The sequence below is a fragment of the Ammospiza caudacuta genome, chromosome 21, assembly GCF_027887145.1.
Source record: "Ammospiza caudacuta isolate bAmmCau1 chromosome 21, bAmmCau1.pri, whole genome shotgun sequence".
In the NCBI taxonomy this organism is placed as follows: domain Eukaryota; kingdom Metazoa; phylum Chordata; class Aves; order Passeriformes; family Passerellidae; genus Ammospiza; species Ammospiza caudacuta.
The window spans coordinates 9,876,506-9,944,095 of NC_080613.1; the positions used below are offsets into that span (position 1 = coordinate 9,876,506).

The 67,590-nt window shown below is 50.0% G+C and overlaps 1 protein-coding gene across 2 annotated transcripts; it reads right to left on the bottom strand.

The window, feature by feature from the left end:
* Nucleotides 1–5,675: 5,675 nt before the first annotated feature.
* Nucleotides 5,676–53,389, bottom strand: NSMF (NMDA receptor synaptonuclear signaling and neuronal migration factor). Of its 2 annotated transcripts, XM_058818220.1 has the most exons (16): nt 53,283–53,389; nt 44,568–44,629; nt 32,446–32,922; nt 27,436–27,511; nt 25,736–25,741; nt 25,086–25,154; nt 21,101–21,153; nt 19,127–19,216; nt 17,404–17,525; nt 15,665–15,748; nt 14,637–14,670; nt 14,036–14,106; nt 12,938–13,017; nt 11,302–11,404; nt 10,863–10,938; nt 5,676–9,092 (listed from the first exon to the last, which is right to left on the bottom strand). In XM_058818220.1, exons 1-16 carry the CDS (start codon nt 53,387–53,389, stop codon nt 8,995–8,997), a joined length of 1,608 nt encoding a protein of 535 aa, XP_058674203.1. In that variant the 3' UTR covers nt 5,676–8,994. The 2 variants fall into 2 exon arrangements, with proteins under 2 accessions (XP_058674203.1, XP_058674202.1); XM_058818219.1 differs by lacking the exons at nt 25,086–25,154; nt 25,736–25,741.
* Between the last annotated feature and the right edge of the window lie 14,201 nt (nt 53,390–67,590).

Consider the following 67,590-nt stretch of genomic DNA (forward strand, 5'->3'; position numbering starts at 1 on the left):
GAACGCTCGGTTACAAAAACCAGGTGTGATGATGACAGGGCCAGCCCTGGCAGGCTGTGATGGCAAAGTGCCCCGGACAGAGCCGGACACGGACAGGGCCGGGCACGGCTGGTGCGGATGAGGAGCTGCGAGAGGAGAGGGCAGGGACAGCACGGCAGGGGCTGAGCCCCAAGTACCCCCAGGGGATGAGGGGACAGGGGCAGAGCAGGGCCCAGCACGGCTCTGGGTGATTTCACCTTAAACAGCTCCCACTGCAGTTTGTGTCCATCACCCACGGGTGCAACAGAGCACTGAGGCAGAGGGAAGAAGCGACAGGGAAAAGTAACCCCTTGTAAGTGGGCTTCTCAGCAAATTTGACTTTGTACCTCCTGGTGCTGATTTAAAACCAGGACACATGGAATGGTTCCAGGATAAAGGATAAAGAATCTGGATGATCTTTCTGGGCACCAGGCCCTCCAGGCACCAGTGGTGCCACAAGGCTGTGCAGTGTGTGGTAAAGGATCAAAGGTGATTTCTGTCATCTGTCACACAGCTGAGGTGAATATGGCCCGTCCCACCTCACTGTGGTGGTGGCACATGGAGAATATCCCCAAATGGGGAGGGTGGAGAAACAGAGGCTGTGATCCTAGGGCTGAAGAAAAATGGCCCAAATGCCAGAGCTGTCCAGCCTGTTTCTCTTTGTCCTGAGGGGCTGCAGTTACCACATCTATCAGAGGATGATCATGCAGGTGACTGTCAGCATTGGAGATAAGGGAAAAATTGCAGCTCAGAGTTCAAGCCAGTGGCAGTTCACTCAAACAGGCCCCTGGGAGAGAAAGTGCTTTATCAGAATTCATTCATTGCCTTGGTGCTGTTTTGCAGCCGGTCTGTTTTCCCCAGGGGATTACCAGGCCTTTAACCTCCCTTGGATTTCCCCAGGGCCCTGTTCCTGTGTCTGGGAGGGTGCTCAGGGTTTAGCCTTGCTCCCAGGAAGAGGCACAATCCCTAATGCGCTCTAAATTCCTTAGCACCCCATGCTCACTAAGCTGCAGATGCTGCTGGAACCTGAATCACTCTGAGCTATCCCTGTCCTATCCCCAGGACTGGATTTGTGGCTCTCACATGGTCCCTTGTTTAATTATCAGGATTTTTTTGTTTCCTCCCCTTTTAGCTGCACCTGGGCCTCTTGTCCCTCATGAGCTCTGCTCCTTGTGTGTAGCTGCTGCCATGCAGAGGTGCCCAGTGCCTGTGGGTCCCTCACCTGCACCATGGGTTCATCACACCTCATTTCCCTCACACAGCATCTGCCAGGTGCCATTTCCTGGGTTTATGAACTCAGCCAGAGAACGACAATAACAACAACAAAAACGAGAAAAAAACAGCTTTCCCAGAAGTGTTTATTTTTATTAAATTCTGTCTTTAGCCCTAGAAACATTTGTGTACTTGAGGCCTGGTTATCCCACACAAAGCAGCAGAGCCCCAGAGACAGCAGAGGTGGCAGAGGTGGCAGAGGGCTCCTGAGTCAGGCAGGGCTGGCCCCAGCCCAGGGCAGCAGCAGCATCAGCAGCCAGAAACCACACTGGGGGTGCTGGGGTCACTGGAACCTTTTCTCACTTTCCCCAGGAGCCAGCCTGCTGCTCCAGGGCCCACTGAGGCTGGGAGAGCGGAGTCTTTGCTTTCAAAACTCTCTATTTGCCTCAAGGCTGTTTTGGCCCCAAACCAGCACGTCCCAGGGCTCTCTTGTGCCCAGCATTTCCAGCTCCTTATGGCCCTGCTGTGCCTCCAGGCATGGGAGAGCAAGGAGGGCTCCGGGTGCCCCGGCAGGTCTGTGTGGCTGCAGCTGCCCTGCCCTGCACTCGAGCTGGGGTTGGGAAGGAGCAGGACTCTGTCTGCTCCTCTGAACCCACAGAGAGCAGAGGCAGAATCAGCAGAGTGGTTTATCTTCACAAGGTTTGTCAGCTGATCAATTCCACTGAAGTGGTCTGGGGGTCCCCCCCTTATTTTGATAACATTGCTTCTTTTTCTGTGAAAGCTGAAAGAAACTTGCTCAATCATCTCAGAGTTTAGGGGCACTACTGGACACAACCTCTCCTCCTCCACATTCACCAGACCCATTGTCACCCTTTCCTTTTCTCCTTGCTACTCAGGCATCGAGTTTTCTGTTCAGAAACTGCTGATGTCCCCTCACTCTGCAGAAGCAAAGGGAGCTGGAAATGAAAACTGGAGCCTGAACTCCAAGGGGAAAAAAAAATCCCAAAAGGGCCCTGGCTCCCAGCCCTTGAGAGCTAAGGTTGTGTTGTTGCTTGGCATCACAACTGAAGTCACACAGTTCCAGGAATAGAGTTATTAAAGAACAACAGGAAATACACAGCAGAAAAGCTGCAGCCCATCCAGCACGTTTGGGAAGGACTCCAGCCTGGTTCCCTGGGATGGGGAGCACCAAACCTGCTGGGTTCTTTCAGCCTCCCCCAGCTGAACCCCTGCAAAGCCAGGCCTGAGCACAGGGGCAGGGCAGGGAGCAGGATCCCAGCTCAGGGGCCCCCCTTGGCTGTGTTTATCTCTGGGGCTTTTATGGCATTGCAAAGGTAAGGGCAAAGATCCCTGTCCTTGAATTCCCAGCTCTGCACCAGCTCCACCTTTACAGCACTTTGTAGGTGGGTCTGTATTGCTGCAACGGGAATTAGCACTAAAAAACAAATTAGAAGCCAATTATCTCATAACCCCCCACTTTTCACTCAAGCTTTTTGAATCCTCCCAGCGTGTACCTGAGCTGGTTCTGAGCCAGGGGATGGTGGCAGTGAGCAGCCCAGAGAGCCTCAGCAGCAGCAGCTCAGTCACTCAGTGAGAAACGTTCCCCAGGGAGAGCCCAGCACATCCCTGCAGCCCTGGGAGGAGAGCGGGGAGCAGGGCAGGGGCTGTGCCCGAGGGGGAGGCTGGACAGAGGGGAAAGAGCACGGCAGGGGCCACCCAGGACACGGGACCAGCACTGGGGACACAACCAGCCCCTGGGGACAGGGGAGCAGCAATGGGGACACGGGACCATCACTCGGGACATGGGACCAGCACTGGGGACAAGGGAGCAGCACTGGGGACACGGGACCAGCCCCTGGGGACATGGGACCAGCACTGGGGACATGGGACCAGCATTGGGGACATGGGACCAGCACGTGGCTCCATCGGGTGCTTGGGGGTCTCTCTCAGCTCAGCAGTGCAGGTGGAGAGGCTCCTCCTGCTGAAGGTTTTCTCCTGTATTCACTTGTGCTGTGAATACCATCAGGCCACAGGGATGCTGGGATAAGGAAGTTCGGAATGCCCAGAGAACTGAGTAATTACCCCGATTCTCGGAACACAGGGCAACAACCCATGATGGGTCTTATCTGTTCTTACCTATGTAACTTTTATGGATACTCTCAAAGCAACACAATACTGTGAAAAAATGATTAGGTTGCATTAGTTCTTTAATATTTACTAAACATTTATGGAAAAAAGCAATGTACTTTCTCTTCAGATGGATTCTTTACATTTAATGTCCACAACGTTTATTCCTTTCAGTCTTTACATTTCTCACACTGACTGGCAGTAAATTGGGTTGAAGTTATTTCTCAACCAAAGCTGCTGCTGGTTCCTGGTGCTCTTTGATAGATCATGCACTGCCCCAGCAGAGGTTATCTTACCGTGAACTGTGCCCATGACACAGCAGGATCACCTGGAATAACAATGATCCCAATCAGGGTCAGGGCCCTTCAAACACCCATTTACACCCTCAGCTCCCACAGAGGAGATCATTACCAGGCTGACTTGCCAGTAACAGTTTCCAGTTGACTTTGGCTTGTGTTTCCAGCATGAGGAGTAGAAAACACTTCCATGAAGATGCAGAAAGCCAGGGGTAGGCTGTAGTCAGTGGGACAAAATACAGGATCACAAAGTCTTTGCAGATGATGTGGAAAATGGTATCAGCACTCAATATCCCCTGGGAGGACACTGGGATCCTCGGGAAGGGCTGTCCCCAGCTCCAGGGACTGGCACAGCAAAGCCCAGAGCACAGAGCAGCTCAGCTTGACCTGAGCTGAGCTTTACCTGAGCCCACCGGGCAGTGGGGCCCAGTTCCCTGGGAATGAGGGCACAGCCCAGCACAGCCCTGGAGGGCTCTGCCAGCAGGTGCCAGCTGGAAGGGCCCTGGAAGGGTTTCCTCACTCCCACAGTAACACATCCTATGAATAACAGCAGAGTGTGACTCAAACCAGCTTGTGAGAGGCTGAATGTTTACATTTAGACCAAGAGAGCAGAGCGAGCCTGGCATTCCCCCTCCAGTGGGGTTAAGAATGGGGCTGGGATTAAGGGCACGCTCCCAGATCCTGCCAGGCTGGCTGTTTATATCCAGCATTCTCCATTCCTTCAGCCAACCCCAGTGGTGCTGCCAAGGGTGCAGAGCAGCCCTGTGCAGAGCTGGCAACAGGAGCTGCCAGCACAGGTCAGCAAGGCAGCAGCAGCAGCAGGGGCTGTTTGTGGGGTGGCTCTGGGCAGTGCTGACACCAAATCCCAGCTCACACTGCCCTGGAGCATCCCCCAGAGCTGGGCAGAGCCTGGGGTGTCCATGGGAGCACCACTGGGAGCAGGAACCCTGTGCTGAGCTCCAGGCAGCAAGCCCAGGCTGAGCAGTGAATAAATTCCTGCACAGAGGCCAAGCCCCTGCACTGGCTCTGGTGGCTGCAGGGCTGGGAGCAGGTGGGATCCCACAGCAGAGTCCTCACACAGGCAGGATGAGCTGGCTGGGTACCTTCTGCAGTCAGATGTTCTGCTGGAGCTACAAGGATTTTTCTGCTTTTGTTTTTGTTTAACACAGGAAGGGATTATCTGGGAATTCATGTTTCCCAGCCCAGGCCTGGAGGTTAGCTGCACAGGGAAGCTGGTGGCTGCAGCATGAGCAGAGGTGCAAAAAGCTTTATGTTTCTAGCTATTTCTATATTCCATGGGTAATTTGAATTTCCTTCCCTTTCCTTCCCAGCCACACAATAGGAAAAGAGAAAAGCCTCTCTGCAAGTGCCACATCCACGGAGCCTGTGATGCCCCAGGCCTCTCCCTGGGCACCCTGGGTTCCCTGCAGGCACCAGAGAACATCCTGGGGGCACTCCCAGCTCTGAGCCAGGCTGAGCAGCAGGGCTGGGACAGCTGAGACCCCTCCTGCCCCCTCCTCTCCTGGAGTGACACTGCCAGCCCGGGCCATAACACATTTATCACACTGATCAGCTAAATGTGATAACACATTTATCACACTGATCAGCTAAATGTGATAACACATTTATCACACTGATCAGCTAAATGTGATATAACACATTTATCACACTGATCAGGTAAATGTGATATAACACATTTATCACACCGATCAGGTAAATGTGATATAACACATTTATCACACTGAGCAGGTAAATGTGATATAACACATTTATCACACTGATCAGCTAAATGTGATATAACACATTTATCACACTGATCAGGTAAATGTGATATAACACATTTATCACACCGATCAGGTAAATGTGATATAACACATTTATCACACTGAGCAGGTAAATGTGATATAACACATTTATCACACCGATCAGGTAAATGTGATAACACATTTATCACATTGAACAGCTAAATGTGATAACACATTTATCACATTGAACAGGTAAATGTGATTTTTATCACACTGAACAGGTAAATGTGATAACACATTTATCACACTGATAAGGTAAATGTGATAACACATTTACCCAGGCATGGGCTGGGGGTCACATCCAGCACCACCTCCAGCGAGGGCTGCACAAACCCCACCCTTGCCTGGTGAGCAGCCAGGCTGGCACCCAGCTCAGCCACCTGGGTTTAATCAGCTTCTCTTCAAGTGAACCAGGTGTCCCCACCCCGCTGCCCCTGCTGAAGGCAGCTCCAGGCTCAGAGCAGCAGCTCAGAGCAGCAGCAGTTCCTTGCTGTGACGGGGCAGGGGGATGGAGCTGCTCTTTGCTCAGCCCAGGCACAGGAACTGCCGGAGGCACAGGGCAGAACTGGTTTCAGACACACCCTGAGAGCAGAGGGTGAGAGCTGGAGTGGAACTGCAGATTGTCCCTGTGCCCAAGAGCCACAGCTGCCCCAGGCAGGGCACTGGGAGAGCCCCAGGGCCTCCAGGGGATGCTGCAGGAACACAAGGGGCCTTGGAGCTGTCCTGGCTGGGACCATGCTGGGCTCATCCTTTACAGGCTGCTCTCACTGAAGAACTTCCAGGCTCTATTTTTACCTCTAAATTTTAAAATAATTACAATTTTTATTTGCCTCTGTCAAGCCCTTCCTTTCCCAGCAGCCACCTGAAAAACTCCACCAGTGAAAAAAGGGAATAAAAATGTTTTCCTCTGTCACCAGTGGTTAACTCCAAGGATGCTGCTGCACACAGGACATCAAACATCACAACTCTATTCCAGTCACAGCTCTGAGAAAATTTCATCTCTTTAGGCATATGAATGCTACAAAGGAAAAAATATGTTCATGTCATAAACATCACAAGCTATGAGGAATATAGATCTTTGGAGGGAAATGCATTCATCAGTTGTCATATCCCATAAACTGCACCAGAACAGTCCATAGTGTCCATCCCAACACAGAAATTACTGTATAATCTACCTTCTACTTTGCACCCCAAGTACTACAAGTGGTCAGTGAGGATATACAACAATTCTACAGAGAAATCACTCAAGTGGATACATAAATGGGCCCTTTGGGGGTTAAATAAGATTTTCAATAGTTGCACAATGCTACATTCATGCTACCAAGTTCACTGAATTGGGATCTGAGAAAGGAAGAACAGTTTGCCTGTCTCCAGTTAGGAGGTGAAAGGGTCAGAAAGGGAGAGAGTTTTGTGTCAGCATTTTAATCTTCCCACAGCCATTTCCTTCTCCAGATAACATGACTTTGTGCTTTCAGTGCACCTCTGGCTCCCACCTCTCACGCAGAGCTGGCGGAAGCTCCAATGTTAAACAGAATTGGCATAAATTTGGGGTTCTTTTTCTTTTATATCCGGCACAATTTTCTTCCAAAAGCTACAGACTGGTGCCTGTTCTCCCCTTCACTGTAAGTCTGGCAAACCTGACTGAGTCCAGGGATGAGATGTGGCCACCAAAGCTCCCAACAGCCCACACCTGTCTGTGAGGCTTTCAGTGACTTTAAATACCTCTCTCCACCCATTCCTCTCCTTACTGTATGTACATTATTTCTTCAAAAGTTTTGCTATAAAACTGCTCTAAATGTAAAGGGTTCAGCAGTTCTAGCCAGGGGCCTGTTCCCGAAAATCACAACCACAGGGGGGAAGGAGGACTCTACAGATCAGAACACCAAGTTCTCTTTGTAAGTAATTAAAAGAAGATTTGTACATGTATTTTCCTTCACTTCACAATCAAGAAATTTGAGATAGCAGGAAATCAGGAAAATAAAGTAATCCTTCCCTGTTCCTTCCTTTGCTTGTAAAAGAAATAACTTGTGTCACCTCCCAAAATTGCCAGTGACCTACATAGACTCTAAGTACTATTTGTCCTCTGAAAGGACAGCAGAATGTGAAAAAAGCCCCATTCCCAAAACCAAAAAAGCACCCCCATACCCAACCAAACAAAAATAAATAGATTTCAAAAGGTACCATCAAATACCAAGTACAGACCTGGGCTCTCAGGCTGCTCTGACAGAGCTCAGGGTTTTCTCTGTCCTCCACAGGGAGGGGCTGAGCAGCTCAGACCAAGAAACAGGTCAGGGAAAAGGGGTGGGTTCTGCACAAACAACTGGCAGTCAAGTGAACAAAGAGTCAAACTCATGCTCCAGGCCTGTGCTGTGTCCCTCCAGAAGCATTTCTCCCAAATGCCTCAGTGCTCAGCCCCCGCAGAGGGGTCTCCACACAGGAGAGAGCTCCTCTCCCAACACACAGCAAAACACTGGCATCAACAATTCATTACCATGGCTATTAATTTCTAATTCATTTTTATACCAAAGCGAGCCTGACAGAGGATTCCTAGCCAGGTCCCGTGCTCTAACCTAAAGTATTTCAGCAAAACTAAAGTTCCATAGTTTTGCAAGCAGCAAAGTAGAAAGTAATGAAGTTGTGGCTAACTGGAGGAGAACTACACATTGGTGAGAGCACGTACAGGTAGTGCAGCACAGCTACTCTGAAAGGAACCAAACCAATGCAGCAGACATGCAGGGTCTGCTAACTTATGTTAAAACCTTGTTTGCTGGTGATTAAATATGTCTACAGAAGATATATTACCATTCTGAATATATTTTCAAGCAGACCAAAAATACCTCATCTATTGGTTATGGTGTGTTATTTTTAACTAATTAAATATCAGGAGGGATTTTACCCCCTCCCTTGCTATAAAAATTGCACTTATTTTCTATTAAACAAAACAAACAAAAAGGAAGATTTCAATTCTATATCCCAGTATATATTCACATGGAAATGGGATCATCTTGCTCTAAGCTTGCAGGAGTAGGTGTAGCAGTCCTTGCTCTCCAGGACTCCCAGCACAGAAAGTCCCACCAGGACAACCCCCTGCTCCCTCTGTGCTCTGGTGACTTCTTCACTGTAGTGCATGGGTTAATTGGGTTTGTGGTTTTTTTTTTTTTTTTTTTTGTAAGAAAACCTGAGCTTCAAAAGTCTTTAAAAGGACCTGGAATCAAATCTGGCCCATTCTGACCCAAAACAGCTCAGTTCTGCCAGGAACTCCATCCTGTCCTCATTTCACACAGCTCCTCCTGAGGCCCCGGGGCTCGGACTGAGGCCAGCGAGGTGTCACCGTCATTGTCACCCCCTTCCCTCCAGTCTCTCCTGGCCCAGGAGCCTTTTCCTGCTTCCGAGGGCTCCTCCTTCCCTCCCTTTAGCGCTGCTGCCTCCTGTAGGGCTGTGAAGGGCTCCCCGTGCCAATAAAAAAGTCTCTCTGCAATAAAGCATGACTTCTTGGACACTGGTGATGAGCTTCCTCTTGCAAAGGCTTCTCCAGCTCATAAAATGTCATCGTAATCCAACAGTTTGGAGTGCTGGCGCGTCTTCCAGAGGCGGTAAAGGCGGAAGTCAAAGTAAGTCTCAATCATTTGCTTACCTAGGAGTGAAACCAGGCAGAGGGGTCACACCCTGAAAGGGGCACGAGGGAGAGGTGACAGCACACAGCAGCACAAAGCCCCAGGTTTGTGACACATCCATGGCAAACGCTGACGCTGGGCACGTGGAGGGGCCCGTGAGAGCCAAAGATCTTTTCAGATCTCCTCAACCATGAACAGCTCCCTGTAATCCCCTGGCAGGGTTTGTCCCTGGGGGCAGGAACTGAGCACAAAGTCTGTCTCCAGACTTTGAGCTCTCTGCTCTGAGGGCTGAGGGGAGCTGGGGGCTGGAGATGATCAGCCACAGCCTGCATGAGGCACAGGGACTTCAGGGGCTGTAAAACAAGAGCTAACTCTTGTAAAGAAACACTATAAATAATTAACACTGAAAATTCCAATTTAAAAATACATATTTTTTTAAATCACCAGGCCATCCCTGTCCTGCTGCTGTGTGTGCTGCCAGCAATGAGCTCCCTGCACACACCAGTGCCAGCTGTGCCCCCCAGCCCCTCTGATTGAAGGGGATCTCTCAGGCAGCCAGGAGGTTCATTTGAAAACACAAGGGCAAACAACCCTGCACTCAGACAGGGCTCAAGGAGGGGATTTTCACTTATGAGGCCTGATTAAGATTAGTTTTAGATGACTTTGCAAAGGATTACAAGGGTACACTCTTAGCATGTCCCAGACTGATCAAGGGGATAAATTCAGACGTATTCTTCAGCCCAGCCTCCTGAAAGCTGAGCTGCTCTAATGCCTGCACACAGAACCCACTGCCTGGCCTGCTGAGCTGCCCACAAACCCAGGAATTTCCCTGCAAGCTGCTCCTGGACACATCCCAGCCTGTTTGCTCCTGTGCAGGCACCATGGGCAGCTGAACTGATCATGCACAGGGAACTGAACATGAACAGAGCCTGGGCTGCAGGGAGGTGTCCCTGCCCATGGATGGGCTGGAAGTGGGGGAGCCTGAAGGTCCCTTCCAACCCAAATCAGTCTGTGACTCTGATTCTGTGAGCTCTGTGATTCTGTGACTCTCTGATTCTGTGAGCTCTGCACAGTTAAGCACCAATGTGCTGAACTCCTGCACATTCCTGAGGGTGAAGGGGAGGTAAGAAAAACCCATCAGTGCTGAGACCAGAGCTGTGGGCAGCAGAGAAGTGCCTAGAGCTGAATCCTGCATGGTTTTATTGGCCAAGAACTACAGCAAAGATAAAAGAACAAAATTCAGAATCTGTCACTTGTGAAACTGCTCTGTGAATTACTGACATTGAACAGGAAAAATCCTGTAGAGCTTCTTGAAATATCTTGAGCTACAGAAAAAAAGGGAAAATGGCCAGCAGACTGAGCTGTAGAATGGCCCTGATGGGCCACATCCCCATTGTTTACTGACATAATTTCCTTGGTGCCAGTGGTTTGAGAAGAGACCCCAGCACACCTGGCTACAGAAAAGGTTCTGCTCCATGTGCATTTCCCCCACAGACTCCTCATGCCCTAATAATGCTGGGATCTCCTACACCCAGCCTGGAAAGGTATCTCCTCCTCTGCATTGCCAGGACCCTGGGAGAGGCCTCAGGCACAACAAACAGCATTTGAAATGTGAACAGATGCAGGAACTGCAAGGGGCAGCAGCTGAGCTACACAAAGTGGTTACAAGCAAAACAAAGACCATGGCAGGACTTAAGGGAGTCAAAACTGCTTTTTCATGGAGATGCCCCCCAAAGGAGGCAGACTGGGTAGCAAGGGGTGTGTGTGTCTTTGCACAGGAAATTAATTACCTTGAGCTGATAGTTCAAGTGGAGACTCAAAGGCAACCCTATAAGGATTCATTAAGTTTTTCAGATTCTGAAATAGCTGAAAGGAAAACATACCAGAGTTAAGAGCTGAAAACAGTGATGATCCTGAGCCCCCAGAATTGCCCATCTTTGTTCTGGAAAACCTTCCACCCATGTCCTTTAGAACATCTATCTCACCAGTAAATAAACAAAGCAAGTGCTTTGAACTGCTCCTCTCCTCAAAGGTTTCATTATTTGTCCTGCACATCACTAATCCTTCCTCCCCTGCCCCACAATCCAGAGGGTTCTCCCACTCACAGCTCCCACAGACAGGACAGCAGCACCTTCCCAGCCAGCACAAGAGGCAGGTTTAGAGCTCCCAGTGTGACCCTGGCCTCCCTGGGCCCAGCAGACATCCCAGGGGTGACCCACAGGCTCCTACCTTCTCCCCATTGGGGTTTCCAAGAACATAGCAGCCCATGATGTGGATGATATTTGGTTCAGGATTGACTTTACTCATCAGCCTGCTCAACCTCTTCCAGAAGCTGGAAAAAACAGAACACATAATTAAAATAAAAATCTCTCCTTATAGGCATGATTAATGCCAAGGATGTGTGTACACAGCACTCAGGCAGGGCCCAAGGTTTGTACCCTGGACAGGAAACTGCTCAGGAAGAGCCACTGGATCCCAGACAAGGAAGAACAGGAGCAGAGGCAGGGCCTGAGGAGCAGGTCCAAGTCATGTGGCAGAGAAGGAAGAGCAGCCCACAGAGCCAAGGGAGCTCCAAGGTGAGGAGAAGGGAGCAGAGTCCCCCAAGAGTGCTCTGCAGTGACAGTTTCACCAAGCATCCCCTCCAGCTTCCTCTCTCCTGTTTCTATCAACAAGTGCCCTTTCTGAACACGAGGCTTATCAGTGCACTGGTTCATTTCCAGGGCATGAAATCAGCAGGAACAGTTGCAGAGATTGTTCTGAGTGAGACAATACAGCCCAGGCAGCTCCATGTCAGCCTGTGCTTGGTGCTGCTCACAGTGCAGTGACTGTGACCAGGCACTGGGTGCCTGAGGGATGTGAAACACAACCCCTCCCCTGGGCAGAGGGTTGGAGCAACTTTGGGGGGCTCTAAAGCCCAGGAATTCTTCCCTGGGTGCTCCAACCAGACTGCAGCCTCAGCTTCCCCCAGCACTGCCTCCCAGAACACACAAGCTGGATGGAGACATTCACTTCCAAGCTCCCCAACTTTCAGCTGTGTGTTCACAGCTCCCTGCAGATCCCTGATTTATCAGCTTGGGAGCAGCTATGCCTGGGATGTGCTCAGAATCCTGGATGTGCACACGTGCTGGAGAATTCCACAGCCAGTGTTTGTGCCAGGGCACGAGATTGCTGAGCAGATGTTGATTTTAATACTCAGTTCTCATGCCAACACAAAGTTGTGTAGGAACAGGTTGGTGTACATCCTCCCCCCACAGCCAGGCACTGTTAGCCAAGCAAGTTTGAGCCAGCACAAGCGAGTAGGCAGCAAAACAGGCAAAGCTTTACTCTCTGCAAGGAGCAGCAAAATTGCTCAGCACTCCCAGCTGAAGGCTGGCATGTTAGTGAAAAGCCTCCTCAGTAACAGACTGGACTTTGAGCAGGCTTTGCAGAGACAAATTCCATTCTCCCTGGCCAGAGTCAGCTGTGGGGGAACACCCTGGATTTCTGCCACAGCCACAGCTTAGCAATGGTATCACAGCACCACAGGCTCGAGGTGCATGTTCTGATTTCTGGTCAGCAAGGCTGTTTTTAGTAGAATAAATATCTTTTTTTCCCCTCCTTTTTTGACAGTCTCTATGCACAGAGACACTAAACACATTTAAGAATAAATCTCCTGGTGACAGGGCTGCAGCACTCCAGGGATGAGCTCAGCTCTGCCACCTTTGCTGTCACCCTGAATGAGCTGTGAGCTGCTGTTCAATGCCTCCTCAGCCTCCTCATCCCCTGACCAAGCCACCCCAGCTCCCTTCACTTCTCCTCCACCACGTGCTGCAAACATTGAGCAAATCCAGCAGAGAAACACCATGAACACAGCACAGCCACTCACAGGATCAGATCTTCCTCCTTCTCCACTTTGGCAAAAGTGGCAACTTTGTTCTTTAACAAGTATAAATGCCCGGGGCCTCCCTGCAAGAGACAGACAGACAGACAGATGGAAACCCCTTTGTACAGACCCTGCATGAGTTTCCTGTCCTGCCCAGGCATTCCCAGAAGTGCCACAAGGGAGCAGGGCAGCCCAGCAGTGCAGACACATCCACACACAGGCAGTGTGCTGGGGGCTGCATTCCCTGGTTTTTGCTGCTCCGTGCCCACATCACTCTAGAAAGGCACAAAAATAGGTTTAAAACGCCACTGTGGGTGGCTGGAGAGTAACAGGGAAGACAAGAAAGTCCCTGTCACTGGGGGATGCTGGGGGTGGGCAGAGGAGCAGCTGAGCACAGCAGGGGCTGCAGGCAGGGCTGGCACTGCAGAGGAACTGCCCTGGGGCAGCAGGAGCATGAACAGACTGACACAGCACCAGCAACAGTAAAGTCACAATCTCAGGTCAGTGTGCAGCAAAGCTGCTCCTCTGCAGCTCTGGGCACCTGGAGGGAGTTAAGTCAGGTCACCCTTCCCACTTCTCATGGCACAGCTGCTGGGGAAGCCACAGCTGACCGCCACCAGAACAGCAAACTTGGGAAGGAAATCCCCAGCACCCCCCAAATCCAGCAGGGCCTGGATTGTCCCAGCCACAGCTCCAGCCTGACCCTGCTTCTGCATCCTCTGGCTCCCAGCTGAGCCACCTGCCAGTCTGACCCACAACCCCTGTCACACTGAAACTGGATGGAAACCATAACCATGACACTGCAAGTACTTCTTCTTTCTCTGAAACCCTTTCTAGGTTAGTGCTGATGCTAGTTTGTCTGGGGTTCCTTGAGAGAATCAGCCCAGCTCCTCACTTGGCCTCACTAAATCAGATTTGATTTCCTGCTGTCTCAGCAACTTGGGATTGCTCCATGTCTGGGTAATGGGAAGTGAAAGATGCGCCTTGGCAGCGACTTTAATGGAAGCTGACTTTGGAATATTGGTTCCTCTATGTCACTTTCCCCACAGAAAATGACAAATTTGTGACAAACCACCCAAGTGCTTAACAACTTTCATGTACCTGGCAAAATATCAGCATCTTCCAGATTTTGCAGCCTTTCCGATAAATGTTCAGCTTCTTCTCTATTTCCTCTGCAAAAAAAAAACAAAACCCAACCAAACAAAACATGTTGGAAAAGATGAACCATGGACAAAGGTCAAAATTAATCTCATTCCTTTACACGTAGTCCTGAGGGCAGGAAGCTGAGCTGAGGGTGCTCAGTACATGCCAAGGATGCTGTGGGAGCAGGGAATGTCAGCAGGTGACAGAGAAAGGATGGAACAGCACCAGACACTGCTCTGTGGTGACCACAGCTCTGGAGCAGCCCCAGCCCTCCTGGCCTCTGTCACTGCTCCCACTCCCCACCACAGGTACAATGAACAGGCAGCTGCTGCCCCGTGCCTCAGTTTCCCTGCTGCAGACCATGAGTTTAGCACAGAAAACAGGTCAAAGTGAATGTTTATTGCAGCAGCACATCCAAGAGCAGCCAGCTGACTGTCAGGGGTCACTGGGGTGACAAAAACAACTCTGTGCGTGAAGCACAGGGCAGCTGAGTGACTTAAATATTGATGGTTACATTTGCAATGGGCAGGAGATAGAAAAGGAGGCAACACTGACATACCCAGGATGTCATCAAAGGTGGCGTGTTCATGGTCCTGGAAACCAAGAGAGAAGACATGTAAAGGCTCACTGTCACTGCACCAGCTCCCTAATAACCACACAATCCCACTCCAAGGATGCTTTAAGAGCACATTTACACCAACTGATGGCTGCTGGTCACAGCAGCAGTAACCCTCACCCCAAACCACACCTCAGCACAGAAGCTGAACAGTCCATGAAGATCAAATCCACCCAAAGCTTGCAGCTGAAGCCTGCAGACACATCCAAAGCACAGACTGTCCCTCAGATGCAGTCAACATCAGCAGTGCCTGTTTGCCTGTGTTTTGCAGCCACTCTCAGGCTCTACCCCTGTCCAAGCTGGCTGACAAACAGCTGCACTCCCAGCACAGCTGCCTCTGCCACAGCAGGGTCATCAGGAGCCCTGAACAACCCTCCAAGGAGAGAGACAAGAGCAGCAAGGCTAAACCCCAGCAGCACAGCCTGCTGCACACTGGCAGTGCCCTTGCTGGGCTCCCAGTCCCACCCTCCCTTGCAAATTAAGTGATTAGAAAAAGAAACCCATGACTCCTCACTGCTGTGTCAGACCCCTGCTCAGGCCAGACTCCCAGGGAAAAGCCAGAGTTAAATTAATGACTGACAGGGACACCCCACTGCCCATGGGGTGATGGGGTTGGTGTTTCACTGCTGAGCTCTGAGTGCTGCTTATCCCAAGGATGAGCATAAGGAGGAGCCCTAAGCCTGGCAATGCCTGCCCTGCCTTCCCTTGGCAATCCTCCCACACAGCCTGGCTGGGCTGCAGAGCCCAGAGCCCACAAGTGCCATTTCCACCCCACCTGGCCGTTCCACCTAGACCTGAGCCCCCACAAAGCTCCCCCAGACCCCAAAGCTGGGCTCAGCACACCCCCAGCCCCTTCCTGACAGCTTTTCCAAATCACATCAGCATTTTGGAGTCACCCTAACAGGAACTAGGGAAATAAAAAAGTGTCTGCATGACTCGTGCTCTCACCACAGCAGAAGGGATTTACTCACATAGAGGATGGGGATGATGGAGGGGTCGTCCCTGCGGATGATTGTTGGGACATACTCTGCTTTGGGCACCTTGGAAGAGATGAGCTGCAAAGGGGAACAAAGGTGCAACAGCATGAGGAGAAGCCAGCAGAGTCTGGACAGAAGGACAAAGGCCATAAACCCTGTTCAGCTGTCTCAGTGTGACTCGAGGAGCAGCTAACCCAGTTTAGCCATATCCCATTGGAAAGTTTCCAGCCCAGAGCACCCCCAGGGCTGCTGAGTGCCCTGAGTGCCACATGAGCACACAGCTCTGCCCCCAGGCTGCACTGGGCCCAGAACAGGCTGGAAAGGGGACACTGGGCTGCACAGAGGATGGAGCAGCTCGTGCACCACCATGGATGGCTGTATCCTGTCACTGTGGTATTTTCTGAAAGATCCCTTCACTGGGATTTCTTCTCCTGCGAAGTTGATAAGCCTCAGAGAAAAACATAAATAATAATTATCTGATTTGTTTCTCCTGTGTTTGGCTGCTTTGGAATGTGGTCTGGACATTGTTTACCCATGTGAATTGTTTTTACTTAATGACCAATCACAGACAGCTGTGCCAGACTGTCTGAGTCAGTCACGAGTTTTTATTATTCCCTCTTGTTAAGCCTTCTGTCTGTACCCTTCTCTTTCTTTAGTATAGTTATAATATAATATAATATAATATAATATAATATAATATAATATAATATAATATAATATAATAATAAACCAGCCTTCTGAGAACATGGAGTCAGATTCTCATCTCTTACCTTGTCCTGGGGACCCTCACAAACACCACAGTATCCCAGTGAGGATCACTCCTGCAAAACCTGCTTTTGGCTGTAGGGAGTGTTCAGTGTCTGGTGGGACCTGCTCAGGGTCCAGCCAAGGGCTGGCCCTGCCCCAGGCACAGCAGGCACAGGGCTGCAAGTGTCAGACAGTGCTGACAACTCTGGCTGAAGCCTCAGCTGGCACCAGCAGCACCAGAGCCTGAACTCTGTTGTGATTCCAGGCCCCTCAGTTCCAGTATGGCAGCAGAGCTGGCAGTGGTGCTCAGGTCTCTGTTTTCAGGGTTAACAAGCCTCAGGCTGACTTGGTTCTGTGTTGGTGTCATGTAGCATTCACATTCTCTGAAAAAATTCCTTCACCCAGGGATTTTCTCCTGGGAAGCTGAGATGCCTCAGAGAAAAGGAAAACAATTCTTATCTCATTTGCTTCTCTTGTGTTGTGCTCATGTGGAATGTGTTTGGAGATTGCTCACCCACAGGTGATTGTTCCATTGCATTCTGCTGGGAGTTGTTTTCACTCTTTGGCCAATCAGGGCCAAGCTGTGTCAGGACTCTGGAGAGAGTCATGAGTTTTCATTATTAACTTTTTAGCATTCTGTAAGTATCCTTTCTGTATTCTTTAGTATAGTACAGTATTCTTTATATAATATAGTATTATAAAATAATAAATTAGCCTTGTGAAAACATGGGGTCAGATACATAATTCCTCCCTTCATTGGGGCATTCCCTGCAAATACAATGGTGTCATTCCTGCTCTGATTTGGACTACAGATCCCTCCTTCTAGTTTTATTTCAATGCACCACCTGATCTGAGCCTGTGTCAACTCTTGGTTCATCTCTGACTGACCCTCACAGACCCCTGAGCCTATACAACACACTTCCCATGAAGATCCTGAACTCAGCAGCACTGAAAGGACAGGCAGAGCATGAGCTGGAAACACTCACCATTATTTTTGGTGGAATAAAGTCTTCTCCGTCACATGCCATGGCTTCAAGTTCCTTTTCTGCTTCCCAGTTCAAGTCAAAGTCACCATCCAGAGTCCCGCAGGAATCCTGAAGGTCATGGCCTGCCAGAACACAGCAGGGACCATTACAAGGGCAGAACAGCCTTCCCCACTCCATCCTGCCTTGGCAGCTTCCTCACAAGAGGTGCCACGACACTCGTGCTCTCTTGTCACCACAGAGTGACAGACACCACTCTGGGGCTGGTGCCTTCAAACAGACAAACATGTAACAAATGAAGAGTGCACAGAGAGCTCACGGCACGTGTCACAGAACTTCAGCACTCTCGCAGTCACCAAGCTTGGCTTTCAAATGCTAAGTCACAACAGTCACCCTGTCACTCCAGAAATGGGGAAGGAGACAGAACACAGACAGACTCTCTACACTTCAGCACTGCCAGGCTGATAAGCAGAAGTCCAAAGACTTCAAAGCTGGTCTCCTTGTAGTAATTACTGCTCTGACTACATCTTTTCAGGGATCATAAAGAAAATCTGACTTGTGGGTCAGACTGATCCTGGCAGAGAAGTCTTAGAGCGTGCGTGAGGACAGCTGCAACAAACACAGTCATATTGCAACAGTAGACTTGAACTTGCTCTCCAAATCGACCTTACCTGTTGGCCTTCAATGCCTCCTGGGGAAAAAAACATCTGGAAGGAATATAATTGACCATTAAAGGTTAAAAACAGAGATGGTTGCTGGACTGAGGAAAGAGAACCGAGGTGCCGCTGTTTGTGCCTTTGGGGATGTCCGAGTTTCGCTGGGCAGTGCCTGGAGCCTGTGTGAACCACAGCTTCCCATGGCTTTCCATGGCTTTCCCATCTGCCTCCGGGCAGCTGAGGGAGCAGGGAGAAGTCAGACTGCCAAACAACAGGGTCATGTTGTGAACCTGGCCTTTCACACACCTCCCCTTGCAACCTGGGTCTTCTAAAGCTAGCAGGGCCAGATCTCATGCTTACCTGGTAGATCAGGTCATTTCATTAGTGAAATTCACTTCAACATGGGCAAACTCATATCCACCAAGCTCCTGCCTACAGGCTTGCAATAAAATCTGTGTAAAACAGACACTCCCTTTATAAGAATACAGATGCTGGCATTCCTTCCTGTAAATGAACACAACAGCATCTCAGTCCCCTCAAGCAGAACATGGCAGCATTACTGGGGATTCCCAGAGGGATTCCTGGCAGCCCAAATGAAGATCAGATTGCCCCAAACTATCACCTGTGCAGGAAATCAAAGCTCCATGTCATCAGCTGTATTCTTGAGCTATTCCAGGCTAGGAAAGAGCTCAGAAGGGGCTCCTGCATGGGAAGCCACGTTAGCCCCATTACGGTGAAGGCAGCCTTGGACTGGTGAGTTTCCAGAGAGGTTGTTTTGGTGCCAAGAGGATAAGGGATGATGGGAACAGAGTAAGAGAGTTGTACCACTGGGTACCCTTTGGCAACCGCTCAATAATCTGAGGTTGGATGAGTGGTGCTCTACAAATAAATACAGGTACACACAGATGAACAGGTACATACACCTGGAGCGTTACCTGCTCCGATCTAGGAAACTAAAAAAGGATCACAGACAGGACAGAGGGCACAGAGGAGTTACTCCAGTGGGACTCCAGCCAACAACTGCTGGAGGGTTTGCCCACAGGAGGAAGCTCAAAGGACTCAGAACTCACTTTCTCGAGAGTCATGGAAGGAATCAGCTTTGATGGGAGTCGGGTCACTCCAGGACCTGCTGAAGCTCCTCTCACGCCGTTCGGCAAATGCTAAAGGATAAAACCAGAGCATGACATTAACAGATCCCAAAGCACCTCTGCTGCTGCCAGCAAACAAATCATCCAGCAGATTGCCACCAAAGCCACACATCACAGACTCCCTTGGGCTGCTCCTTCCATTTGCCAAACGTGAGTCCTTTCCACACAGCAGAGACAAGTGCCCACTTGTGCACAGGATGGGACATGGAACACAGAAAAAGGACAACACTTGATGGTCTCTCCTCAAATGTACACAGCGCAAACCTCAATTTAACCAAGGCCGGCCCAGTGTCCCAGTGTAAGTGCTCAGATTCCAAGGCCTCACAGAAATATGCACTGCAACACCTGCATGGCCAGAAGGCAGCTGTAGTGCTCCAGTAAGTTCTCCCTTCATGTTCTACTGGCATCCCAGTCAGAGCTGGACCAAACAGCAGGGAGGGGATGTCTCTGGAAAGCTCACGCTTTCTACAATTTGTTGCAAAAGAGGAAATCCTTCAGCCTTTGCTTGCCTGCACTCTTGTGAGCACTACTCATGGCTTTTTTTCCTCCCAAGGAGTGCTGTATTGTTTGCACTGGCATTTCTCAAGCACAAACCAGGGAGCTTGGCTCAGATGGCTGCACCGCAGGCAAATTCCTGGGAACTGGCAACCCCCGTGTCTGACTTGGCAAGCCCATGTGAGAGCCATTGTGCCAGGATTAACAGCCACTTATGGGCACTAATACCTATTTCTGGTGGCAGACAGAGTGTGCAGCAGGGAATTGAGTAACAGCAGCACAGGAATTCACTGAAGATCAGCACCACAAGAGCAGCCTGTCCCCTGCTGAAGTGTGGCCAGGGTGGGTGTCTGGGGAGACAAATGATGGCTTCAGTTCTTCGGGTAATCTCCATCCTCAGCTTTCAGATAACCCAGGCATTTAGCTACTGTGCACAGAAAGAAAGCTTTGAAAACATGACCCAAGAGTTCCTGAGGCAGAGCCAAGCCTGAGTTTCACAGAGGTAAGCCCTGTCCACGTCAGGCAGTGCTAACTCAGATGCCAGTGAAGACTCTGGAAAGGGCAAAGCTCTTTGCTGATCACTTCCCACAGCACATGAGAAAGGAAAGAATGCAAATTGAACTCAGCAATGCTTTACTGGGGGCACTCTGTACATGATGCCTGGCCAGGGAGGTTGGGAAGAACAAGATGCTTTCTCTTCTGGAGCAATCCTCAGCTCCCAGGAGCAGGTTACGCCACTTTCACAGCACTAAGGGAATTGCCCAATCAAGTTTTGGAGGATTATTGCCTTCACCAGGGAAAGGGAACTGCAATTTTTCAGGCCTAAGAGGTGATTTCTTCCCCAGTGAGGCATAACGTTCCCTGATTTGCCCCTTGCTCCAATCTCTTCTCTGATCCTCTTCTTTCTTCCTTCCACCATCATCTCAGTTCCCCCAGGCAACTCTCCCGCAGGGCCAGCTGTGGAGATGACAGTGGGACAGGGCAGGAGGGGACAGCCAGCAGTCTGTGTGGCACACGGAGCCACAGCTGGTCACAGCTGCAGAGAGAGGCCAGGCAGCTCTGCTCAACTCCCAGCCCCGGTTCTCCTCACTGGCCTCCACCCCAGTGATCACCAAAATGCACACAGGGGACAAGGATGCTGCAGCTTTCCTTCCATGCCTTGCACCAGAGATGTCCCACAGCCACAGCAAGGGTCCTTGGGAACAGCCCCCAGGCTGCTGCAGGCATCCACATGTCCTGGACACTCACAACCACCTGATCTTCTTATTTGTAGGGTAAAATGGCACCAACAGGTCAATTCCTCTCTCCAGCCCAAAGCCAGTTCTTTCAACCCACATCTGCATGTGACAAAATGCCCACAGAGCCCAGCTCCTCACAGACACACTTCCAGTGCTCACTTACTTTGTGCTTTAACCCTTCGGCTCCCCACCATGCGGAGGTGCTTCCGAAAATTCCTGCAAGAAAGGCCAAACACAACCTTTGAGAAAGGAGACAAGAAGCAACACCTGGGCCCAGCAGGACTGTGAAAACAGGGAGGAAGAAAAGAAAATAAAATGGGGATGATGGTCTATTTCCCTCTGGGCATTCCAAAGCTGGAGACCAGGTCCACAGCCTGCAGTGATTTAGTGCTGGGATGGTGATGTTCATTGAGTGGGGCTGTTCTGAGCTCCCTGGGCTGCTGGTACAGGGCAAGTGGGGTCCCACAGGGCAGCCCTCTGCTCATGGCTGCTTTCCCTTGCCTCTGATTAAGCTTTACCTGTGCTGTATTTGCTGAGGACACCTGTGCTGGCAGTGTTCCCTCTTTTCCTGGTAAAGAGCAGTAACTGCTCCCCTCTCTGCAGCAGAACGTGGGGTGCCCAGGCTCTGCACACTGGGGGCTGTGCTCATTCCCAAACACAGCTCCTAAAACCCCTCCTGTGCTGTTGGTAACCATGCAGCTCGTGCTGCTCTCCAGGCACAGCTGGGGAGGACCAAAGCACATTCTCCCTCCTTGCACAGCATAGTTCAGTGATGCTGCCTGTCCCCATGGGCCTGCTCTCCCTGTGTGCTGCCCTGGCCTGGCCTCACAGGCAGGTCCAGAGGGGCTGCAGAGCACACAGCTGCAGGGGAAAGCCCTGGGGAGCAGCTACACCCCAGCAGAGCACACAGCTGCAGGGGAAAGCCCTGGGGAGCAGCTACACCCCAGCAGAGCACACAGCTGCAGGGGAAAGCCCTGGGGAGCAGCTACACCCCAGCAGAGCACACAGCTGCAGGGGAAAGCCCTGGGGAGCAGCTACACCCCAGAGCCAGCTCTGTGTGAAACAGAATGTCCTGGCCACTCCTCAGAGGCCATGGCCAAGGGACTCTGTCCAGCCCCTCCAAGTGCATGGGACCAGTTTCTCATCACTCACGAGGCAGGAACAGGACAGGAACAAACAGGACATCAGAAGAGACAGGGAGAAGCAGAATCAAGAGCAGTGTCACCTCTCCATGAACCCTTTTTAGTGACTGTGGCTTCACCCCACAGTGCAGCCCCATGCACTGGGCACCCTGGAGTGGGGGAGCCTTCCTGGACTCCTTGTGGCCCCCAAAACACAGGGCAAACACCAGGCAACAGACACCACAGCTGGTGAAAGGGGTAAGTCACAGGTTGTCTGACTCACACACAGGTTAGTGGGATGAGTAAGGACATGGTACAACCATGCAGATGCTTTAGCAAACTGACTGGAACAAAAGACACTTCCAGCACTGACAAGAATTGGTTAAGAGAATCTCAGATCCATCTGCTCCTGCCCAGGAGATCCACACAAACACAGTCCTCATGGAGAGCACTGCACCCACGTCACCTCCTGCACTTCCCCTCTTTGGCCTGGGAGCTCTTGCTGTCATCAGGCTCCAAATCCAGCAAGAAGCAAAACCAGCAGCTGGGAGCAGCATTGTTCCATGCCAAACTTCTGTCTACACTTGGGCTATTAATGTTTCCCAAAGATTTATTTTGTCTCTACTTGGGTCCATGAAGATTTACTGCTGTGGATGAGACAAGTGCTCCTTTAGGCACATCCCTGGCCTGGCTCTTTGTACAAAGCTTTCTGGGGTGCACCATCACTTACAGTGCATTCCATTAAAATCCAAATAAATACAGCATTTTGAAGGAACCAGGGCTGTTCTTTACACAAAGAAGTCTCAGACATATGTTATATGGAAATCTTTATGGTTTGTTGTGAGCCTGAGATCATAGCAGACACTCAGCATCATTGTTAATTGCCCAAGGCCACTGTCATATCCTTTGGGCTTTTGGCATTTTGGAGTAAAACCCGCTTTTCTTTTAAATGCTCAGCTGTCCTTTCCACAGAGGACTTTCTTCAGACCCTGGGGGAAGAGGGGTAAAGCAGCCTTTGCATAGAAGAAGGTTGCTCCCAGCTGCCTGGACAGCTTGGGCTCTCCCTTGAGAGACTCTCCTAAACTCTGCTGAGAGCAGCTCTAAGGAGAATCCAGCTGTTCAAGGTTAACCACTGCACTAAACACTCACAGAATGGGACAAAGGCCTTTTGCTCCATCTATTTTCTTCTAGAAAAAACAGCCCTTTGGAAAAAAAGTGCAAGTCTGGGACTGCCTCCTAATCTGGCCATGCTGTGAACATCTAGATCCTTCTGAGGGCTTCTTGCAGCTGCCTGGCTCCTCAGGCTCCTCTGTGCCTGCATGTCAGCATGAGAGGCCCTGGGAAAGCTGCAAACAGCTCTGTCAGCAATGGGGATCCCCAAGCCTGCCCAGGAACCCTGTGACACTTGATCACTTGCAAGATCCCTTCACCCATCATGACACAACCAGCATCCCTCAAGTTTCAGTGATGAAATCTCCTTACCACTCCCTTTTCTGAACAGCTCTGCTCCATGTGCCTCACGGTCTGCATGGCCCCATGGCATCTCCAGGGTATCCATCCCAGCCAGAGGGGCTCCAAGGCACTGCAGTCCCTCTCCACCCTGCAGCTCTGCCTGCAGTGGGGCACCCCACTCTGCCCAGAAGACTTTTCCCTGCCCAAACTCCTGGCAGCACCTCTCACACTGCCCTCTCTGGCTGCTCCTGCAGTGGGCAAGCTCTGGGCATCCCTCACTCCCCAGGCAGCATCCCTGTGGCCACACCACACATCCCAGCATCCCTGGACACCAGACAGCACTGAAGGGGCTGTGTGAGAACAGCTGAACCCTGAAACACAAACCAAGGGCTGCACAGCAAACACCAAACCCACAGTGGGGTTCTCCTCACTCCCTGCAGGACAGGGCTGAGCTCTGCCAGCAATGCCTGCACCAGAGCCCTCCTCTGCTGTCACCTCCTCTCTGGGACAGGCAGGCACAGCCAGGCTCCCTGCACTGTGCTCAGCAGGAGCAGGGACATGGCTCAGGTCAGTCCATCCTCCCTCCTGACCACACAGCCCCACCAAGGCTCACAGCTGCTCCTGTACTCACAAACCATTTCCCAACCAAGACTTGCCTCTGCCTAACAAACTCTGAGAAATCTCTCTTTTGCAAGATACACTGTCTATTTGTTTCGAGTGTCTTTAGTTTGGATTTTTATTTCTCTTTGTTATTGATGGAAAAAACCCCACTACTCTGAAGTTGCTATAAAAAATATTGCCGGGCAATTTCTCAGTTAAGAAAATCTGATTTTCTCTCACTTGGTTTTAAACAGTGCTGAAGTGATCATGGTAGTTTTAAACCAATTATACAAATACTTTGCTATCCTTTTTAGTAGGCTGCCACAACTCTGGGCACATTTAAAAAACCAAACCAGTTCTGATTCCTACTGTGAATAAATGATGTGCCATAGGAAGCCTGCAGAAGGAAACCAGGCCTTTCTGTAATACCTGGACAAGGAACCAGTCCCCATCCACTTTTACTTCCCTTCTATTATTGAAAAAAAATAAGACTTAAAAATAGACTTCTGGTCACTAGAGATGTCAGTTTTGCCTAAGTCTCAGATTTTTGAGGTGCATTTGTACATGCAGTAACAGCACATACAGTATTCATCTAACCTCAAACAAATTCCTGCCTGTGGCAAGGGACTTGGAACTAGATCATAATTTAGGTTTCTTCCAATCCAAACCATTCTGCGATGATACGAAATTTCAAGTTGGCATGGGGAAACTGCATCTTTAATTTTTTAAGTATGTATTTTTCTGCCTGAGGCACAGATCATGTGGAATGCTAAAAGCAACTTGACAGTGTTCTTTAAGAAGAGGGAGATCAGCTATCCCTGAGCATCATTCACCTGCACAGCTCCAGCAGAGGCACTGCCAGTGTCCCCAGGACAGCACAGAGACAGGGACAGCCACAGTCAATGGCACCAGGGCTCAGCAGTGACCCCAAGGGCCCATGCAGCAGCAGGTCACAGCTGTGGGGACGGGCCCTACCTCTGGATAAGAGCTGCAGAATCATTCTCTCGTTTCCGTCTCTTCCTCTCTGCGTAGCCCCTGAACGCCCTGGGGAACCACGGCAAGCCATTAACCAGGTCCAGCTTGGAGGTGGAGGGGACAAGGGACACACAGAGGGGAGCTCTGGGCAGACAACAGAGGCTGAGCTGCCCAGGGGGTGGGCAGGACCATGTGTGGGTCAGGGCACTCACACCACAGCTCCTCACTCACTGGGCTGCTCCTCAAACGTGGCCCAAGGGAGCACCCACCATCCCTGGGCTGCTCCTCAAACATCAGAATGTGGCCCAAGGGAGCACCCACCATCCCTGGGCTGCTCCTCAAACATCAGAACCCAAAGGAGCAGCCACCATCCCTGTTCTGCAGAAAGGACCTGGGAGCTGCAGCCACACCCTCTCTGCACACCAGCATTGAGAGGAACTCCTCTCCACTTCCAAGTGTGCCAGTGCACTCAGAGGATGAGGATGGTTTGGTGGGATCCATGTAGGCCCACCAGGTGTAGCCACCTCACCTCCAGCCAGCTGACAGAGCCCCTAGCACAGGGAAAGCACGAGTGAATGTGATGGACAGGAGAGGAGAGTTTAGCTAGGACACCAACAGACAAGGAAATAAAAAAATAAGATTATACTTACGAGATGCTAGAGATTCCAGGAGATGCAGAGAAAAAGAGAGAAAAGAGGAATTTATTAGTGCTCAGCCCCAGCCAGCGTTCTGAGGGAATTCTCACTCCAAAAGGAATATATCTTGTTAGGTGGAAGGAAATTGCTTTTTAAATTAAACATTTCTCAGTGGTGAGACTCCTCCTTGACTGAGCTTAATCCTCCCTGGGGCAGGGCTGACATGTGGCTTGGATGCAAAGTGAGCTCCACACAGACCCAGAGGATGAGCACATGTACAAGAGCTGAGTGTGGCCTGTCAGGCTGCAGAACCACGAGCTCCTGGAGCAGGGAGAGCTGCTCCCACCATGGCAAATACTGCTGAAGCTGGCTCATGCTGCTGCTCCATGAAGGGAGCGGCACAGCGGGTTGAAAACACTGGAACAGAGGCCAAGGGCACCTGGAGAGTGACCCCAGAACTTTGGGAACTTCTGGAGGAGTTTCTGTGTCACTTCTAGAGGCAGCACAGAAGCTCCAGAAATGTTAACCAAGAAGCCACATCTACCAAGGGAGTTGTGCTCCTCCATGGTTCCCTCAGGGCACCACTCCCCAAACCAGCCCCACAATGTCCTCCAAGCCTTGTAAACCCAGCCATGGGCCATCATCTGCAACAAATCTGCCCAGAAAATACAAATTCAGACAGCAAAGGCTGTGTCCAAATGTGCTGATTTTGCTGATGGTTTGTGGGTCAGATCAGAACTGTGAAATACCATTGATTATTATCAGACAATATCTTTTAAATGTTTTTTTTTCTGGGGGATGCAGCTACCCCACTCCTGAACTCCAGATCCAGCCCTCCCTGCATGAATCCTTCCAGCTCTGGTCCAGTCTGGGTTATCCCAAGAGAAATAACCAGCCTCTTTTCAGGATTTGGGGAGGGAAAAGCATAAGGGAAGGCAGAAATGTCAGAGAAACAAGAGTACAAAAAGGACATCAGATTAGACAAGAAGAAACAGAGCCAGAGGGCTGAGGGTGTCCTAGACATTGGAAGAAACACACAGGAAAAAGGTGACAAGGCTGGGGAAGGGAGTTGGAAGGCAGAACAGCATCTTGTTTTCCTCTCTGCTCGCCTTGGTTTTCCAGTCAGGTGGGAAATAGTCGAAAGCAGGAAGGCAGCACTCCCTGGCAAGCTGGCACAACTCTCCTGAGCCCTTTGAGAGCTGCCTCCTCCCAAACTCAGCACCCAGGAGCCTGCATGGAGTGTGGAGGGAGAGGCTCCTGCTAACTCACACCCCTTCACACTTTGCAGGCATTTTACTGACACTTTTTCACACACACAGAGCTGCAGGGCTTCCTTATCCCAGAGAAAGGCACTTCTGGGGAGTGAGGGATGCAGGGCAAGCCTGGAACACCCTTCCCTTGGGGAGTGAGTGCAGCAGCAGCAGCTGGTGGAGGGTCTCAGGAGTGACCCACAGGAGCCTTGCTGTGAGAGGCAGCCAGGCACAGTCACAGACAAAATCAGGGAACCGAGGAGAGCAGGGTACCCGAGGAGTTAAAGAAGGTAAAACCAAACAAATGAGAGCAATAGGGAAGGATAGTAAGTAGGAAAGAAAATTAACAAGAGACAAGTTTCTCTCTTATCCCTGAACAGTGATGCCAAACACACAACTCCTGCTCCAGGAGCATGTCCAGACCCTCAGGTACAGAACAAAAGCCACAGCAGAGGTTGCACTTACGCTTGCATAGTTGTGGTAGCAGTGTGAAAACTGAAGAGGTTCTCCTTTGGGAACCAGGTTCGTATGGGGACATCATCTGCAAGAGAGAGAGAGCCTGAGCACCCAGCAGGCACAGACACCCCTCAGACAGCCATATTTCCTCCCCAAGCTCCTTCCCTCAGGACTTTCCTTCAGCATCCTGCCCTGGCTGAACAGTTCAAGTCTCATCCTCCTCATGTAATTGCACACTGCCTCCGAGTGTTCTGTAAATTCCTGCTAAGCCTGTCTATCAGGCTACTAAGTGAAGAATAAAAGCTCTATCTTAAGCATTGGAGATTAGAATAATCCAGGAATTACAGAACTGACATTTGAACTCAGAAAAAACCCAAGGAAATGAAATGTTTTTCATTAAAAGCATTTTCCCGTCTCTGCCTTTTCCTTTATATCATTGATTTAAACTGTCCCATTCCTCCAGTTCTTTCTGGTACAGCACTGTAGAAGATGAAAAGCATTTACCTTCCACTCAGAACAGTAAGCCTGAAATATCCTCTCTTTTTCTGCCACTGAAGCTTCAATAAACCCCTCTCACACTTGCTCCTGGTGACTTGGCCTTCAGGGGTTCCCCTGGTTTGGAAGTCAAACCACCCATCAGCTCCACAACCTGCAGGTATCTGAGCTGATTTAGTCACTTCTCTTTGTAAACTGCCCTGCCCAAACCAATTGTGGGGTTTTTTCCCCTATTTCCAGGGCATCAGAACACTGCATCACCTTCACTGAAAGCAAAATAAGTCACCAATTATGTGTGTGGTGACCAGGAGGAAGAACCTGCCCAAGCAGCAGCTGCTGCTGCTGAGAACTCTCAGGCTGGAGTCAGGCAGGCAGGGAATCAGAGGGGTACTGAAACCCACTGCCACAACACTTGTGAGAGCTCAGTGGACTGCATTCCTGGGGCTGGGGGCTATCTGATTTTTCATCTTGCTTCACACCCAATTTGTGACCCCCTTGCCTAATGCCTTGCCCCATGTTGCTCATTGTGTCCTGCCTCAGTCATTCACGTCTTCAGATCTGATAATATTTCATATTCTGGCATTGTCAAGATATTTTTAAATTCACTTTCACTGGCTCAAGCCCAGTCAAACTGCACATGCCCACTGCAGGCATAATCACTACAGACCAGCTATCTTACCAAATGTTTTGCTCAGATCATCATATCCTACAGATTATTCCCTGAAAGTACAGAAAGTGGCTGCAATTACAGATGCAAAAAATGCTAACTGCATCTGGGGAGCCTTCCTTTGAAGTGCAGCTTCCAAGAAATCTATAGAAAGCTGTAGCAGACACGCCTTCTCAGCTCACAGTTTACGTCAAATCTTGCTTAAAGGCACTCCAAGGAAATATAGATGTTAAATGAAACTGCATTCCAGTGTGCCAAAGACTTCTGCTGCAGTCCCAAAGTCTGCTCTCCTCCAAAACACAGAGGCAGAAGCAAAGCAGAACAACTCAGACTGTAAATGAGTTACTTGTTTGAAGCCTCCAACCCACAGAAGTGGCAAAGGAGAAGTTGTACAAATTCCTTTCTAGCCAACAATTCTGTATGGGCTTCTCAGGGACTGCTCATCTCAGAGCACTGACAGGCTCTTCATGTGTTTTACAGCTCTTAAGCCACAGGCTTTGGTTCAAAGCAGAGCTTATGAACAACAGCTAATATATCCTTAGGAGGCTTTGCCTGCCCCATCACTGGGAGCTTTCTCTCCTTTTCTCATAGACTGGAGTTCACTTGGGAAAAATACCCCTGTCCTCCACACAGCACTCAATGAGGAATAAAGGATTTGGGACCCTTCAGAGGGTAGGACATCAGCAGAGGAGCTCACAGGTGGGGACTGGGCAGCACAGCTCAGCTCCAGAGCTCACTCACCACATTAAAATTCAGACCATGGGCATGGCTGCTGCTGCCAGGAGCAGGCAGCACATCCTTTCTGGCCAGGCAGAGCAGCTTGGTCTCCTTTCCTTTCACCATCAACTGTGAGGAAACAGTGGAGGAGCCAGGGGCCTGGTAAGACTGGAGGGACACCACCACCACATCCAGCATCTCCAGCGGCTTCCCACTGCACCCAAATCCTCTGTCCATAGTGTGTGTGTGTCAGATGCTGGGAGCAGCCAGGAGATGACAGCCTGTGCTCCCTTGGAATGGTGTCAGGCATCAGAAACTCAGCATCAAAACCCACATACAGTGATGCCACTGGGGCCTGGCTGCCATAAGGGTTGGTTTGCAGCAGCCACTTGTCATCAAACAGAAGCAGCACTGTCAGGTGAGCCCTGGGGAAATCAGCCTCTCCTGCCTCCACTGCTCCCTTTCCCTGCTAGCCAGGCAGGAAGGACATGCCAGGGAATTCCTGCAAGCTGTGGCACTTTGCTGTTCAGTTCTGGGGTTATCTCTGAGTGGCAGCACTTGGATAGAGAGTGCAAATAACACCAAGCTGAGGGAACTCTCCCTTCATGGTGCCAGTGCTGGGATGGAAATTGGGCTTGGGGACACAGCCCTGCCTGTACAGCCACACATGTCAGGACCCAGAGGTTTCAGATGAGCACTCAGGGGAGCTGCTGAAACATGGAATGAAACATGGGGGGAACCACAGCTCCTGCACTGGCCACTTTGCTCCCCTTTAAGTGACTACTCTGACACATTTTCAGACAGACCAATCTCCACCCCACACTGATGACTGGCCCCAATGATAATGCCTGCCTGGCTGAAAACAAACACTGAATTCCAAGGCCCAGTAACAGCATCTCCCTGCAGGAATCACCAGCACAGGTTTTCCAGCAAAAACAAGCTCCAGCTATGAGGATCTAAACCCCTCCATTAATGCTGTGGAGATTTCCCTTCCTTCTGTATCAAGTAATTCCTTCAGTCCCACAGTGCAATTCTGATTTGTCCAGGTGTGCTGGTTTGGGCTGGGATAAAGCTCATTTTTTTCTCATATGGGGCACATGCAGTGTCTGATGTGAATCCCAAAACGTCTCAGGGAACAGAGGAACAATGCTTAAAAATCATGCACAGGATTTCGGGGGCTTTTCCACACATTTCATAATCAGCTATTTTTTCATTACTATTCTTCATTTTAATCCATATATTCATGTAGCCACATGATTTCAGGTATCTAGGCATGAAAACATGGTCCAGGATCCAAACCTTTGGTGATTTTACCTGTAGTAAACATCACTGCAGTATTTATCAGAAAACTCTGAACCCAGGGAAGCTGGACAGTTTGATCTGCACAGTCCTTACACACAGTTTCTTTCCAAGGAGAAAGCCCTGACCTTTCCTGGCCAGACTCTCTGCTCTAAGTGCCTTGATGTGTGTTTACAGAAAAACTCAGACAAATTGGGCCAGACTCTTTGCCAGCCACATACAGGCAAAGATGGACTGCACATCAGCTTATAATTCAAAGCACACAGACTGTGGCATATATCTGATTAATGGTTCAGTTTTTAAAGACTTTTTTTAAAATGGAATGGAATAATTACAAGCACTCTTGTAATTGAGAGAGCATTAAGCAAGGAAGAAAGGAGGGAAAAAGTCCAACACTATGTTATTTGCCAATATTTGTAGGAAGCCCATGAGGTGGCACTACATGAGTGGCATCCAGCCCTGCAAACAAGAATTTTGGGAACACACCAAAGTACACAACACCGTAACTTGAGGCTCCCACAGAGCAGTTCAGAAAGATTTCCCCTGCCCAGCAAGAGGCAGAGAGAGGATCCTGCCCTGAACTGCATCTGGGATGAGCATGGGTGCAGGGTTTTGACAGAGTCCTTCCTCTTCTACTCTTCCTCCACAGAAAAGGAGCCCACTGAGCTGCATGAAGTCATGAAAACCACCCAGAGCAGCCTCTGATGACCAGGAGCTAGGATGAGCTGGCCCCCAGCTGAGCTCAGCTTACTGCAAACTCATCTTTTGACAATCCCTTTCCAATGCTGCCCCATGGTACCAGGAGGGCCAGGATCAAAACCCCTGTGCTGGGATGAGATGGGTGTCACCTTTTGTGTCACCCAGTGTGGTGGCTGACAGTCTGGTCAGAGGGACAGTCAGATAAATTTTCCCAAACATTCCTCAGGGAAATTTTGAGAAAGCTCAGAGAAAGAATTAAAACAATCCTGCAGCTGGTGTTTTGATTGTAAAATGTGTTGTTAATTGTAAAGTGTTTACAAGAAGGGTGCTGTTCCTAATTAACCAGTGCTGTGAGGAGTATTAATTAAAAACAAATCAAGTCCACCTTTATCATAACTGTCAATATCCTAGGGTGATATTATGATGCTTGTATCCCATCTGTGTGTTCTGTTTATGCTGGATATCATGTTCTGTGCCTTCAAGACTGGCTCTGAAGAGTGAAAGTTTTTTTTTTGTTTCTTATCAGCCGCTCCCCCACAGCTGGTGGGACACAGAGACAGGGCAGTGCATGGTGCTGCTTTTGCTTTTTGCTTTTGCTCTCGCTCTTGCTTCTGCTCATTAGCTAGTTTAGTTAAACAGTCCAAATTTCTTCCTGGACTGTTTCTCCTTTCCCTTTTTTGGACCTACTCAAGCCTGCTCCAGACTGGGCCCTGGGAACACCGAGAGTTTGCACCTTGTGGCTGCAGCAGCTGCCCCAGCACAGGAGGGACTGAGAACAGAGCGACCACCCCCAAGAGAGACTTTCTGAATTTGTCATCTTTTTCAGAGTGGTGACAGAGTGGTGTCAGCTGGTATTGTTCATTCTGTGTGCTGGAGGTGCTGTGCCTGTTAAATAAACAGGTTCCTTCCACTTCTCTCCAAGGAATCCTTCGCAATTCGGTTGGGGGAAGGGGCTGTGTGGGTTTGCTTTCTGGAGGGGTCCCCCTTTGGAGATTCTCTCCCAAATTTGCCCTAAACCAGGACAGTCTATTAAAAAAAGTGCAATTTCTAATAAACTTTGCATTTTACCTTCTGAGACCTTAGAGTCTATAGATCACTTTATTCACCCATCCTCACTACAACAACCCACAGCAGTCACTTACCAGACACTCGATCCACACTGTACATCCTCTCCAGCCTTTTCCTGTGCCACCCAGCCTCACCAGGTGGGTGCTGCTCCAGCTCGATGGACTGCGGGGAAGGGGCAGCCAGCCTGGAGCAGTTGGGGCACTCCTTGGAGCCCTGGCGGCCGCCAGGCCAGGCCTTGCAGTGGCGGACGCCGTGCGAGCCGGCGGCGCCGTGCGCGTGGTGCCCGTGGTGACACTCCTCGTGGGCAGCTCCCTTCATCACCACCAGCTCCATGCTGTCGTTCTCGTGCTCTGACAGCATGGGCCTCTCCCCAGAGATGGTGTACACCCGTGGCTTGGGGCCCTCGCTCGGCAGCTTCTCCGCCTGCTCCTCGGTGAAGCTCCTCTCGAATTTGCCGTCCGAGATGACCGAGAGCCTGCGCTTGTTCTGGGCCACCTGCTGCAGCTCAGGGGAGTCCTCCTGCCCGATGTAGGAGTCTGCTAGCAGGTGATCTGAAACAAAAGGCATGTTTTCCTTAAACAGACACCAGCAAATCCAGGAGGCTCTTTGTTACTGCTGTGTAGGGGAGACAGACACAGGAGGTCCCTGCAGGAACCGTTTCAGATGAATGTGTGCCCATCACCACCTTCTAAACCTCTCGGGCAGGCTGTGACGGTGTTCACAGGCGTTTTCAGGTGAGGGAAGAGACAAGAATGTTGACTCCACGTTCAGAAGGCATGATTTTTTTATTTTATGATATATATATTACATAATAACTACACTAAAGAATAGAAGGAAAAGTTTCATCTCAAAAGGCTAGCTAAGCTAAGAATAGAAAGGAACAAATAATAAAGGTTTGTGTCTCAGAGTCTAAACTAACTGGGCTGTGATTGGCCATTAATTATAAACATCTAACATGGGCCAATCACAGATGCACCTGTTGCATTCCACAGCAGCAGATAATCATTGTTTACCTTTTGTTCTTGAGGCCTCCCAGTTTCTCAGGAAGAAAAATCCTAAGGATTTTTAATGAAAAGATGTCTGTGACAGCAGGCACTGAAAGGAGAGATGAACCAGGACAGAGATAAACCTCTTCTCACAGAGAGCCCCAATATTTTACACGTGTGGCCACCCAACAACTCTAGTAGCAAATGCAGGTCTCACTGCACAGCCTGAAAATGCTGCCATGCAAGACAGCCCTGGTCCAGCTGCAGCCCTGCTCAGCCACACGAGGGCTACAGAGCTGGTGACAGTCTGCAGGACAAGGACCAGCACCAGCCCCTCCAAGTGCCAAACTCTGAGTGTTTGGCCCACTAAGTTCTTTCAGAACACTGGCAAAGGGGCAAACCAACACGGTTTGTTTGTTTTTTTCCCCTCCTGATTTTCTGCCAGGTGGTTTGACATGAAAGAGATGCAGCAAGGCTTCAGCTGGCAGCTGCAGCACAGCACCCTGCTCGCGGCACACCCCGGTCTCACAGATGGCCACAGCTTGGAGCTGTCCTGGCAGCAAACACAGCCGCTCCCTGTGCAGGGTAGGAAGATCCAAGGGAGACAGGCCCATGAGTGCAACTATCTTTGGAGCCCACACACTGGATGAAGTGCCAGGAAATCTCAGCATTTCCATGGCAATTCCATGCATGAACCCAACAGTAGCTCCCACCCACCTGCTAATCCTTTTTCAAGTGGCTGTTAATTACCTCTTACACTTCCCTTCAGATGGGAAGCAGCTCAGGGACTGGCAAAAAGGCTCAGCAGGGAAGGCATTATTTATGTGATTGCTACCCAAAAAATGAAATCATTAGTGTCCAGCACAGACAGAAGCACTTAAAACAGAGGCAGAAAGCAAACCCAAGCCTTTACTTCAGTAAATATTTATGGAACATAACTTCTTTGGCTACCGAGCCATGACCTAGAAGAATTCATCCACAATTTGAAGGCTTGGCTACCTTGCAACTGGCCATGAAGTGAAGGAGGAAGAGGAGAATGACCTCTGGACAAGAGTGGTAGTGTATGTGTGTAACACAGATCTTTCACTGCTGTCCATGAAGTGCTCCTGTGCCCCTCTGAGAGCAGCCCTCCCAAGCTGAGGCCATACACAGTCAGCTTTTGAATCTGAAATCCATCCTGGAAAATGCTCACATTGCCCAGGGCCTCTCCCCCTGCTCTGTTTGTAACCAGAACTGAGTTAGTACTGGTACAGGGTGTCACCCTTGTCTCATTTTTCTGCTTGAGATACAACTTCCTCCAGCACCACTAGGAAATAAATCAGTGTCTGGCCACTCTGCTCAAGAAGTGACTGTCAGGGCTGTTCAGGCTGACACAAGTCAGGTTTCCTTTCACTTGTCTCCTCACAGTCTCTGGATACTGGAGCTGGCCAGGAGGAGACACTGTAGGAGGCCTGAAGAAAGAGCTGAGCCTTTTGAGCCTGCAGCTGATGTTCTGTCCAGGCTTCACATGAAGTCAAAAATCCATGTCCAGGTGTGGTGAGGGGTAGTGCCCCTCAGATACTCCCCAGAGAGTGTGAAAGGCTGGCAGGGCTCTACTGTGTCCCATGGTCAGTGTGGACATTTGCTCCTGCTCCAGGAGGAGCCTGATGGACAACAAGAGCATTTTCAGTGGAAGAAGGTGTTCCAGAGGCTGTGATCCCAGAGTCTGTACCCACCTGCAGGGCACGGTGTCAGAGAACAGTGCAGAGAGTGCCCACAGGCCCCAGAGTCTGTACCCACCTGCAGGGTACAGGGTCAGAGAACAGTGCAGAGAGTGCCCACAGGCCCCAGAGTGCCTCAAACCACGTGTCCCTCCTCAAGAGGCAGCAAGTCCCCTGTATCTGCTCTCCAGCAGCTCAGATCCTCCCCAGCTCCAGGATTAACCGTGCTCTAGAGTGGGCACGTCTTGGGAAAACACCACCAAAGACTCCCTGAGCTCTGCCAAGATCTGTGCTCGCTAATAGTGCCAAACAAACCATTTTTAAAATTAAAAACAAAGGCCAGCTCTAAGTACTCTTCTCAACTTGTCAAATTTACTAATCTGTGTGGGCACAGTGACGCTACAGATTTCTTAAGGCACCACAAAATCGTGGCTGACAGCTGCCCCTGCTCCTCCTGAAAGTGATACTTGCATGGGAGATGCACAGCCTCCTCAGAGGGAACACACAGGAGTGTCACCTTCACTCACACACTGACAGCTCTGGAATTCAGACATCCAGGAATTCCTGAGCCCTGGGATCTGGGGCTAAATGGAAAAATGAAGTCTCCAAAGCACAATATGCCTGAAAATGCTGATGATCACAAGAGCAAAGAGACCAATTCTAATCTCTGTTTCATAAGCAGTGAGGTCTGTTCAGCTCCATAAAATTTACAGAGATTTCAGGGGCCCATGACTGGTTTCAAGGAAGAGCAAATCTTTTACTGAAATCTTGGCAGGATTGACCAGATATATATGACATAAACTACCTACCTGATCTAGCATGCAAAATGTGAGGATAAATCTTTCTTCCTACCTTACTTGTGCCCTCCTCAAAGTGTTTTCACTTGTACTTATGTAAGAGTTTTCATGATCTACACTACAAAGGGCTGCCAGCACACCAATGCACTTTCTTTTTGTAAAACAATTGGATAATTCTTCATTTTCATTCAATTTAGCACCTTCAGTAATTACACACTAGAGAAGCAACCTCATATGCCACGGGAATACGAAGCTTTATTCAAGAGTAGTCGTTAATAAAGAATTATCTACAGAAAAATAGTGTGGAAGGAAAAGAGATTCAAACATCCATCATAATGAATTATTGGCCTGTAGAACAGAATCCACACCATTTCAGGAGTCTGTGCATTCACATACACCAAGATGTGACCAGTTACCCTTGTCTGTGCCTGCAGTGAACAGGGCTCAGGTGCCAAAACACTGCACTTGTTGCCACAAAGGCATTTGAGGCTAACAGGTTACTTCTGCTAGGAAGGAAGTCAGGCTGGTCCAGAAATCAGTGCTGGATTAGAGCTGAGCCCCACCCCAGGGATGTGGGGTGAGGAGAACCAAGGGGCACCCACAGGAGCTCAGCAGTGACTGGGGCTGCCTTCTGGAGTCAGCTGTAGCAGGCTGCTGTTAACACCCTCGCCTCGAGCTGCTGCTCCCTTTTTTCATTTTCACATGGCTCTTGCCACCTCTCCCACTCCCAGCTGCTCCCTCCACCTGCCATGGCAGCCCTGGCCAGTGTGACTGGGCAGCCTGGCACAGCTCCCTCCCCTCACCATGCCAGAGCTGCCCTGGGAATGACTCTGCTCCCCCCTCTGCTGCCTTCAGCAGCAACACCTGTGTCTCACACTGCTACTTAGGACCAGATAAAACAGCTTCCTCAGGTTCTCTTTTCACCTTGATTCTTGCTCTACATGGATTTATTGTGCATGAGGAACTGAGCACCAAGATGAAAGGAAGAAGACCAACGTGCTTGATCTATAGATCATGTGTCCATTGGTTCCAGAAATATCCCAGTGGTATTTCCATCACTTCCCTGCCCACCTGGGCCAAGCCCAGCAGGGCTTCACATCCAGTCCTGAGGGCCAAACCACTTCTCACCCCCCTCATGATGTACTTGAACACACAACCTTTTGTCTTTTTGGCTTCACTTGCTCCTGTCTGACATTTCTCTCTTCACCTTCCACACAGCACTGCCCAACACAGGCCACATGCACGACCAAAGACTGACAGCAGTGACATCTGTGCTGGGAAACTGGCAGTGTCTTGGGGAAAAAATAACTCACATTCTCAGTACGTGTAGTTCCTGATAATTAGGCATTTGTTGTCACTATAGTGCAGGAGTTCTATTGTCATTACACTGCAAGGGTTCCACATTGCTGGAGTTTCATACCTGCTTGGTGTTTCTAGTAGGCAGCTCCTCTAGGCACTGACTCGACTCGTCCTTGTCCTTGCAGCAGCCAACTAACTCCAGCTCCCACGAATCCACTCTTTTATAACACATCTCTTACTGGCTACAGCTGCAGCCTGTTAACATCAGGCCTGTTCCCAAGCTCTAATAACTGGCTCAGCTGCAACTCTTTAGGGGGTAAGATTACTTTCTATACTACCTTTATTTACTTATATTGTATCCCCCTACAGGCATTTATTTGTGTTAGATACTTACAATACATCCTTCCTCATTGAGTAACCCTAGCTTGAGCCCTCACTCTGACTTAGGGAACTGAGAAAGGCCTTGCACATTTTCCTTTCAGTGCCACCACATTTCAGAGCAGGGAACACGCTGGGATCAGCCCCCACTGACTGGTGCCCTTCCACAGCTGTGGAGCCAACTCCTGTCTGCTGCAGACTGCCTTGTGACCCCCTGGGATGAGAAGTTTATAAATCAAGGCAGCATATAGCCACAAGGCACAGACAGAAGCTCCAAATTTATTCCTGTGTTTAGCAGCTAAACTGATGATTAAAGCACCTTAGATTTAAAGGCTCCGCTCCAGCATCAGAGGCAAAGTGGCAAAGGGGAATCCAGATAAACCCTATTAAAAGAACATCTGTCATCTCAGCAAAAAATAAAATTCAGAGAGACAGTCCTTTCTTCCCTGTTTCTACTCAGCTGGAACTCTCTGGACCTGACATTTATGACAAGTAAGTTCCAACTTTAAATCAAAGAACTGCCACGGTCACTGAAGATGAATAGAAAGTTTTTGGGTGTACGTACAGGGCCTTGCTCACAGAAGTAGGAATGAAGTTAATGATGTTTTGCCTTGCACCAGGAGGAATCCAGCTGATTCCCTCAGTGAGGGGAGCACTGGCCAGAGCTGCAAAACCCATAACCATTCAGATGGCACAGCTGAGAAGTTTCTCCTGCAGTCACAACTCCAAGACCTCCCACGTGCCTGTCACTGCCCCTCAGGTGTGCTGGCAGGTCCTGCTCTCCTCTGCTCCCTCTCCTGCTCTCCTCTGCTCCCTCTCAGAGATGTAATGCAGAGCTTCTCCCCATGCCAGCTCTGTTCTCCCAACAATGTGACCCCTGGCACAGGACAGGCAGCCCACCCTGCTGGGCTCAGGGCTGAAATGTGATCAAGAAATAGTATGGGAAAAAATGGGAATTGTGTTCAAGTTATTGAAGCATGAGGCAGGGATATCAAAACGGAAAATACAACAAGAAAAAAAAAAATCACAGTGGCATTTCAGCCATGCAGCAGCTTCAAAGCCAAATGAGTAGATGGAATCACAGAATAGCTGGGGTTGGAAGGGATCTCTGGAGACCATCCAGTCCAAGTCCCTGCCAAGGCAGGGTCACCTGGAACAGGTGACACAGGAACATGTCCAGGTGGGTTTGGAATGTCTCCAGAGAGGGAGACTCCACACCCTCCCTGGGCACCTGATCCAGAGCTCTTTTCCCTTCCTCATGTTGAGGTGGAACTCCTTGTGATTTAGTTTATGGCCACTGCTCCCTGTCCTGTCACTGGCACCACTGAACAGAGTCTGGCACCATCCTCTGACACCCCCTGGGGATGTTTATGTGCACTCATCAGATCCCTCTGAGACCACCCTGCTCCAGACTAACCAGACCTGCTCCTGCAGTCTCTCCTCACATGAGAGATGCTCCAGATCCCTCATCACCTTTGGAGCCTCCCCAGCAGCTCCTTGTGTTTCTTGAGCTGTGCACAAGGACCTGCACAGGGAACAGGCAAAGGCTGCTTCTGGAAGGGAGCTGCTCTGAGAAACCAGAAGGTCACTTAACCATGACAAAATGGTTCCAATTAGTCTCCCCTGCTCAAATGGGCTTCAAAAACAAACAAACTCAAGATAGCATTGACCTGGCATCTCATAGGTGAGTAACCTTTTAGTCTGGCCTGTAACATTTATGTGAACAGATGAAATTGCTACTGTGAGACAGGACCCAAAGGAGCAAGTGGCAGCTCCATCACGGGCCCAGCATCTCCATGGTAACACCCTGACCTACGTCTTTGTTCCCTCTGCAAGCCAACAACACATTCCACAGCAAGTTCCAGAGACACCCACACCATCCTTGCACTGGCTCAGGCTAGAAGAGGCCTGAAGCCCTCAGAGATGAGATTTCACATCCCTGCTCTGTCCTCCATCCTACAGCTCCCTCCAGAGCACAGCTTTTCCCAAAAAGGCAGCACCACCTCATCAGCACAGGGACAGACTGAGAGCAGGGCCAGCTGCACTGCTGGGGACAGGACAAACATCTCTAGAGAAAAAGGCCAGCCTGGTGCTTGCTCTGAACCAGGCTGGGCTGGCAGCTCCACAGTGCAAACCCCAGAGATGGAATGTCCCTCTCTGAGCACTGCACAGCTGCAGCTTTACCTGCTGGTGGCACAGGAAGCTCAGCTCACAGGTTACTCAGCCTGAAGCAGCTATGAAGCCTCACCTGGGGTCTCTCTAACTCCCTGCCAGTTTCTGGCAGCAGCAGGAAGCTCCTCTGTGCCTGGCTGCTCCCTGCACACACACACACTCAAAGATCAGTGACTGATCCAGTGGTGGCTCCACACCCAGCACAGGCACAAACTTGGTTTTGCTCCTGCCACCACTCCCCACTGCCACTTGGCTTGGGGAAGCTCACAAAGCCCTCTTCTCACATACTCACACTGATGACTGAAAAATCATGCATCATGCAAAAAACAAAGGAAAAACACAAAGATTACTTTTTTTGAGCTTAAAAAGAAGCTTTTCCAGTTTCAGCTAACTGCCTCCTTTGGTTTGTCCTGCTGCAAACCAGTAGCCACGCTGGTTTAGCAGGAGCCATGGAGAATTTGGCTCACAGCTCCTGCCCAGTGCCCATCACCCCTGCAGCACCAAGGACACTTTATATTGGATCTCTCCTTCTCTCATTTCCAAAGCCTTTCCCACACAGCTTGCCCAGAGCAGCTGGTCCAGCAGGCAGCCCATGCTGCATCCTACAGCCCCCCACTCCAGCAGCAGCAGCTGCCCTCCCAATAACCCCACTGAGCAAAACAGATTAAAACAGTAACAAGATTAAAACAGTAACAAGAAAAACCTCCCACAGCTCCCTCCCGATCCTTGTGTCTGAATCCCAGCTCACCAGGATGGATCCCTGCTGTCTGGGGAATTTCTCAAAGGCTCTGCTTGCTGTCCTCCTCAATGTCACTGCCCCATGCCCTGGTACCTTTTCTTCTCACAGTTCCAGAACATGGAGATAAAATCTAATGTGCATTATCTCAGTGTGGGGCCTCTGACACCTAAGCTGGAGAATGTCCAAAATTCCATGATCTCTGTAAGACTGAGTGATTACTTATTCCATGCTTCATTCTCTGCAGCCTTTTTACACTTCCCTTTCACATTTTAATCCCTTTCTGTACCTTTCTTCTAAGTCTGTCCCAAGGGTCACCCACTTCTACATTAAAAGGCACCAGAAAGCTACAACAGTCAGCAAAGACTCTGGCCACAGCCTTGGAGGCAGAATGAATGCTGAACGAGGCAGAGTGCTCTTCATGGGAGCCCTCCCAAGACCTCCAGCCTGCATAAATAATCCAGCAATTAACAGAGGCAGGAAGAGAGCAGGAGATGCATCAGCATCCTGGCAGCAGCTCCCTCAACACATCCATATCCTGTCACCTGCAGCAGAGTCCAACCCTCCCTTTCTTTCTAATTGCTCAAAATATTTTAAAGATCAGGGGAAAGAAAATCTGAGTGACCCCAAAGGGACAATCCCTCCATCTTCTGCATTTATACCCCACCACCAGGCAACTGCCCTGCTCCAAAAGGGAAACCAAGGGAAGAAAATTCTGTATGGTCATCATCCCTGACAAAACCTCTGAGAAAGAGGAGAGGTAAATGCACCTCTGCAGTCACCTGGAAAAAACATCTTCCAGGATAAGACAGGAGAGTTGTATAGGAATAGTCACACAACATTTCTGAGCCATGAGGTTCCTGGGCCTCACATCAGCAGAATCAGAAGCTGTCACCAACAAAGGTGAGCTCCCCCTCACCTTTCTTCCCCCCAGGTACACCCTGCAACACCTGCAAGCTCTGTACCTCTTGCAGCTCTGCAGCTCCACACCCTGCCCCAGCAAAGCAGGCAGAGCATGCACACTGCACTTTCACTGAAAACAGAAGGCAAACACAGCCTTGCACATAACTCAGCCTTGGACAAGGCAGCTGGGCTGTCCTGCTGACCTACAACCCCTCTGCAGCTCTTCATTACCACTCCCCAGTTTTTCCAAGACATTCTGCCACACACACACAAGCTCTCCAGAGGAGCCACCACAAACAGAAGTTATCACAGAAGGAGCAGCTCTTTGATCAGCTGTGGAATGTGAAGTTATGAGGGATACAAAAGCCATTATATCTTTTCCTCTCCTTGGAGTCAAGGGACTAAAAAGCTAAAAAGAAAGGCAAACTGAAATGGACAATTCTCAGAGAAGAAAGTGCAGCAGAAGTGGAGCAAGTTGGGGCAGTGTCTGCACATTTGGCATCTCCCTCCACATCTCCATGGATCTCCTGGGCTGTCAGAACTTCACCCCTCTGCTGAGGAGATGGACCAGCAGATAATTGACATCCCAAAGATGTCACCCCCCTCATTTTCTGCATGAGAACTGCCCTGCACAGGAGGAGAGAAGGGTTCTAGCTCTTGGGTCCAGAAAAGGAGGATCCTGCCCTTCCCTCCTCCATTTATGCCCTCATTGTCCCACTGCTGGCTCTACCAGCTTCCTGCTCCTCAAAATCCACACCTCTTTTCCCTCACTGCATTCATCAGTGACTTTAAACATTTCTTAAACAATTTTTTTCTGGACTGAACCAAGGTTTGCCTCCTTCCAGTCATATTTAGGCCAGAGCCTTCAACCCAGCTCAGTGTGCTGGCAGTGCAGGCAGCACCTGGGTACACAGCTGGGGTTATGACAGCAGAAACAGGCCTGTCCCACCAGGCACAACACTCAGGTGACAGCTCAGAGCTGACAGACACACCCAGGCACTGAGGACTTGATTCTTTGGAGCACTGAGCTTTCAGGACTTAAAGCACCAACACATGCAAGGGGGAATTCAACACCACAGCATCACAGGGCTTTGCTGGGCTGCACAAAGCTGGGCTTTGCACAGCTTCTCCCTGCTCACATTGCCTCTGCCTGCTCTCTGAGGAGCTGGAGCTCATTCAGGTCCCTCTGGATCTGTGCTACACCTTCAGCTTCTGCAGCAGAGCCCTTCCTTTGCTTCCCTGGAGTCACTGGGTGGCAGCTCCAGCACCTGCCCAGCCAAAGGTGAAGCCTCCAGAACTTGAACAAGTGATCCTGAGGTGGAATTCCTGCAGGAAGGAAAGATGTGACTTCCCTGTGATCAGGCTGCTGGGATGAACTAAAAGGAGCCAGATTTTCTACTTGCAGTGTTTTTTATTGGATAGCAACCTTCCTACTGGGGTTATTTATAAAGAAGTGTTACAGACTGTGTTAAGTTATACATTGCAGAATTTCAGAAGATGACTTAAAAATGACGATTCCTTTTTTTCCCTCCCCTCTCCCTCAGAATTCAGAGTAATTTCTAGGGAATTTTATTCCTTTCCAAGTGAATACTTAAGGATCCCAGAAGTACTGTGGTATTTCCAAGTGTATTTCTCACTGCTTCATTCTTGCCTGTGGCAACTAAATTCTCCTGGATTCAAAAACAATCTCAAGGCTGATACACCAAGGAACAGTGGGTGAAAAGGCTTCCCTGGAGAGCTCATGGATGTCACAAGCAGAGATGGGGCTGAAATGCTGTCTGGGGAGCCTGGCTGTGACACATAAACCAGGAGTCACATCAGCTCCATTTCCATGCTCTCCTAACCCACAGAGAATCCAGGAGCACCCCAAGGATGAGTTAAACAGCAGCTTTTAAATGCACATCAGAGAGGCTCCCACTCCCTGGATCTGCCCAGGGCTGCCCAGGCCTCAGGCACCTGAACACATCTGCAATTTCCTCTTGTCTCCATCAGAGATTCTCTGCCTGGCCCTAACATGACCCCACAGGTACTACAAGAGCACTACAAAACAAACAGGAGCCAACACTTCTTCCTGTTGGAAACTGGGGTGGGGGGCTGCAAAAAGGACTGGCAGAGACTCCAGGAGACAGGAGCAGCTGCAGAAACGGCCACGATGGAAGGAACAACAAAAAAAAAGGTTTGCACCAAACCCCAGCCTTTCTCTCCCCTTCCCTTCCTACCTCCACATGCTGTTCTTAGACCAAATATTGTAAGTAAAGTGTCCCTGGAGTTCTTCATGAAAAAAATCCAAGAAAACCTTGGTACATTGTCTTAGAGCCTTTCCATTCACAACATGAGCACAATTCAGCCAAGCACAACTTGAAGGTCATTAGAAGAGATCCCAGAGAAAAGGAAAGGACTCAGCTGGCTGCAAAGACTGTATGACTGCTCCTAGAGCAAGAGGCATCTCCTGTACAGGCTTAAACACACACAGCTTACCTAAAATGATAACATCACTCCACATTACATTCTATTTAATAACTTTATCCTCTGCACAGCAGCTCAACAGCACTGAACAGTTTGTTGCTTTTTCACACAGACTTTCTGTGGATTACACAGGATTTTCTGTAGGTTTTGCAACTGCCTGCATAATATTTTCTTTCATCACAGAGAAGACACAGCCCTGTTAGAAGTCTGGTGAGTTTATCCTGCACTCTCCTGCCCATCAAGCAGAACTCATGATAAGCTGATGGGGATAATATCTACATGGAAAATACTGACACATTAGCCAGCACATGTAGTGCCCTCATCTAGGCAAATCTCAGTTTAACCCCTGTTGAAGCAAACCCCTGGAATAAATCCAGATGTCACCTTTGCCAGTAAGGATTTACACCAGTGAACAGAAAATAACTCACCTGCTTTTTATACCCCAGTGAAAGCAAAACCTAGGAGTCACAAAGCAGTGCAGAAGCCTTGTGCAGTGCAGTCATTTCCCAGCTGCAACTTCTCCTAAGCTGCAGGGGTGAATTTATGACAGGGCACTTGTCCCCTAACTGAACTCATCCCCACAGCCCACCCAAGCCTTGGGTCACCAAACTGCCTTTTCTCCTTGGGGGCAGCTCCTCCTGCCTCTGCTGCTGAGATCTCACTGTTCATGACAGATAAATAAATATATTTTCATTCTAAGGCAATTAACCATAGGTGCAGGCACACATGGGCATAACCAAGGCACATCAGTTCTCTTACCTGAGCCATTTCTGCCTTCAGGATGGTTTTGTGAAAGGTATTCTCCAAAAGCCCTCGCCGCTCTGTGTCCCAGCATCAGGAGGCAGCCAAGGAGAGAAAGAGAGAGATTTGAGATGCTAAAGGCCAAGGAGAGAAGGAACAGTTCAATACCAACACACTGCTGTGCCCCTGCAGCTGCCACCCCTCAGCCTCAGGTGACACCCATGGAAATTCACTGCCAGAGCACAGAGGCTTCCTCATTACACACCAGGATTCCAGTGGTTCTGGTGGAACATCAGTGTTTCCCTGGCCAAACTGGGAAACAGAGCTGGACTAATACTGGAATCATCTACCCAGGGAGGTGGTAGAGTCACCATCCCTCAAAGAGTTTAAAAAAAGACTGGATGTGGCACTTGGTGCCATGATCTAGTTGAGGTGTTAGAACATGGGTTGGACTCGATGATCTTAAAGGTCTCTTCCAACCTAGAATTTCTGTGATTCTGTGACTAGAAATCCAGGACTAGTTTAGGCTTTAGCTTCTCTGTTATAAGAATGAAAAAACAGAATTGAAATGCACCTGCATCCTGTGATGCACAGAGGAACTGACTCACTGTCTCCAGCCCCCTGAGTTAAGCCCCTCCTGGCAGCCCAGGAAGGAGCCAAACCATCATTTAGGTTCCCACAGGTCCTGAAAGCTCCCAGCTGGGAGCCATCACAGCTCAGATGTGGATGCCAATGCCCATTTTACCTACCTGAACCCTAAATTCTCAAGCCCCAGCTCTGTCAGTATTTGGAGCACTGGACAAGCTTATTTGAGAGTCACCCACAGCCTCCCACAAAAGCAGTTCCTGCTTCTCTGATGGATTCCAGTCCTGTGGATGACTGAGATTTTACTGGAATATATTAAGAACCAAGCAAGCAGGGCAAGCTCAACCCTTATCACACATCCAGGCCCACGTAAGAGAGCAAACCTATGAATATTCCAACCAGGGAAGAGCCTTCTCCTTGCAACTCACACAGGAAAGGAACCCTTGGTCAAGGCATGGAATACAGCAACCTCCAGACTCCAATTGCCAGGGCATTTGTAATGTCCTGGTGCTGTGATTGCTCTCCTGTATCTACCAGACCTGTGACCCAAGAGAGCCAATACTAGAGCCAGGTTTTCCCCAGCCATCCCAATACTAGAGCCAGGTTTTCCCCAGCCATCCCAATACTAGAGCCAGGTTTTCCCCAGCCATCCCAATACTAGAGACAGGTTTTTCCCCAGGTTTGTAGAACAATCTCTCCAAGGTCTGTAGCTGAGCTGCCACTGGGCAGCCCAGGGTGGAGAGTGGCAAAGAGGGAGGTGAAACAGCCACACACCTCCTTGGCAAGCCAAGCCAAGCCAAGCCAAGAAACCCAGAGCTGAGCACCCTCAGCCCTCAAGCACAGCAGCATCTCCTGGGGAAGGACAAGATTTGCTGCAACAGAGAAGATCTCCACCCTAAGGCATCACATCCACTGTCCTCCTCCTTCAGAGGTGCCTCAGAACATCGTCTCCACCTCAAGCTGCTGCAAAAGGCTCATAATGGCCATTAAACATCTAAGTGGAAAATGGCTTTGACCTCCAAAACCACCTTCTGCTTTGCATGTCCCAGCTTGTGTAGGCAGGATCTTCCCCACTGCTTTTATGCACCATCTCCCAGAGGAGAAAAGGTTAACAAGGCTCCAAAGCACTTCCCAGAGTGACTTGGGCTGGAAGGAGTGGGAAGTCCATTTGTCTTCCACAGCCAGCAACACAGGATCAATATGAACAATGAAGAAAGAGTAATTTAATCTCTCCAGGACTAAATTTCAGCACAGTCAAATGCAAAATGCTTTGGAGCAGCACAGCTGGAGCTGTGCAAGAAGAAAGGTTTAAGCTTTTCTATCTTTTCATACTAACAGATAATGCTAGGTTTTCCCTATTTTTGGATTCTTACATGTCCAGCTCCAGGCTGTACCTTTAGACACTGGCTTGGGGTGGCAGCTGCCCAAACTGTCCCCCTCAGTGCCCAACACCCCCAGAGGTGGTCACAAGGAGGCTCTGTCACTTAGGGACCCCTACAACCAGCCCACAATCCCCACTATGGAGAGCAAAGGGGTGACCATCATGGTTCACCCATCCAGGAGGAGAAGCACCTCGTGGATGTTCCTGGCACCCTCAACCTTTCTGCCCAGGCAAAGAGTAAGGCTTGACCCTGGAGCAACACAGAAACGCAAAGTTAGGAACTGGAGTGTGGCTGTTCCATGGAAATGGTTGAGTCAAAATCCCTGGAAGTGGGGATGTGGCACTTGGGGACATGGTTTAGTGGTAGATGTGGCAGGGTTTGGTTTGCAGTTGGACTCATTGACCTTGGAGGTCTTTTCTAACCTTAACAGTTTATGATTTTAACATTAGGCTACTCAGCTGCAAGCAAATTCCTGCGCTGCTCCTGTACTCCATCTCAGAGCTGGTTAAAGCTCAGCCAAAGCTACGGCTGATCCTGCACACCACCATGGCTTTAATAAGATGGCTGGGCATGAGATTCCAAGATCTCTTCCACCCAAACTTCTGGGACTCCAAGGCTTCCCATGGAAATGTCTGTCTTTGCAAGGCACCACCAACACCATTCACAAATGGGCACACATTCAGGCCATTGGGAAAAACTTTGAAGCTTCTCTTTTGCATCAGCAGAAAAAATAACAGCAAGCAAGTTCTCAGGTAAATTATCAGTGAGAGAACATGGTGATTTACACAAAAAATGCTGAAATATGATGATGAATCTGTAACTAGTTCAAAAGCTCCACGAGCTCCAAATTCATCTGTCATTGTCTCCATTCATCTCTTTGCCAGTGCCCGAAGCTGTTTTGTCTGTCTGAAAATCTGAACCAAGATTTCACCTTTAACTTGCAAACCACAAGCTCAAAAAACCAGTACAAAGCATTTCCTAAGACCAAAACTGATAACCAGCTAAGACAGAGGCAGAGAAGCACTGCTGCCCTCCAGCCCATCGTGTTCCATGGTGAAAGCTGTCACTCAGTGAGAGCTCAAGCTGGAAGGTGCTGCAGAGTCTCTGACCTCATTCTCGTTTCCCCAGGCAGAGGAGAGTACAACCCCAGGTGCCAGAGCTCCTAGAGAACAGGTCACACGCAGAGATCAGGCCATACTCAGAGCTCTTGTGCAGGTCAGAAGCACAGCTGGGCACTGCTCAAAAGCATTGCTCCCTGTAGCTCTGTCCTGCCTGTTCCACTCCATGGCTCCCAGACCCTTCAGGCCAACCCAAGAGCAAACAAACATGGACACGTGGGCACAGCTCCCCAGCCCTGGTGAACACAGCACAGCCTGCACCAGGGGGTTTCTAGCCAATTACACCTGAAATTTCTCACTAATTATTGTGCCTATTATCTCAGTGGTTCCCTTCTGCACTCCTGCTTCCCATCAGCTCCTCCTTGGCTGTGCCTCAGCAGATCCCCCGCAGATGCCTGCACTGCCCTTTGCCAAGGGGACTCTGATGGCCACACCTGCTCCTAAGGCCACTGCCCCTTGCCAAGCCTTCTGTGCTCCTCCCCTGCCCTCAGAGTCCCCTCAGCTCACCAGCACTCACCTGGATTGTCACTGTGCCATTGTCACTGTGCCATTGCTCCGCTCTCCTCGCTATCCCATCGGCGTGATCGCAGTAAAGCCAGAGCACAATTCAAACAGATGGCAGCTGTTCTATTCATCCTATTCTTTTCTCTCTCTTTTATCTGTTACCACAAGCCACACAATCAGACTTTTCCTCAGCTCAGCTCTGCCTCCACTATCACTGGCAATGGAGTTCAAGCCCCCTCACACCACTGGACAGCACTGGACATAAACCCCTTCAACTGGGCTCTGAGCAGAGACACCTTGGGATAATTTAAGAGCAAGAGATGGAAAATAAAACTTGTTTCACATAAATGAGATGAATACAAGGTGCCTCACAGCTCCATGGGCCCGTGAGCTATAACCCTGAGTGTATGACACTGCAAAAGCTGCATACCAATGAGCAGGTAGCACTGAGAGGTGATCAGCTGATGGCAGGACAAGTTTAGCCCTGACTCATCTGGAGAGAGGTTTTCATTCTAGTGGCAGAGCAGACCTGCATGGCACACAGTCAGCACAGCTAGATTTAACAAAAGGACATCAAGCAGGGACCAGGGCTCTAGCACACTGTGCTGCTAAGCATAACCAGCACAGACAAGCCTCAGAAAACAGCAGCGTTTCCTCCAGAATTCCATCAGAAAGGCTCCAGGGAGGGAAGGAGGGATGGATGGGGCAGCACAACACAGGAAGCAAAGGCAGCTGCCCTTCTGGGGCATTTTCCAGTACTCACTGTGCCTCAGATGTCAGAGCTGGGATCAGGTCTGGAAGAGAACTGTGAAGAGGCACAGACAGTCTAGACAGAGATTTGCTCGAAGGAGCAAAGCCGCCAAATAACAAAGATCTCAATTACAATGTAATAAGCACAGAATGGCCTTCATGTCTCTGAAATAATCACATCAACAGGATAAAAGGGGCCTTGATGCACACGAGCAGCTATGAGAAACTGATGCACATAAATTTATCCACCAAACTGACACTTGCAGAGTGAAGAAATGCAGATTGAAACACTCAGAGATACAGGAAAGACCTCAGATAACTCCATTTAGCAGCAAGCTAAGCAAAACCTGGACTTTCAGGAGTATTACATGGAAAAATAAAGAACACCCACCACCTTCTCATGCTCCTTCAGAAGTAATGCCCAGAGAAGTTGCAGCAGGAATCTGTTGTGACAGCATCTGACAGTGCTGCATCTCAGGCATACAGGAGAAAAGAGACCTGCATCATCAGGACCTACATCCTCCTACAGCAGCAATCCTGCTCTTGTCACCAAGCAGAGAAGGGAACACCTCCAGCACAGCCACAGTTAACAGCTCAGTCACTAAAGACTGGTGACACCTACGTTATTTAAGCCTAATAGTAACAATACCCTGACAAAAATTAGTTTTCTAAAATTTCTATGTAGAGAAATGGTAGCTGAAAAATTTTCATTTCAAAATTCTCACACTCAATAACAGGAGACTGGATGTCAGCAATGGGTCTTAGAGGCTCCACAGTATTGGAGTAATTTATGATCATGAATTTTGGACAGGAGAAGAGAGGAAGAGCAGCAGAAATTAAAAGAAAGGCAATCAAAGAGACAGCTCATATCACTCCTCAGATAATTCACAAGCAGAAAAGAAGAATCTAGACTCCATGAAGAACCCCAAGCTAAGCCAAAAATCACTCACGCAGCAAGAAGCCTGGGATAAGGTACATGGTCACTTACCTCTGCATTTCATCAATGAAAAATCCACCCTTTCACTAATGCTGTGTTCAAAGCCACTCTTCATCCCTCTCGAGGCAGGAAGAGAGGGAGTGAGACCAAATTCTTATCCCTCTGTGAGCTATCCTGGACTAGATGCCAAGGTCATGGAACTGGGCAAGACAAACCACACTCCCAATTCAAATATTTCCTGTGCTAACCACTGCAAGAAGAGATGGTTCTGGAACACCCAGCAAAAGCCTCATGTCTGTTTGCTCTCTCCATCATGCTCTTCCAAACAACAGCTGTAGGCCAGCACAATACAAAGCAGAGCTGCAGGAAAACATCCGCTTTACTGCCTCATTTGGGGTGCCAGTGTTTTCCTGCAGGTGTCAAGGGACATGGGGCAATGAAAGCCCATTTCTGAAGGGCTCTGGTTCATCTGCACCCTTGGAAAAGTTGTGAGGAAGCCAAGGAGCACAGGTCAGACAGGCACAGCGGGCCCTGGAGAGGCTGTCAGCAGAGGGGCAGCACCAAGGTCACCGCTCAAGGACAACTGCGTCAGCCCTGCCTTCAGCACTGGGGGCCAGGAGCTGCAGGGCAATAAAAGCCCACACAGGGAGGGAACAAACCCTCCTGGCAGGGAGATCTCACATCCAAACCCTTCACAGGAGACCAAAGCAGCAGCAGCACCAGGCACAGCCCTTCCTGGGCGTGCAGGGCGCTGCAATTCCCCCAGGAGGAGACACCACAGAGACCGAAGTCAGCAGCACCATGGGTGCTCTGCACAGCCTTGGCACAGAGCAATTGTGCCCTTAGTTTGTAAGGAGCTACTTAAAACACCCAGCACACAACAAGCTGCTTAATTAATGCTCCTGGGACATAAAGCTCCTCTGAGTGGCTCTGCAGAGATTTTAATTTAACAATCTAGGGAGCCTGCACCTCCTGCCTGGATCCCATTACTCACACCAGCAAACAAGCCCTGCTCCTTGCTCAGTGAAACAGCCAAGCGCGCACACACACTCCAGCCACACGTAAGAAATACACACCATGGTCACTTGGACTTGCAGCAGAATTCCAGGAGATGATTTTTCTCTAAAGAGAAGTCATGACATATATGAACAGAAGATGCAGAGAAGCAATCCCAGGATCCCCCAGCTGCCTACACCCACAGGGCACATGACCATTGCAGCAGTGCTACCCACACAGGTGACCCAAGTGCCCAGCCCTTGTGGGATGGACAGCACAGTCTCTCTGTAGCCTTACCCAGTGTCCTACAGAGTCCTTGCTGTAGATGAGGACGCAGGAGATACAGGGAGCAGAACCCAGGGCAGAGCAGAGCAGCTGTGTGTGATGTGCTCCAGGAAACCTTTCAGCAGGTGGGTCATTGCCGCTGTAGGAATTCTGAGCATGACAGAGCCCACGGGAGCAGGGACTGAGCCATGCCTGGAGCAGCAGGATGGAGGCACATGGACAGCACCTGTCACCACCAGCACCTTCTCCATGCAAAGAAGCTCTGCAGGGAGCCCCTCTGCACATTCACCGACCTTCTCAAATGATTTTTGGACCAGGAATTTCCACCATGGCCACCAACAGGGAGACGCATAAAAGCACCTGTCCTGTGCTGTGGCCTGTGTGACCAGACACTCCTCAAGGGCATTATGTCCCCCAGCCCAAACCCACTCATAACTTTTCTGGTCAAACCACCTTACTGCACAGAGACACCACAGAGCTCCCACAAACCTGTACCTGCAGCTGTCAGCAGGTATGGAGCAAACCAGAACCCCTGAGGCACCTCCTGGACTCCACACAGCTGATAGAACCTGAGCAGCATCTGCCCACCCTGGTGTAGGCTAACAAGTCGTTATGTTCAAAACACATTAGTCGCTCCCAAACACCCACACCACCATTTGAAATCCTCCCAATTACTGAGTGTGTTGTTTGTGTGACTGCCTAATCCCACTCCCAGAACCCCACCACAGCACTTATGGTGCTTTGCGTGTCATTTCTGTATACGCACCTGGCTGACATCACCACAAAGAATCCCACTTCCAAATCTCTGAATGCCATGGAAAGCATTCATGTTTTCATTACTGGTTATGGACAGGGTGCAACAAAACGTGGGGAGAAGTTGCAGGCTCTGCCTGGAGAGCTTTCCCTCGAGATACTCCAGAGTTTGAAGGATGGATTTCTTTACAACTCAAACAGATGGCAAGGTACAAGCTTTTCATCTCTTCACTTCAAGCCTTAAGACTTCTCCTTCGTCTGAGCACAGCAGAGATGCAGTAATGTTGAGTTACAGAGAGAGGTGACTGAGATCTTTCAGCAACACGGATTGAGTTCTACACACGACTCCAGGTTATTCTAACGCAATTTTGTCTAACAACACAAAGAAGGTGTTACATAATGCAGCTGAAAAGTTTAATTTCTCCCAATTTTTCGCCAGCAGCAAAGAGCCAGTCTAGCTGAAGCAGAGACAGTGACAGACCTACTCCCTGGCACAGCTGTGCTGAAGGAGCAGCTAAAAAGCTGCGCCAATGCCCCCAAACAGTCACCAGATGACTGCTGTGACACTTGCACTGCAGCATGGGAGAAGGGTCTTTCACCTGGGAAAGGACACTAAGGCAGAGCTCATCTTTGACAGCTTTTTAAACCTAAATACCACTAAGCAGCAAATATTTTCTCGGATCTCCCATGCTTGATACTGAAAAGCACTGGGATCAGGCAGTGAGTGAAATACTACACCGTAGGACAAGCAATATAAAACCAGAAGAGGCACAATATAGAACCCAAACCCCCTACACTGGTCCATGTAGTGGTTTGGGACGCTGCCGGGGAGGGCAGACGCGGCGGGTGCAGATTTTCACAGAGCAGTTTTTCCATTCAAAGGAGGAGACCCCTTGAAGGAGGCTGCTGACTTTGCCCTCGGACACGCGCACGGCATTTCAGCAGAGGAGAAACCACCGGGCACGCTGACCGCGCTTCCGAATTCCCGACGATTATAAAGATCCATCCCTGACAAATCCACTTCTGACACGCTCTTTGCCGACCCAGAAAATAAAGCCCTGCGGGTGCTGTGGCCGGGCCGATGGCGGGGACGCCTCTGGACACAGTCACCCCTCCAGAGGCTGAGGGTCGGCGGGATGCAAGGGTGGCACGGCCGCCCGCTGCCACCCGCGAGTGTGCGGCTGCTTTGGGGGCATCGATCGGGGCAGCCAGCGACAGGGACCCGCCGGGAGCTGCCACTCCCAGCCCCGGGACGGCCCTGGGACCCAAGCCCCGCGTCGTGCCCGCACCGGTACCTGGGCTCGTCCCGAGGGTCTCGGGGCTCCCTCCAGCCCGGCACGACCCCCGAGGCGGCCGGGGGCGAGCAGGGTGCCGGCACCGCGGGGCCCCCCGAGGCACCGCCCGCCGCGCCCCGGGCACCCACCTCACTTTGGCCGCCACGGACGACATGGCCTCGTTCCTGAGCGTCTTCCTTTTGGACACGGCTGTGCCCATATTCGCGCGGGGGGTCGCGGCCGGGGGAGCGCTCATCGCCGGGCCCCGCGGCTGCCCATGCCGGGGCGCGCCGCCGCCCCTCGCCGCCGCGCCGCCTCAGAGCCCCGCCATGCCGGCCCCCCGCCCGCGGCCCCGGCCCGCGCTGCGCTCCGCCGCGGCCGCTGCCGCCCCATTGACTGCGGCAGGAGGCAGGGAGGGAGGGAGGGAGAGAAGGAGGGACGAGCCCGCCCCGCCGCCCAGGAAGCGCCGCTATATTTGGCCAGCGGCACCTCCTCCGCCCGCCTGACATCATGGCCGGGGAGGGGGCGCCGGCCCCGCCTCAGGGGCCGCGGGACCCCCGCATGGGGAGTGTGTGGCTGCAGCGGGAGGAGGGAGAGGCCCAGGGACACCTCAGGGGGCTGCGGCTCCTCCCGAGGGGCAGCTCCCATCTCTGCTCTGGGACAGGAACAGGAGCCAGGGCACGGCTGGGGCTGGGCCAGGGCAGCTCAGGCTGGAGCTCAGGGCAAGGCTCTGCCCCCAGAGGGTGCTGGCACTGCCCAGGCTGCCCAGGGAATGGGCACGGCCCCGAGGCTGCCAGAGCTCCAGGAGCCTTTGGGCAGCGCTGCCAGGGGTGCCCAGGGTGGGGTTGCTGGGGTTTCTGTGCAGGGCTGGGTGATCCCGGTGGGTCCCTTCCAGCTCGGGATGCTCCGTGATTCCCTGGTTCTGCCTGAGGGGAATATCCAGCCAGCGGCCGTCAGACACGGCTGCAAGGGGAGGCCCGGGGGTATCTCCTTCCAGGCTCCTGTCAGGAAGTAGACATGCAACCTGCAAAAAAATCAGTCATTTTGACACAAAACTGCAGCCTGCCTTTGACAGATCGGCTGAAAGATTTCACACATGGTTTATTTTCCACAGCAGGGCAGCTGCATCCCTCTGCTCATGGGGTGGACACGGTCACGAAGGTCAGACTATTGGGTTTTGGACACGACAGCTCTGAAGGATTGACACAAACACCGCTGGCTTTGTCCCCTGAGCAGGTCACTGCTCCCTGCTGTTGTCCCAGAGCAGCAGCCCTGGAGGCAGCAGAGCCATGAGGGGGAGATGGGTGCTCAGAAACCCCCTCATGTCCAGTGTCACCTGCCAGAGCAAACACCTGCCTTGAGATCATCGAGTGCTTGAAAACAAACCCAACAAAAGGGTTTGTCAGTCAGCCCAGCCTTAGAGGATTTTCAATTCACACAGTCTCAGAACTGCTTGGCTTGGAAGGTACCTTCATAGATCACTTACTCCATCCATGCCATGGCAGGGACACCTCCCACTGTCCCAGGCTGCTCCCAGCCCTGTCCAGCCTGGCCTTGGGCACTGCCAGGGATCCAGGGGCAGCCACAGCTGCTCTGGGCACCCTGTGCCAGGGCCTGCCCACCCTGATAATAAAAATTTTCTTCCTATCACACAGTCTAAATCTATTCCTTTGCCTCTTATCCTGGCCCTGATAAAAATTCTCCCACCATCTTCCTTATAATCCTCCTTTCAATACATAAAGGCTGCAAGAAGGTCTCCCCAGAGCCTTCTGAATCTGAACATTCCCAGCTCCTGCAGCCTTTCTTCACAGCAGAGGGGTTCCAGCCTCCAGATCAATTTCAGGGGTGTAGGTTTCGATCCCTAGGGGGGTTTGGAAAAATGTTTTTCCGTGGGAAAGTATTTTATAAATCTACTTTCAGGATACCTGAGTGACTGGGGCAGCAAATTCTTGCATATTATTCAAAATACATACAGAAAAAGCACTTGGATTGTCCCCCTGACTCTGCAGACAAGTGCAGGAAACCCAGAAACTCAGAGCCACTCATTCAATAATATTGAACAGAGGGGTAGAAGTTTTATAGATAATTAAAATTCCTACAGGTTTTGTGAAAGGAGGCAGCTGAAGGAGGGAGTGACAGGCACACCTTGGGCTGTGTGTACCTGAGGAAGGACTGTAGCACAAGCTCATGTTTCACTGTCCTTCAGAGACCCTGCATGAAGAGACCAAAAGCTGGGGAAAAGCTTCAATCCTCTCTCTCCATAGACTCCAACATAAAACCTGCAAGAAAATATAATAGGATTTGAACAAATTAAGTCTGTTTGGTCTATTAACCTACCCACTGAAAAATAATTTCTATAGAGAGGAAAAAAGATGAAGAAGGTACCCAATTCCCCTGGTTTCTGTGGACTCAAGGAGCAGGATACAAATGCCTCACCAAGCAGAATTTTATCACAATCTGAACAATTCACTATGAATAACAAGTTTTCAGAGCTGTATCTTTGCTGAGGCCCAAGCTGTGAGCAGAAAAAGTGACATGTGCACAATAAAGACATGAAAATACTTGACAAATAAGGTCAATCTGTGTTTCCCAAACGTTTTTTCCCCTTTATGTAAACTAGATGGGGGAAATGGTCTTTATTTCTATGTTTAAATATTTTGCCAGTTGAGGCAAATGCTGTTCCTTAAAAATATAACTCACCCTCCAAACTGACAGGCAGGTCTGCTCTATCCATGACACAATTCCCACCAGATCTACCTGGAAACACCCCAAAGTTGCTCACAGTGACATTTTTCATGTACAAAACAAAACCCAACCTCAATAAATCGGATTTTTTTCCCCCAGAATATGACTCCAATTAAATTTCTACTCATGACTTCCCCCCACCCTGTTTTTTGTTGTACAGTCATGTCACGAAAGAGTTCCTACAACAGAAAAGGAGAAAAAAATCCATCTGTTTTGAATGAGCAACAGAAATAAAAAACCACTTGTAGAGAACTGGAGCCATGCAAGCAGCCCCAGTCTCCATGAAGCCGTGCCCAGTGCTATCAATTCCCAGAATTAAAAAGCATCCAGATGGATGCCTCCATCTTCACCCCATGGTCAGACTGCTCTGCCTTGCGCCCTCAAACTCTGCCTTGCCCGTTCCCCAGCAAGGTCTCCCTCTCCGAGGCTGGGGAGGCTCCAGCCCAGAGCAGGGCTCACTCTGAGCTTGGCCCAGTGGGTTTTGAGCACCTCCAAGGATGGAGATGCAAACCCTGCTCTGGTCCATGTCCCAGGGCTGCACCACTCTCACAGGGAAAGATTCCCATAGATCCACTGGGAATTTCCCACGTTGGGCTGTGTGCCCTGGAGAAACACCCAGCCCATGACTCCACAGCACCCCAGGAACCATCCCTGCAGATTCCCCTCTTGGTTTTGCTTCTTCCCTGCCTTCCTTTAGGGTTTCCTGCCTGCCCCTGGGTTTGTCCCAGGCATTTAGGGGTCTGGGTTACCCCAGAAGAGGAGGCGGCCAGGGGGCCCTTCACAGCTGGAGAGATGCCTTTGCTTGGTGCTAGGAACAAGTCAGGCAAGGCAGGGAGACACAGCTCCCACGGCTTCTCCATGGCAACAGGGCCTCCAGACATGCACACAGCAAACGGGCCGAGGGGGCTGGGAGCCTCACAGCCCTCCACCCCAGCCCCAAACCCCACTCATGGGGCTCTCCGGGGATCTCACCCCAAAACACCTTCCAGAATAACCACAGGTGGCCAGAGGATGTTCCCTCCTTCCACCAGGGAAGGTGCAATGCCCTGATGTCCAAGCCAGGCAAAGTCCATCCCAACCAGTCATGGGTTTTGTCCAGAGAAATGCATCACAAATGAAAATCTGGTGTCTCTGCACCCTGGCAAACCAAACAGCACATCTCTGTCCCGTAAAAAAACCCAGAACCTCAAACCTATTAGGTCTAGGTAGCAGATTCTGACACTCAGACTTTAAGGAACCATTCTTTTTATATTTATAAATGTAATTTTTGTCTAAACGAGCAAAAACTGTGTATCCTGACAATTTAAATGCAAAAAAAAGGAGAAATAAGGCAAGCCAAAACCAGTCACAGCAGCAACCTGCAAAAGGGAAACAATAATAAATACTTCTTCAAGCACGTCAAGCTGGAGAGTCAGAAGTTGGCTATGGTGCAAGAGAAGCATTCGTAGGAGATAAGGTCAGAGCAGAAAAACAATGAATATTTTGCATCTGTAGTCAGTGAGGAAAAGCTTGGAGACGTTCCTGTGCCAAAAGTCATCTTTATATGGACGTGGCATTGGATTTGGCTCATGTTCAAGTGTCAGCAGAAGAAGTTGAGGAATAAATAGCCAAACTAGAGAGTGCAAATGCACCAGGCTGAGGTGGTTCACCTAAGTGCCCAGTGAGAGCTCAGAGGTGAAACAGTTTAATTACTTAGTTGTAGCATGTAATCACTGTGTGTAACAGCCTCACTGTCTGAGAGCTTCAAGGTGACAAATGCAAAGGGTTTGGGGTTAAGATGCACCCTGAAGTCTGAGGTTCCCTCCTGGGCAAAGTGAATTTGTCACTAAGAATCTCATTAGTGCAGAGTTGGATACATTTGAAATACTGGGAAGAAAAGAAAGTTGATTTTCCTGGAAAAAAAATGAATGTTTGATAAAGGCATTACAGTTCTTTAGAGGGGTAAATAAGTGTGAGGTGTAGTCTGCTTGGGTTTCCAAAAGGTCTGTCACACGAGTTTCTTACAGGAATGCAGCTACCATGGGATTAACAGAAAATACTTGAAATAAATAAATACCTGGTTAAAAGATTCCCAAAGAGCAGCTCTCAATAGGCAAGCTCCTGAATGGAGGGAGGACTGGAAAGAAGCCCCACAGGGACCTGGGCAGGGCTCTGCTCACTTCAGCTTTTTCAGAAATAATCTTGAAAATTAATTGGGGAAAAAAAAGGAGTGACAAAGCTTGCAGCTGATGTTAAGGCATTCAGGGTCATAAATACATGAGACACTGAAGAATTATACAAAGACCTCGTGATAGTGAATAACTAAGCAATAGGTTCAGGACATCCAGAGGAGATAATTACAAAGATAAAGACAGCATGAAAACAATCCCAACTCCTCCAGCACTGGACTGTGCACTGATCTTTATCCTCAGAAATATCCTATTTTTCTTCCAGGTTCAGTTGAATATCATCCTGCCCAGCCCAGATCCATTTGTGCCTCATGCTGGCTCCTGGCTTTGGTGGGACTATAAACCCGGGAGAAGGGAAGGGACTCAGCAGCGTGGTAAGCATAAAACCAGGATGAAGGGGGTGTTTAATGGCCCATGTGAGATGACTGCAGTTCCTGTGCTCCAAATTGAGCCCAGGACTGTTTGTGGTGCCTGCAGAGAGCACAGTCAGTCACCCAGGGAAGGGCAGAGCACCAGGGCCAGCAGTGCCAAGGGAGCTGTGGGACCCCTCCCCACAGACACTTCCCAGGGCTCACATCACTACAGCTTAAGCCAAGCTGCAGGTGCTTCCCCAGGAACATGATGTGCTCAGGCCACAGGAGTGACGCAGACAGGACAGGGCAGGGGTGTTTTGCAGCCTCTTGCCTTCTGCTCCCATTTCTCTGCACCAAAAAACTGGCCTGAGTGTGTTCCTACTGAAGGGGCAAAGCACAAGACTGAAAAGAGAAGACAAACTGGTGTGCCCACTGTCCTTAAACACTGCAACACTGCTCTAGTTAAGCTCTTTTGACAAGGCACAGCAACCCTGAGAGCTGGTGATAAACCTACAACACTGAGGTGGAGGGAGCTGATGGGGTTTATTCACACAGCACTGGAAAAGGGTTTGAGGACAGTAGTTATGGCCAAGTGCCTGGGAAGCTCAAGGTCTCCTGGGTGCCAGAAGGTCACTCAAATATCACCTTTCCACCTTCCTGCTTGGCCACTTTAGTCCCTTCAAGATGTTGCTGTTAAATTAATCAAGTCTGAACTTCACTCGAATGAGGAGCTGTAAGAAAATAACTTACCCAACACTGGTATAATTAAAATGAGGCCATATATCACTGAAGCAAAATCAATAGCTAACAAGTTGGAGTTTGTCAAGAATTACGGTTTTCCTTTGAGTGGATCCATTTGCATAGAGCTCTTCTTACATGGCCAAGCATTTGGCATCAGCAAATCTTGTTCAAACCCAAGGTAGTTCAAATCCCCGGGTGAGCAGCTCTGAACCAGCTGGGATGCAGGGCACTCAGACCCCATGCTGGCCAGCTCACCCCCAGCTATTTTTAGTGAAGCCCTGAGTTCCAGGCTTACTTCATCTGCCAAAGGCATCCCAAAGGGAGTGCAGAAGTGCCACAACATGGCTGCTTTCACGGCTTTTCCCTTAGGAAGAACCCTAATACCCGGCTGATTTACCTTCCTAGGGTTACTGTTAGGCTTAGGCCTAGGACTTTTAAAACCAGGAAGCCCTGGGCTCCAGGCACACTGCAGCTGTGAAAGGCATCCCAAGGGGAGCGCAAAAGTGACGCAACTTGGCTGCCACCACTGATATTTCCATGAGACCATCCCGAACCATAGGCTGATTTTCCTTCCTAGGGTTAAGGTTTGAGTTACGCCTAGGGTAAGGGTCTATTAACCAGAAAGCCCTGAGTTCCAAGAACACAGCAGCGAAAAAGGTCTTGGGGGCTTACTTCCCATGCACAGTGGTAGCCTGGGGGGATTTGAGGGTGGGTGCACTGTCCTGGGGTGAGAGCAGCAGCCTGTCTGGCTGGGGGGGCAGAGAGCACTCCTGCTGGGCATGAGGGCCTTTCCCAGGCACACACACCTGTGTGTTCCTCAATCCCAGCCCAGAGCTGCCTCCTCACCTGCACTGACCTCGCAGGCTGGCTCAGCAAGGACTCAGGGCATGAGCAGCTCCAAACTCGGTCAGTAGCAGCAGCCTGGCTTTCCACTGGAGACTCCCAGGGCAGCACTGGCTCTGCAAGCACAGCCTGAGCACACTTGGTGTGTTGTTTGGAAAGGTGGAAAAGTGATGAGGCTGTGGGGCTGCCACTGCTTTGCAGGGCAGGAGCCTCAGCAGCTTTCTCTGGGCAGGCATTAGAGAGGGGGAGGCCAGGCTCCAGCTTGGCACCACTGTGCCACAGCTTCAGGCACTGCCTCTCCTGCTCCTGCACTGCAGCACCAGTGCTGGCACGGCACCACCCCAGTGGGAGGCATCACACTACTTAAAGAAAATTATGTTGCTGGCCTTTTCATTATGTTGCCCAGCAAATGTTCCCATGAAATATAGGCCTAATTATCTACCCACATTCAGATTACTCTAAGACGCAATTTCCTTCTACTCTGTGGAGTTTGCTCTCCTTCTGTGGATCTCATGATTGAAATACATTCAATTAGTTATTACTCTGCTGGCTGAAATCTTGAGCTGCCTTCCTGACAGGGCTGCTCCATCTGGGTCTCGCTGGCCTGACAAGAGCCAGGTGACACCAGGTCCCAGGCAAGCCCCAAGAATGTCTCAGCACTCAGCCATGCCAGTTGTTTATTAGATTTGTATCTCAAATGGAAGCCTTGTCAGGACTGAGGGCTTGAAACATGAAGTACCAGCATCATAGAATCACTGAGGCTGGAAAAGGCCTCTCAGATCATGAAGTCCAAGCATTCCCCCAGCACTGCCAAGGCCACCACCACCAAACCCAGGTGCTATTTCCACAGGTGCCACATCTACACAGCTTTCAAATCCTTCCAGGGGTGGTGGCTTCACCACTGCACTGGGCACACCCCAATCAATCAAAGACACAGCCTCAGCATGGGTGATTGCTGGGGTCAGTGTCCACCCCTTGGGTGGGACCTTTCCAAAAGCATGATCCTAAATCCCTGCCAGGGAACTGCCTCTGCCCAGGAGGGGAATACTCTGAGACCATAGTTTTGGGTCAGGAGAGCTGACAGGAGAGTGAGCATTTCAAGAGCAGCATAATATTAGATACCTCTTTTCCCTTAAAATGATCCAGCAAGTGGAGAGAAACAAAAGCAAGGGGCATCAGCTGTAGCAGGAAGGAGGATTTGAGCAGGGTGGTAATGTCATTTTGTTCCTGTTGGCCACATCAAACTTATATAAGCCAATCCCCCAGAATAAACTACAATAAATAATAAATCCAATTGCTATAACAAAGGAAGCAACACTATGGTTGTGCCATATAGGAAAAAGACTCCTTAACTCCTCCACAGAATTTTGGAAGCCCTAGTGTGGAGGCTCTCTGGAGGTCTTTGCCAGAAATCTGGCACAATAACTTCTTTAGGCCACACTGAGGCACTTGCTGGATGTTGATCCCTCCCAAAGTGACCTGCTCCCACACTTGACCACCCTCCTGGTGAAGGGAAACTCATTTTCTACCTACCAGAAACTAATTTTCTACCTACTCCCAGGGATCCAGGGACTGCTCAGCAGTGTGGAGGTGCAGGAGTTGGCCCCTACAATGGAAGTTCCTCAAGGTCAGGATTCCAGAAGCAGCTCCAGGAACAGATCCATGCTAATTGATTGCTCAATGATTCAGTGATTACTCAGTTTTCTCTCCATCCACATCTCAGTATTTCATTGTTTGGCAAAATATCAGCCTGACTTTGTCCTGACATTGGCACCACGCAGCACAAGGAGAGTTGAAGTTTGAAGTGACTGTGTCATATCTAAAATGGAAGAAAAAATGTTATCATTATGGGAAAATTTGTATGATTGTGTCCCTGGAAGCATCTCACTCCCAAAACTCTGCTCCAACCCTACCCTGCACCATATCCAGCCCTTGCTGTATCTAAAAGTGCAGAAATGAAACCACTGAAATGAAACATCTGCTGGTAGAAGGGCTCAGACCATCTGTAGCAGTGGACAAGGGACTACAGAAAATGGTATCTGTCTGGGCTTGTGTAAAACCTTTGAGACAGGCCCCCACAATATCCTTCTGTCCTAACTGGAGAGATGTGGATGGATGGAGGGAATGCTCAGTGCATGAGGAATTGGTAGGATGGTTACAACCAGAGAGTGGATGTGACCATCAATGGCTCAATGTCCAGATGGAGATCAGGGACTGTGACAGTGTTCACAGGGGTTTTCAGGATCAGGGAAGAGACGTAGAGCTGACTCCATATTTCAGAAGGCTTGATTTATTATTTTATGATATATATATTACATTATAACTATAGTAAAAAGAATAGAAGGAAAGGTTTCATCTCAGAAGGCTGGCTAAGCTAAGAATAGAAGGGAAAAGAATGATAACAAAGGCAGCTGGCTCAGACAGAGAGAGCCAGCTCTGCCGTGAGTGGTCACTAAATCCACACGAGACCAATCCCAGATGCACCTGTTGCATTCCACAGCAGCAGATAACCATTGTTTACATTTTATTCCTGGAGCCTCTCAGCTTCTCAGGAAGAAAAAATCCTAAGAAAGGATTTTCATAAAGAATTGTCTGCAACAAGGGACAAGTGGTGCTTCTGCCTGCCACGAGGCTGAACAAGGGCACGTGGGGATTGATCCTGTCCAGAGCGAGGAGCAGGGAAAGAGCAGGGAGAAACATTTGGGGAGGATGAGTCAGAAAGCTCAGCTGGAGGATGAGGAGGGATGCACACACATTCAGGGCCATCAGCAGCTCCTGGCCATGGTGAGGGTGTAACAAAATAGGTGCCATCTGCTTCAGCTGGAGCATCACACAAAGGCACAGGCAGCAAAGAGCCTCTAGCTTAGACCCGGTTGGCAAAGAGAACAAATTCCACAATTGCTACAAAATAGCTCAAGGCACAGAAGAGGAGTGGCCACAGCGGGCATTCAGGTTCTGCTCTTCCTGCTCCTGCCCCACTTCCAAGTTGTCCTGTGGAGAGGAGGAAGAGCAGAGCAGCCCTGAAAGGTTTGTGGTGATTCAAAGCAGTGCTGAGTGGGATTTGGCAGAGAGCTGGGGATGGGCAGCAGCTCAATCCATCACCCATTCTGCAGGAAAGCACCGGGATGCTGCTGCAAATCTTCAGTGGAACCAGAGTCAGAAATGCTGTGATTGTGCAGAATGGGTGAATGCCATGGCATGAGAAATAACAGTGCCAGAGCCCTGTGTGGGCTGGGCAGGGCTGGGACAGCCCCAGTGAGATTCAGGGGAGGTTTGGACTCAGGGGGAGCACCAGGAGGGGTCAGATGGTGCAAGAGTGCAAAGGCTGGAAAAGGGACTGAGGCACCCCAGGAAACTGAAGCAACACACTCCAGTTTAGTACAAGGCTGGAGGCAGGACAGGGCAAGGAGCAGCAGGGTTGTACTGTGGTGGGGAAATTTAGGTTCCACTTGAAGAAAAACTGTGTAAGAACTGTGAAGCAGTGGAACAGAGTTCCAGGTGTGAGCAGGTGGGGCAGAGCCTCCCTTGGGCACTGGGTCAGATTGGATGGGCTCAGCTCTCTGCTCCTGCCTGGGACGTGCCACAGAGCCACCTAACCCTCCATGGCCTCACAGGGCTTGCTGGGCTCTCCATCACTTATGGAGCCAGCAGCTGCACAAACTTCATGGAGATGGTGGTAACTCTGAGAATCTGTGGGGGAAAAATCCTTCTGCAGTGTGGGAAAGCAGCAGTTCTTTGAGTTGAGCTTGTGACAGGGCAGAAAAGCTGATATTGCAGAGTCAAGAAAATGTAAGTTTGGCTGAAAGCCCATCCTGTAAATTGGTAGTCCTGAAAACAGCCATTGGAAGAAAAACGACACTAAATATGATGAGGAAGAAAGGAGTAGATACTGATCAATATGCAGCAACCATATCAAGCCATGGAGCAGAGCTATTGATAGAGGAGGGTAAATGGACAGAGGAAAATCCATGTCTGGCAAAGCCACAGCCAGTAAAGAGTTGTTTACTAAATACATTAGAAACAAAAGAAACATTAATGATGTTACAGACTCATTAGATAGACTTAGAAAAAGCATAAAAGGATTTTGGCCAGGAGCAGCCCCAGGTGTCTCCAGTCTGACATCCTGCTTGGAGCAGAACTGATGTCCAAGTGACACTGCCTTGCTCAGGGGCTGCCCAGGTGAATTTTGAAGATTTCCAAGCATGGAGAGGCTCCAGCATTCCTAGACGAGGAGGTTTGCTCGTGACAAGGCCTTCAGTGGGTCCCTTCTGCATTTGGAAAGGATGGGAATGTCAGACATGAGGGTGATGAAATTTTCTGTGGTCTTATACCAACCCAGAGCATGTTGGGTGCCATCTGTGGGGTTTCTGAACAGCAGAGCTGGGCTGGGCTGGGCTGGGCTGAGCTGGGCTGGGCTGAGCTAAGCTAAACCACCTCCTCCTGCTGCTGAGGGTGTGTGTGGGAGCCTGGGAGCTGCCAGGTTTGGCAGGATGCTGATGGGGTGCTCAGCTACCCTGGTTCACGGCTGCTCAGTCCAGACTGAAAAATGGAGAGGACACAGAGGATTCAATTAATAAAGAATTCAGGGATTAAAAATACACCCCTCAGCGTGGTGCAATGGAAAGTGTCTTGTCAAATGAGCCTCAGTTCATCCTCTGAGAAAATTACAAGTTTGTAGATAAAGGTTACCATGTAGCCATTATTTGCTTAGCTTTTGGCAACGTGTTTGAGTTAATATCCTATGACACCCTAATTACAAATTTAGCGCTATACAATCCCAATAAAGCCCACATTAAATGGATGGAGAGCTGCAAATCCAGCTCCCAAACAAGGACTCGTCAGTGAACAGAGATGATTTAGAGGGATTCTGCAGGAGTCAGTCCCAGCCTGACACTAATCAATGTTTTCATCATTGATTGAGAAATGAGCACAAAACACAGCTGATAAATTATACAGCTGCTGGGAGCAGAAGGACTGGCAGTGAATAATTATGACAGAGAAGTTCTACAGAGCAACTGGGATCTTTTCTGTGCACAACCCATTTTCACTTGGCAGTGTTAAAATAGGCCAGCTTTTAAACAGGAATGGAGGAAAGGTTTCATCCAAAAGAGTTGGGAGGAAACATTTCATCCAAAAAAAGAATGGGAGGAAAGGTTTTGTCAAAAAAAGATGGGCTACAAAAAATCTAGACATCATCAGGGGAAAGCAACTCAGAGCAGCTGGTTCTGCATCACTCCAGCAGCCACAGTGCTGGGCCCAGGTGCAGCGACTGGGGCAGAGGATGGGGAAAGCAGGACAGTCCTGCAGTGCGGGGAATGGTGGGCAGAGGACACCAGAGGCATCTCCAGGGGCAGCTGAAGTGGCAAAGGAGTCAGAGCAGGCCCCAGAGAGGACATGGACAAAGCCCTGAGCTGCAAACACCCCACGGAGTGCAAGTCATGGGGACAGATCCCAGCTCAAACCTACTGACACCCCCACCTTCCAGCAGCACAGGGACCCTTCCGTGCCTGTCCTGCAGCACCACTTGTCCTCCTCATCCTCTCAGTGCCCTCCACAAGCCATGACACTGAAAGAGAAACACTCACTCTCCCAGGAGAAAAAGAATTGCTTTGCTGAGCTCTTGCAGCAGGCTGAGGTCACATTCCTCTCCCCAACATCACTTTCTGACAGAAATTGTTACCATGGAATGAAGGGAAGCTGAGGGGCTTTGCTGAGGGGCAGATGAGGAGGCTGAAATGAGACATCCCAGGCTGGCAGAAGGGTCTGTGCAAGGAGCAGGGGCCCTCCTGCCAGGTGACTTGCAATTGAGAGGAATAGTGGATTTGTCTTTCCAAACAAGCTGTGGGGCTGCTGGTGGATAAAACCAGCACCAGGAGATAAAAGAAACAATGGGAAGGATTCCCCTGACTGATGAATGGAAAAAGATATTTACTTTTACAAATAAATTTTAGGTTTGATGAGAAATGAAATTAGACATTGAAAGATAAAAGAAACAATGGGGAAGAAAAAACCCTAAGTTCTATAATAATTAAAAATTAAAAGGGAGGGTTATACATTAGAGGGGAGTCTTTGGTATCAGGCACTCTGGGAAGTCTCTACCTCTCAAGTACCTCAGCCAATGGGGAAAAACCCCTAAATTCCATAACAATTAAAAATTAAAAGGGAGGGTTATACATTGGAGGGAAATCTTTGGTATCAGGTGTTTTGGGAAGTCTGTACCTCTCAAGTACCTCAGCCAATGGGGAAAGAGAGAAGGGAAATGTGGCTGGGAAATTGGGATAAAAGGAGGCTGCATCCTCCAAAACTTTGAGAGACCCCAGGGGAATGCCCCATGGCCTCTGCCTTTATTGGAATAACGTAAAAGGACTCCTCAGTCTCCTTTTTGGACATAAACCTCTGGTGTTTGTGGATTAATTTTCCTAACACAACGATTTATACACCATCAGCAGAGAGACATTTTCTCCTGTGGATGCTGCACCTGCAGCCCCAGAGGGGTTTTTCCCTCCAGCTCCTCACCCAGCCTGGCCCCAGCAGCCCCAGGCAGGGATGGCCCCACTGCTGTTTTCAGCTCTGCCCACTGTCGGAACTCAGTGCATCCCTCCGGGTGTCCAGAGTTGCCAAGGACCCCGTTGGGGGGCTCAGAGACCCTGGCATGCTGCTCAGAACACCTGGGGATTTGATTGTGACCCCTGGAGCAAGTTACCAGCTTTGTATGAGGACATGAAAGTCACACAGGTTCGAATGGTGTAATAACAAAGTAATCACAGGGTGAAAATGTAGATTTTAGGATTTTTGGTATGGGGATTTTGGGGACAAGATGGAGGAATCAGGGCATGTCTAGTCCTTCTTCTCCTTTCTCCTCCATTTTCTGCAGTGATGTTGGCACTTTGGGATTGGTTTAGAGTAGAAGCTCACTGTCTAACACAGGTGATAGGTATTGGGAGTTAAGTGTAAATATGTTATATGTAGTTTGTAGTATAAAAGGACAACACAGAGTGCCTGTGGCTGCCCTGCTGAGCAGATCTCAGCTGGGCAGAAAGAAAATTTTATAGATAAGAATTAATAAACAACCTCAAGACCAAAAAGTGAAAAGTCCAGACTCGTTCTTCAGCTGCATGGGCTGGAGCAGAGACACCCTGCACATCTGGGGCAGCAATTATCAACAGCAACACGAGAGCCCACGACATCATCACTGCTCGAGTTCAGGTGTGACCTCCTTGGGCAGGCAGAGCTCTCACCCCACTGATCCCCACGTGCTGGGAAGATGCTGCCAGCCCAGGAACAGCCCCCAGGGCACCCTGTGCTTGGCACACGTGGTGCTTGGCTCCCCAGGGTCCGCACAGAACCCAGGGACAGATTTTGGGGAGGAGGAGGAGGAGGATGAAGGTCCCGTGGGAGCCAGGGCTGTCTGCAGCAGGGACATGTGCAGGGCTCCCAGGTGGGTGCTGCTCTGCAGGGACTCAACAGCCTTCTGGTTGGGCTCTGCATTTCCACATTTCCCTCGCCTCAGATAAAATCAGCAGCTCCAGATTGGCACGGGCACAGCCTGGATTTGGGTGCCCAAGGGAGTTATCCTCAACAGCTCAGCTTTCCAGTGGGGCCAGCTG

What these genes read in the sequence shown, in the direction of transcription:
- NSMF (XM_058818220.1), bottom strand. Translation starts at nt 53,389, where the DNA reads ATGAGCGCTCCCCCGGCCGCGACCCCCCGCGCGAATATGGGCACAGCC. An exon ending in TTATTCCACCAAAAATAATG is followed by an intron (nt 15,749 to 17,403) that starts GTGAGTGTTTCC and finishes TCCCCTTTGCAG; the next exon opens with CTCATCTCTTCCAAGGTGCC. An exon ending in CCATCATCCCCATCCTCTAT is followed by an intron (nt 14,671 to 15,664) that starts GTGAGTAAATCC and finishes CTTGGTTTCCAG; the next exon opens with GACCATGAACACGCCACCTT.